The sequence below is a fragment of the Meles meles genome, chromosome 8 (assembly GCF_922984935.1).
Source record: "Meles meles chromosome 8, mMelMel3.1 paternal haplotype, whole genome shotgun sequence".
NCBI classification, from domain to species: Eukaryota; Metazoa; Chordata; class Mammalia; order Carnivora; family Mustelidae; genus Meles; species Meles meles.
In genome coordinates, this window is record NC_060073.1 from 11,342,895 (window position 1) to 11,403,842 (window position 60,948).

The 60,948-nt window shown below is 42.4% G+C and overlaps 3 protein-coding genes across 4 annotated transcripts; all 3 read left to right on the forward strand.

The window, feature by feature from the left end:
• Positions 1-9,668: 9,668 nt before the first annotated feature.
• LOC123947952 (transcobalamin-1-like) lies at positions 9,669-23,298 on the forward strand. 2 transcript variants are annotated; one of them, XM_046014297.1, is made up of 9 exons: positions 9,669-9,799; positions 12,670-12,849; positions 14,262-14,402; positions 15,312-15,467; positions 16,741-16,928; positions 20,007-20,196; positions 21,177-21,366; positions 22,601-22,719; positions 23,111-23,298. In XM_046014297.1, the coding sequence occupies exons 1-9, from the start codon at positions 9,721-9,723 to the stop codon at positions 23,170-23,172; spliced, it is 1,305 nt and encodes a 434-aa protein (XP_045870253.1). In that variant the 5' UTR covers positions 9,669-9,720; the 3' UTR covers positions 23,173-23,298. The 2 variants fall into 2 exon arrangements, with proteins under 2 accessions (XP_045870253.1, XP_045870254.1); XM_046014298.1 differs by having other exon boundaries at positions 15,315-15,467.
• Positions 23,299-28,662: 5,364 nt separating this feature from the next.
• CBLIF (cobalamin binding intrinsic factor) lies at positions 28,663-45,727 on the forward strand. Its single transcript, XM_046017617.1, has 9 exons — positions 28,663-28,800; positions 30,261-30,437; positions 31,290-31,403; positions 32,034-32,174; positions 34,133-34,314; positions 38,005-38,182; positions 40,634-40,835; positions 43,497-43,615; positions 45,666-45,727. Exons 1-9 carry the CDS (start codon positions 28,722-28,724, stop codon positions 45,725-45,727), a joined length of 1,254 nt encoding a protein of 417 aa, XP_045873573.1. The 5' UTR covers positions 28,663-28,721.
• A 9,395-nt stretch (positions 45,728-55,122) lies between these two features.
• MRPL16 (mitochondrial ribosomal protein L16) lies at positions 55,123-59,778 on the forward strand. Its single transcript, XM_046014329.1, has 4 exons — positions 55,123-55,271; positions 55,601-55,666; positions 58,027-58,175; positions 59,146-59,778. The coding sequence occupies exons 1-4, from the start codon at positions 55,217-55,219 to the stop codon at positions 59,629-59,631; spliced, it is 756 nt and encodes a 251-aa protein (XP_045870285.1). The 5' UTR covers positions 55,123-55,216; the 3' UTR covers positions 59,632-59,778.
• Positions 59,779-60,948: the final 1,170 nt, after the last annotated feature.

A 60,948-nucleotide genomic window follows, 5' to 3' on the forward strand; every position in this document is an offset into this window, starting at 1 on the left:
GATCTATAAAGAACTTCTCAAACTTAACACACACAAAACAGATAATCATATCAAAAAATGGGCAGAAGATATGAACAGACACTTCTCCAAGGAAGACATACAAATGGCTATCAGACACATGAAAAAATGTTCATCATCACTAGCCATCAGGGAGATTCAAATCAAAACAACATTGAGATACCACCTGACACCAGTTAGAATGGCCAAAATGAGCAAGACAGGAAACAACGTGTGTTGGAGAGGATGTGGAGAAAGGGGAACCCTCTTACACTGTTGGTGGGAATGCATCTTAGTGCAGCCACTTTGGAGAACAGTGTGGAGATTCCTCAAGAAATTAAGAGTAGAGCTTCCCTATGACCCTGCAATTGCACTGCTGGGTATTTACCCCAAAGATACAGATGTAGTGAAAAGAAGGGCCATCTGTACCCCAATGTTTATTGCAGCAATGGCTACGGTCGCCAAACTGTGGAAAGAACCAAGATGCCCTTCAACGGATGAATGGATAAGGAAGATGTGGTCCATATACACAATGGAGTATTATGCCTCCATCAGAAAGGACGAATACCCAACTTTTGTAGCAACATGGATGGGACTGGAAGAAATTATGCTGAGCGAAATAAGTCAAGCAGAGAGAGTCAAGTATCATATGGTCTCACTTATTTGTGGAGCATAACAAATAACATGGAGGACATGGGGAGATGGAGAGGAGAGGGAGTTGAGGGAAACTGGAAGGGGAGATGAACCATGAGAGACTATGGACTCTGAAAAACAACCAGAGGGTTTTGAAGGGGCGGGGGGGGTGGGAGGTTGAGGAACCAGGTGGTGAGTAATAGGGAGGGCACGTACTGCATGGAGCACTGGGTGTGATGCCAAAACAGTGAACACTATTATGCTGTAAATAAACAAATAAACAAAAAAAAAAGTTGAAAAGAGCTACCACACAACCCAGGAATCACAGTGCTGGGTATTTACCCCTAAGACAGAAATGTGGTGATCCAAAGGGGTACATGCAACTGAATGTTTATAGCAGCAATGTCCACAATAGCCAAACTATGGGAAGAACCTAGATGTCCATCAACAGATGAATGGATAAAGAAGATGTGGGGTGTACACACACACACACACAATGGAATACTATGCAGCCATCAAAAGAAATGAAATCTTGCCATTTGCAATGCTGTGGATAGAACTAGAGGATATTATGCTGAGCAAAATAAGTCAATCATAGAAAGACAACTATGATATAATCTCCCTGATATGAGGAATTTGAGAGGCAGGGTGGGGGACTTGGGGGGGAAGGAAGGAAAAAATGAAACAAGATAGGATTGGGAGGGAGACAAACCATAAGACACTCTTAATCTCACAAAACAAACTGAGGGTTGCTGGAGGTGGGGGTGTTAGGGAGAGGGTTAGGTTATGGACATTGGGGAGGGTATGTGATATGATGAGTGCTATGAATGTGTAAGCTTGACGATTCACAGACCTGTGCCCCTGGGGCAAATAATACATTATATGTTAATAAAAATATTAAAAAAAATTTCAGGTAGAAAAGACAACCCACAGAATGGAGAAGATATTTGCAAATCACCTCTCTTATAAGGGACTTGTCTCCAGAATATAAAAAGAACTCTTATAACTCAATAATAAAAGAGAAATGACCTAGTTTAAAAACAGACAAATTAATTTTTTGGAGTGATGAGAATGTGCCGTAACTGATTGTGGTGATGGCTGCACATACCTATGAACACATGAAAGTCCACTGAGACAAAAACCACTGAAGCCACTTTCTGTGGCTGAATTGTATTGGATGTGCATTATTTCTCACAAAAGCTGTTTCTTCAAAAGTGAAGGTGAAAACCAGAAACTGTCCATTACATTCAGGAACAGCTTGTTGGCAATGTCAGCTGAGGTGTTCCACACAACGGTGGAGGCAGAAGACAACTGTAGACATTTAAAGTGTCTGTCTGCCAGCCCTTTGAAGGTTCCCTGCCCTTCCTCTGCTCAGCTCTAAATCAGAGGACTGATCCCTGCAAACTTCTTCTTTGGACCCTCCACTAACTGTCTCCTTTTTAGGAGTAATTGACAAGAGGCTGGATGGTAGGGATTTACAGCTGGTTCCATGGCCTGTCATCTACCTTCCAGGGACACCTAGGGACTTGACCCTTGGTTAACTCTCCTAACATTAATGCAGGGAAATTTTATGAATTTACTTACAGGAGATGCAAGATAAGTGACAATCTAAAAGAAGACTATTTACTGTTTCGTTGCTGATACCCCAGAAAACGGAAGCTAGTCACAGATACCTGAGGGCCTGTGTAACTGAACAGGTAGATATAAAAGGTGAGGAGACCCCAGCACTGATGGTTCCCTTAGGCTAAGGCTGTCCACGTACACTCAAGCCTCATGTCTCATGGCCATGCCCATCTCAAATGCAGACTGACTGGAACATCAGAAGCTGTGCCTGGGAGTCATAACATCTCCTCTGAGATGGGCAGAGGAGATTGGTTGATAATGAGCATGCAGAGTAGTTTCATGTCTTGAAGACTTCCTTATAGCTAAGCAAACTTGAGCCGGGGTGAAGCCTGTTGTGCCTCATGAGTTGGATTGTGAATTTGCACCTAACCTCAGTTCTGCTGGAAGAGCAGAGGAGACATTGTCAAGGCAGTGCCAGGAGACTAGAGGGCGAGAGAAGAGGAGGGTCTATGGTGTTTCTCCCCTGAATCTCTTATCCTGAGACATCTACAGCGGGTCTACCTCCTGCCAGGCAGCCCTACTTTCCATGGATCCCTTGCATCCATCAGCCCTTTAGAGCCGGGATGGTATCTCTCTGCAGATTTTTTTTCCAGTTTTAAATTTATTTATTTTTTCAGCGTAACAGTATTCATTGTTTTTGCACAACACCCAGTGCTCTATGCAATACGTGCCCTCCCTATTACCCACCACCTGTTCTCCTAACCTCCCACCCCTGACCCTTCAAAACCCTCAGGTTGTTTTTCAGAGTCCATAGTCTCTTATGGTTCGCCTCCCCTTCTCTCTGCAGTTTTTAGATTGAGTTGCCTCATATTCTCCTATTTCCTCTTTCAGCTCCCACAAACTCAAAAATATAACCCCCATATTAAAGTGCTCTATTGAACTACTTGGTGTGTTTTCTGCTTTCCTAACAGGACCCTGAACAGAATAGTTCAAAGCAGGAGCGGTCTTATAAAATACAGCCTTAAGTTACAATCTGGGGATTGAATGCTTATTTATTTTGGTAGGAATGCAGTATCACTTCACTGTTAGTAGAAAATGACATTTTAAAACCCGTGGGAGGGGTGCCTGTGTGGCTCAGTTAGTTAAGCATCTGCTCTCCACTCAGGTCATGACCCTGGTGTCCTGGGATCCAGCCTGTGCTCAGTGGGGAGTCTGCTTCTCACTCTCCCTCGGCCCCCCAACTCATGCTCTCCCTATCTCAAATAAATAAATTAACTATTTTAAAAAAATAACCCGTGTCATATGGTGGCATCACACTGGTTTATCGGTCACCTAGTGTTTCTTAGGGTAATGGGCCTATTGTTGAAGGCTAGATTTTTGGAGATCAGTTAGCTTCTGCAGTTGCCTGTGATTTCAGCAATCATGATTAAGAGGAATATGTGGTTAGATGCTGATTTCAGCAATCATGATTAAGAGGAATATGTGGTTAGATGCTGCTTGTGACATCATGGGTCAGCTTACAGGAATAAAATTATAAATTCAAAATCTTACCCTCTCTGTTCAACTTACAATCAGAAAACCAGACAGCTTCTATATGAGCTAGACAAGATGCATTTATTTCTTATACCCACAGGCCATGGGACTTAGGATAATTAGAGCACAATCTAATTTACAGCTTGCAGAATGAAAGTTTAGTATATAGCCTACCAAATCTCCATGGTAAAGATGTGGCCATTGACAAGGAAGGAGTGGGATTCTGAGACTCAAGATGAGAATTTTGAATATACTTCAAAGAATCTGAGAATCTTGAATCACCCAATAGCTTTGAAACTTCCTTTCTCACAGAATTAGATTTTCCTATCATGACTGAAAGGACTAGTCTTCCTTTGCTGGGAGGCCCTGACATGCCTGTTCTGCCTAAAGCCTGTGCCTGTGATTACTCCTTGCCTGGAGGGCCATCACTATTGCCAGATCCCAGTGTGACCCAAGAAGACAGGGGCAAAGTTAGACCCAAGAGAAGACAGCTTAAACACAAAACTAATTACAAGATCTTCATAATTAACATTTGCAGAAATGTAAAAAATATGTGTAGAATTGGATCACTAATGTGTTAGACCAAAGAAAACAGAATATAATGTTGGATGATGCCAAACTTATCAATATAGATGCTGTTAGCAGAGACCATGAAGTATGAGCACTTGAGCAACAGCAAGTGGCTCCACCGTTTTTCTTGGTTGTTAGTATGGAAGCTGGTCTCAATAATGACCTACATGAGTAAGAATGTGACGCCCGAGGGATGCTTGGGACGCCTGGGTGGCTCAGTGGGTTAAGCGGCTGCCTTCAGCTCAGGTCATGATCCCAGGGCCTGAGACTGAGTCCCGCATGGGAATCCTTGCTCAGCAGGGAGCCTGCTTCTCTCTCTGCCTCTGCCTGCCTCTCTGCCTGCTTGTGTGCTCTCTCTCTCTCTCTCCCCTTATCTCTGACAAATAAATAAATAAAATATTTTAAAAAAAGAATGTGATGCCCGAAAGGCACCATCAAAGGCTTAAGGAGATGGCCATACTGAAGAGGATTTTTATCATGGGCAACCCATTCACATGACTCTTTCTTCCTTGGAGAGAGCCCAGAGAATACTCTCCTCACAATGACATTAGGAAATGAATTAGTGAGAGAAAATGGTTAGAAATAATAGAGATCTGGTCCTTCCAATTATCTCAGTTGGTATAATGTCACCCTAAATCAGCCAGATATGATGACAGTACTTGAATCATGATTGGAGTTGGACAAGGTTGGAACAATTACTGTAACAGGCAACAGGACCAGAATAACAATAGGAATATTTTAACCCACAGAGATCTATGACATCAGCTAATGAATCAGGAGGTACCTAGGAATGAAATAGGTGATCAGCTTCTTAGAGTATTGCTTAAACCATATAACTGGAAAAATTCTAAATATCGCATATCATTTATCTATTGCTGCAAAACTCACCACTCTGAAACCTAGTAGCTTAATACAACCATTTTCTCACAAATCTATGGGTCACCAATTTGGTCTAGGTTTAACTAGATACTATTAATTTTGACCAGGGTTATTCACATTATTTTATTCATCGGGTGGTTCAACCAATGCTAACATCAGGCAGCTGGCAAGCTGACAACTAGAATGTTTGAGTTCTCCCCTGTGTGGCATTTATAGCAGGCTAGTTCTGGTTCCTACATAGAGCAGGCCCAGGATTCAAACCACAGAATTCAATGAAAAGGCAATTTTCAAACTTCCTCTTACATCATATTTTCTGACTTCCTATTGACCAAAGTAAATGACATGAACAAGGCCAAATTCAAGTCTAAAATTAAATGTATCTCCTGTATGGAGGTAGAAAAAATTGTTTATGCTCAGTTAGCCAACATATAGTACATCATAATTTTTTGATGTAGTATTCAACAACTCATGTGTTGCATATAACACCAGTGTTCATCATAACACATACCCTCCTTAATACCCATCACCCAGGTACCCTATCCCCTCATCCCCCTCCTTTCTGTAACCCTCAGTTTACTTCCTGGAGTCCAGAGTTGATAGGACCATAGGGGAAAGGAGGGAAAACTGAATGGGAAGAAATCAGAGAGGGAGACAAACCATGGCTATAGAAGTTTTAAAAACATTAGCATGTAGGTATCATTTAAAACCCTGAGATTTAATAAGACTACTAAAGGAGAGAGAAGAGTTTTAGAAATTGAACTTTAGAATATCACAACTTTTAGAAAATTTAGGTGCATTATGAGGAACCAGCAAGAGAACATCAAGAAGGATCTGTCAGGACAGTAGAAAGAAAAAGAAAAAGAAAAACTCCATAGAAGGATGAACTTCTAGCCAAGTAAAGTAAGTAAGGAAAAAAGAGTAATCAATGTTGGGTGAGATAAATGAGAATTTTATTTATTTGTTTGTTTATTTTGAAGATTTCATTTATTTATTTGTCAGAGAGAGAGAGTGTGCACACAAGCAGGCAGAGTGGCAGGGAGAGGCAGAGAGAGAAGTAGGCTCCCCGCTGAGCAAGGAGCCAGATGTGGGACTCCATCCCAGGACCCTGGGATCATGACCTGAGCAGAAGGCAGCAGCTTAACCCACTGAGCCACCGAGGTGCTCCGAGAATTTTAAATCAACATTGAAAGCAGCAGTGATCCTGATAACTTGTGATCCTGATAAGATCAGCCTTAGTGGAGGGGTCCAATTTCAGTTAAGAAGCTTACAACTTCTACTTTCATTTTATATATTTTAAGGCTTTGCCCCATCAAATCTAATCCATCAGGAGACAAAACATAACAATGATCCCCAGAATTTGTTCACCCTATAGCTCAGAGTTTGTACCCTTTGACCAACATCTCTCCGATTCCTCCAGCCTGTAGCCTCTGGCAACCACAATTCTACCATCTGCTTCTATGATTTTGACTTTTTTTTAAAATGCCACGTGATATCATATAATATTTGTGTTTCTTTGTCTCACTTATTTCATTTAGCATAATACCCTTGAGATCCACCTATGTTGTTACAAATGATAAGATTTCCTTCTTTCCCATGGCTGAATAATATTGCACCATATATACATACCACATTTTCCTTATCCATTCATCAGCTGACAAACACTTAGGTTGATTCCACATCTTGGCTATTGTGAATAATGCTGCAGAGAACATGAGAGTGCAGTTATCCCTTTGGATATATATTCAGGATTACTGGGTCATATGGTAGTTCCATATTTAATTTTTGAAGAACCTCCATACTGTTTTCCATAATGACTATATCAATTTACATTCCCACCAACATTGTACAAGGGTTCCCTTTTCTCCACAACCCTGCCAACACTTATTATCACTTTACTACCAGCCATTCCAGCAGAGGGGTGGTGATATCTCACTGTGGTTTTGCTATGCACTTGCCTGATGACTAGTGGTGTTGACTGCCTTTTCATGTAACTGTTGGCCATTGGTGTGTCTTCGATGGAAAAATGTCTATTTGGGTCTTTTGCCCATTTTCCAATGGGATTATTTGGGGTTTTTTTGTAATTAAGTTGTAGGAGTTCATTATAGATTTTTAAAATTTTTTGTTAATTTTTATTTTTTTATAAACATATAATGTATTTTTATCCCCAGGGGTACAGGTCTGTGAATCGCCAGGTTTACACACTTCACAGCACTCACCATAACACATACCCTCCCCAATGTCCATAACCCCACCACCCTCTCCCTAACCCCCTCCCCCCAGCAACCCTCAGTTTGTTTTGTGACATTAAGAGTCACTTATGGTTTGTCTCCCTCCCAATCCCGTCTTGTTTCATTTATTCTTCTCCTATCCCCCTAACCCCCCATGTTTCATCTCCACATCCTCATATCAGGGAGATCATATGATAGTTGTCTTTCTCTGATTGACTTATTTCACTAATCATGATACCCTCTAGTTCCATCCACGTTGTCGCAAATGGCTAGATTTCATTTCTTTTGATGGCTGCATAGTATTCCATTGTGTATATATACCACATCTTCTTTATCCATTCATCTGTTGATGGACATCTAGGTTCTTTCCATAGTTTGGCTATTGTAGACATTGCTGCTATAAACATTCGGGTGCACATGCCCCTTCGGTCATTATAGATTTTTTAATGAACGCTTTATTAAATATATGGTATCTTATAAAAAAATTTTTTTTTACATTCTGTAAGTTGCCTCTTCATGCTGTTTATTGTTTCCTGGCTTTGCAAAAAGCTTTCCAGTTTGAAGCACGCCCACTTGCTATTTTTTGCTTTTCTTTTTTGTGCTTTCAGTGTCAGATCCAAACAAATCATTCCTAAGACCTATGTCAAGGAGCTTCTTTGCTTTGTTTTTTCCTCTACGTCTGTTAAGTCTATTTATTAGTTTTCTTTAGTAGCATCATGTTTGCTTGCTTTGTGATCTGTCTGGCCTTACATTTGTGTCTGTGTGCGTGAAAGAACAAACACCTCTCCATCTTTACAGCCTGTTTTTGACAGGTAAAGGCCTTCTCCCGTCAGGCCCAGGGCTGATGGGATTATCTCTGGGATCACAGTCACCAAGGCTGGATGAAACTGGGTCACCTTGCTGGTTCTGGGTCCTCAGTTGGGTCTGCAAACCACAAGTCTATTATCAGGTGCATGATAGTCCTGGCTCCTGCTGGGTCACTGGGCAGGTCCCTGTATGGGCAGGTCTGTCCCTGAACCACAGCGGAGAGGGGATGAAGTCAGGTCACAGGGTCCATTGAGGATCCATAGATGGACCATAGTCAGCCAGTCTGCCTCCTAGGCACTGAATGGTGTGTCTTCTGCTAGGCCCCTGGGTGGGCAAGACTGCTCCCAGACCATGGCCCATGCTGTACCCAGGTCAGAGTGCTTCAGGCTCCTCAGTCCTAACCAAGGTCAGCAGTCCTATCACCCAAGGCTCAGGTGGGCATGATTCCTTCCAGGTCCCTTGGTTGATGGTGTTATTCACAGAACCAGTGCCAAACAGCAACAGAGCCAAGTCCACAAGGGGATGAGGCTGTTTTCCGGTCAGTATCCAGGACCACGGTCAGTGAGCCTGGCTCTTCAGGGTGCAACAGGGAAAAAGACAGGCCAGGAAGACAAATCAGAGCAGGCAAATTCTGTGCTTTAGCTTTTGTGAATACAAGTCTTTCTTCTTTGGTATTTCCTTTCAATACAGCTCTCCCCAGTGGCTCCAATAAGGTTTCTGAAACTCTTACTTGGAACACAAAGCTCCCACATAGAAACTTGTGTCCATGGATGGCTGCTAAAATGATTGTTGCTGTGGGGGGATATGATTCGGGGACCTCCTATTCCACCATCTTGCTGACCCATAACAAACATTTTAAGGCCAAACTGATAGTACTCTCTAATAGTTTCTGGGAGACCTATGATAGACAACACATCTTGCATGGAGCTTGTAGCATCTTTCCTAGCACAGGAAAAATCCACATTTGATGTATATCTCTGGGGTGTTCCTCCTGGGCTATGAAACTCGCAGGGCATCTATATTAGAAGAAAATCATGCATCAGAAACCACTATGCCAAAGACCCTCAGGTGCCAGGCCTCCGCAACTTGCCTGGTCAATTTCAGTCTTACAACTTCTACTTCCATTTTTTATGTGTTAAGCCCTTGCCCATCAAATCTAATGTTTCAAGAGACATAAATAAAATACAACCAAAGTGGAATGGAAAAAGAGGGAAACTTAATTTATCCTCACTGGGTTGAAGGAAAGTAAAGAATATGAATCCTGAAGTTTGGGATAGGAAACAAAGAATATTAGTTCTTCTTCCTCCCTGGCCATATCTTTCAAGTCTTCTTCCTGGTTTATCACGATTCTTGGAAAAATACACTTCACCACACCACACCCCCTGACATTGCTCAATATTTGCTTAAGTGAAAGAGGCTGAGGCAAGCTAAAGGAGGAACTCTCATTACCCTCTGCCATCACCCAATAAATAGCCAGACAAGCCCTCACCATTCCAGAACACTTGGAAAGATGAGACAATCCCACCAGCTGCCCCTACTGGGGCTCCTATTGTTTTCTCTTATTCCAAGACAACAATGCGAGATCTGTGGTAAGTACGCATTGAGCTAAAATTACTCCTTGTGTGATAGTCTTCTAAAGTCTCCTGGGAGAGGTCTTGTGTAGAGTGACCTGAGAAAATATCCTATTCCAGTTCTTTTTTATTATTAAGATTTTATTTCTTTATTTTACAGAGAGATAGAGAGTACAAGTAGGCAGAGAAGCAGGCAGAGGGAGAGGGAGAAGTAGGCTCTCTGCTCAGCAGGGAGCCGGATGCGGGACTCAATCCCAGGACCCTGCGATAATGACCTGAGCAGAAGGCAGCCACTTAACTGAGTGAGCCACCCACACGCCCCCCTATTTCAGTTCTATATGTGGTTGGATGAGTGATGTAAAATTTGGCAGGACATGGTGAGGAAAGTTCGATAACGTATGTTGTTTTAAGAGAGGTTATAGATTCAATGCTAACTTGCCTAACTATTCTTCCTATATTTAGATTTTCTCCACCATAGCAACCCTACCAAGAAACTGTCTATTCTTCTTCTATTCAAGGACAGACTATTCAGGATACCAGAAATTTTTCAAGATCATAGAAAGTTTTATTTTGAATTTGAGATGCAAACTACTTTTTTGAAGTTCAACTCATGGGTTTTAGGTTAACCCCTTATAACTGCACAGAAAAAAATGTTAAAAATCCCTTTCAAATAACAAAAGCTTCTCCCTTGTCATTATTGAGTTTAGATGTTCCAAGGTACACATCAGCCTCTCCAATTCATCACCACAGGGCATGCATACAAGCCCATCATCTCTCCTCTGGGTATAGGATCCCATGATTGTAAGGTTCTATTAAAAACTACTAAGTAGGAAAAAGAAAAATTGGTTTGGGTATAGTCTGACCTCTTACTAGCTGAATGATCCAATGTTTCCGAATATTTTTAGCTTCATCCATAAATTGAGGATAGTTGGGGAAAGGTGTTGGAGTAAGTGAAGTTAGGAAGTTTGGTATAGCTCTCAGCTGCATGGTTTCTCTTTTGTAAGTCTTTACCCTGGAATTGTGCTTAAACCCAGTCCAAAGATGACTATGTGGTGCCATTGGTGGCTACAGGCTCCTGGAGTTCTGGAGCCTACAAGAAGAGGTCAACACCACAGCAGAAAAACTTGTGTTCTCACAAGCTAAAGCAGAAATGCTGCCAACTCTAATTTTTCTTCCTGGCCTGTCACTTCCTTGGTTGTATCCTAAGAATAGGGGGTCTCTGTGGAGGTTTGGAGTTCAATCCATTGTACAAAATAATTACCTGTCTTTGGTGGACAAGGAACCTGATGAGTGGCTGACCAGGAAATGAAAAGTCTGTTTCAGTGCCAGAAAATCTGCTGAACTGGATGTTTCCATAAAATCTCAGCCATGACTCAACAACCGTCTAGTTGTTCTTCTAACAAAGAAGGACTTTTGTACAACCACTGGTCCAGATCTCCCTGTGTCTTAAAGAGAAGAAAGATAGAGTGGTGCCTGGCTCAGTCAGTAGAGCATACAACTCTTGATTTCGGGGTGGTGATTCTGAGCCCCACATTGGGGATAGAGAACTCACATTGCCTCAGTTCCCTAAATATAGTAATAGAAACTACAGTTAAGCTAAAAGTGATAATATGTATGGTACTTTATAGTTTATTAACTGATTCCTTGTCCAATAACTATAAAATAAAGATTAATATCCACAATTTTAAAATGAGGGAATTGAAGGTCAAAAAAGTTACAAAAGTTACATAAGTCACCCATAGTCATAAGTTAGGGATCAGAAAAAATAATAATAAAACAAGTTAGGGACCAGAGAATCCAGACAAGGTTTGGATGAACAAGAAGCTCATGCTATTCTCAGTATCCCAAGAAATAATCTGGAGATGGGTAGGATTTTTCTTACATTTTTAAAAAAATGTATCTATTTCTTTTAGAAAGGAACAGAGAGAGAAGAGAGAGAGAGAGAGTGACCATGATTTGGGGGAGGGGCAAAAGAAGAGGGAGAGAGAGAATCTCAAGCAGACTCTGTACTGAGCACAGAGCCCGATGTGGGGCTTGATGCCACCACCCTAAGGTCATGACCTGAGCTGAAATCAAGAATTGGCTGCTTAACAAACTGAGCCACCCAGGCACCCCTAAACGAAGTTCATTTAGAAATATTTTAAGTGGTAACTCTTAGAACTCTTAAAACTAACGCTTCTTATTTTCCTCCAGTTATTGAGGTCTCTGGACTCTTAATTCCACAGTAGAATGTGACTCCTCCATCCTTTCCTTTGGGATTTGGTCATGTTATAGGCTAAGACTAGAGGGTTTTCTGAAAGGAACAGGTTGCTAAATAATGATCCTGATGCCAGATCGGTTGGGCAACCAGACAATCACCACCGTACCATAGAACTATTGCCCTCTTTCCCTCAGTATTAATAACCTGATTGAGTTAGAAGATGGAGAAGGGAAGGAACTCAGTCCAGCAAGTAGCGAGGACTACAGACTGGGAGTCGAAGACCTGTATTTTAGTCTCCATTAAGCCTTCAATTATGGCAGTTTCTTTAAGGACACCCTGGCCTCAGGATTTCTTTAGGGACACACAGGCTTCCTCCTCAAAATCAGAGAATCATACTAGATCTCCCAGGCAGGACTGAATCTGCCAATACACAACAGCAAGGCTGAAAAATCTGTTAAGAAATGGAAACACTTCCACTCTGGTAAAGGGGCAGAAACTCCAGACCCACCTTTGTATTGTTCCAGCAACACAGTCGGTGACCACTGGATTGTTCTCCCTGTGCCCTGTTACTAAACATATCTGTTACAAAACATTTTAATACCAACACTGTTCCTAGGATTCCTGTTCCTTAATATTTTCTTAGCATGCATTTCTTATTTCTTCTTATTTCCTCCTTCCCCTGCCACAGAGGTAAGCAAGGAAAACAAAACTGCTCTAAAACCTCTGATACATACAATGATCAATTCAAATTATACCAAAAGAATCCATGGCGCCAATGCACTGCTGTCCCTCAGACTTTGTGGGTCCCTGAACCAAAGCCAAGATAAAGATCTGACTGAACAATTCATACTCAGTGTGAACAGTACGGGTGAGTAGCTTTATTCTCTGGAAGTTTTAGGAGAAGACTTACCTATCCATAAAGATTATCTCCAGCAACAGATCTTTGGACATCATTTTGTATCCAAACTCTCCCTGCTACATCTATTCTAGCTGTATAAAACTTGAGGGGACAGAAAGATATCGCAAGTGGAGATGTAAAGTGGGGGTTTGGAGGGTGGAAAAGAATAAATGAAACAAGATGGGATCAGGAGGGAGGCAAACCATAAGAGACTCTTAATCTCACAAAACAAACTGAGGGCTGGGGGGGGAGGGGTGTTGGGAGAGGGTGGTTGGGTTATGGACATTGGGGAGGGTATGTGCTATGGTGAGTGCTATGAAGTGTGTAAACCTGGCGATTCACAGACCTGTACCCCTGGGGCTAATAATACATTATATGTTAATTAAAAATAATAATAATTATAATAATAATTCAAATTAAATGGGAAAAAAAAAGAAAGAAAGATACCTCAAATCCTCTTGCTATTTACAGCTAGGCCTTAGTTGTCTGTGTCCTGAAAAGCACTTTCCTTTAAAGAGTCACAAAGAAAATCAAAATAAATTAAAGATTCTTATCCACTAATACTGTCCTATAAGTTACCTGAGTTCACAACCAGGAGGGATATGGCCCACATGTAAGAAACTGGGCAATAGCAAGGAAACCGCAAAGAAATAGAGATGAGGACTGGGTCTTTGGGGTTTGTTTTTCTTTTTGCTCTTTGTTTGTTTTAGAGAGGTGGGGAGGGACCAAGGTAAAGGGAGAGAGAGAATCTTAAGCAGACTCCATGCTCAGCACTCAGTGCAGAGCCCAATACAGGATTCAATCCCACAACCCTGAGACCATGAACTGAGCCAATATCAAGAGTCAGATGCTTAACCAACTGAGCCACCCAGGCACCCCAGATGAGGACTAGGATTGAATGCAGGCTAGATGCTGAGCCCTTCATGTCAATATGGAGCCTTAGCTTTCTAATTGAGATGAGGGAGAAATGAAGCTACCCCTACCTACCTCACAATATTATTCTAAGAATTTCAAGAAACCTGAGAATTTTGATACTCTACAAGGCAGAACATCCAAGTCAATTATTACTATCTTGGCAAGATGGCACCCACAAAGAGAGTAAATCCCAAACTTTTATTATCTATTCTTTTCCTTTTAAAATTTTTATAAGGATTGCAGGATTCCCAAAACACCTCATGATTTCATGGGGAAGACTATAATCTAGCTGGCATTTACACAGCACTTCTAGAAAAGTCTCTGCTTTGGGAATAAAGAAGACAACAGTAAAATATTTGTATAGAGTGGAAAAAAAGAATTGACAGGTGATGTAAGACAAGAAAGACAGGATGTCAAAAAAAATCACAAACATGTACCTTGTTAAACTCGAATTCGTTTCTTTTCAGAGCCATCTTTAACCTCGGGACAACTTGCCTTGGCTATACTGGCTTTGGGAGCATGTAAAGCACCTGATGGAATGTCTATAAATTATTCTGAACTGATCAAAAGGCTAGGAAATAAATACAAAGCAGAAATCAGAAATATGGGTGAGAGTCAAATGTTCAGAGTCCCTGGACAACTTGTCTTCTCCTCCACTGGTTCAGATCTCAATGAAGTTCCCCTTCAGTCTTTCCTTCTCCTCTTCATTCTGTTCATCCCACATATCTTTGATCATTTTCCCTTCTTCCCTCTTTCAACATGCATCTTGAATTTTCTTTTCAAATAGATTCAAATGAGCATCGACTTTACATCCACCTTACATAAGATGATTCACACACACACACACACACACACACACACACACACACTAACAGAACACAGTTTTCTTGTTCTCTAGAAGCTTGGCTTTTAGACAAATAATGAAATACACCAGAAATGGCGGAGCAATACAAGACACTATGTCAGAAGTACCAAAACATATGATACTAGCAGAAGAGATAAAGATGGCCAAAAGTGCTTTATCACTGGGAAAAATAGGCTGATCGTGATCACGGCTACTGAGGTGCATTGTTTTTATTTCAACACCCACCCGGTATTCATCCTGTTATCCATTAAGCTGTTCTAATCCCATCTTCTTGTGAGATGGCCTCCTCTAATTCTTCTACTTCTACTTACAGTTCTAACACATTTCCGTTCAAAGTGCAAGAAGTTAGGGGTGGGAAATCTATATTCTAGTCCTACTTCTATAACCACCTGAGTATCAGGATGGTACTTTAATCTCTTTAGTACTGAGTCACTTCAGTTATAAAATGAAAGGAGTTGAGTTAAATTGGTGGCTCTTAACAGCCTTTATTTACATTTCTTAGATTTGATGATTCTATGAGTGATCTTTCTCCCTCTATTACTCGCCTTTCCTTAAATGTGAAGAAATTCTAAAAAAGCAGGTAGGAATAGGTTGAAAGTTTATTACTCCACTATTATTTCCATGAGTAAGGTATTTCTTTCCTCTCTGACAGAAGATCATGATGGTAATCCACTAACTAACTACTACCAGCTCAGCCTGGACATTTTGGCCTTGTGTCTGTTCAGTGGGAATTACTCAATCACTGAAGTTGCTAAATTCCTCAATCCTGAAAATAAAAATTACTATTTTCATGGACAGTTCTCAGTAGGTGAGTGATTACACCCAGTTCCCTTGGCGTAGGGGACACAGTCACTGGTAAGTCTTTTCCTTTGAGTTTTTCTACCTGTAAGTACTTGGACTTTATTTTTATCCTCTTTACCCTAGTGATCAGGGAAGAGAATTTTCTTTTTGAGAAGAACAAATATTGGGGGGCATTTAAGCATCTTTCTAGATCTCTAATACAGTAGAAAGATCCAGTTCCTACACTACTCCTTCTTTGAATTATATAACCAATGGATATTAACTCTTGACCTTAATTTTCCCATCTGTAAAATAAAGATAGTTTGTGAGAATCTTCATATAAGACATTTTAGGAAGTGTAAGTATAGAGGCAGGAAAACAGTGGAATTCATTTAACTTAACTTCACCTCTTTCTCTAATTTATTGGGAGCACTGAATGTGTGGGCTTACTTGGACAACACAACCTCTCCATGGACAAGGCCCAATATTTTGTTTAATAAAGTCTGTACCTTCAATAGACAAGGACTAGAAATTTTCTCCTGGGTCAGTTTACACATCAAAAAGAAGCCCCCTTTAGACAGCTAGTATTGTTGCTCAGCCCTTATGGATCCAGATACACAAGCTCATCTTTCTCCAAGAAGCCCAAAGAGAATCACCACTCAGTATCTCTGGATAGTAAGGTGAGACGTCTTTCTATGGGAGAGGGAAGGTACCACACTCAAAGAATCCAGCAGGGGAACTAAGTAACAAGCCAGAAAAAAAGATTTTATCCTCCCTTCTTCCAAACTCTTGCTTCATCCTCCTCCTTAAAAAGCTTTATTGGGAAACAACTCTCTTAAGTGCTATTTTTCTAATCAGCCTAATGGAAATATTGGAACATTGCAAAGACTACATTGCTTGGGGTATCATCATGAATTCTCCCAATTCCTTTACCAATATGGCTGAGAGATGAAAAAAAAATGAGAACAGCCAAGATGTAGAAGTGGAAAAATGTCCATGTGTATGCACCTGCAAATCTGTGTGTGTTTCTATGACCAACAGGTGAGTTATTGTGTACAAGGCACAGGGATACTGAACATAAGAAAGGGATCTTGAAATATTTGAGTGTTTAGTGCTGAAGAGACGATTGCTATCTCTTCAAATCCTTCTCTCCCATCATCAACTAGGATGATCACTCTTCCCAGTTTGTCCAGATATGAGCCTCTTTTAGTGATGAAAATCCTACCTACCAGGAGACCCCTCAGACCAAGGCAAACTAGAATGGTTGGTCACCCTATCAACAATGTTTTGTTTCCTGGCAGATACTGGTGCGATGGCTGTCCTGGCTCTGACCTGTGTGAAGAACAAAATAAGAGGGCAGGAACAAATAGATAGAAAGGATGAAGAGAATATTGATAAACATACAAAGTCACTGGTAATCAAGATTCTGTCTCAGAAAACAGAAAATGGTCTCCTCGGAAACATATATAGTACAGGAGAAGCTATGCAGGTAAGTCAGAGGGTAAAATAGTAGACAGAGAAGAGAGTTATGAAGGAAAGAAATATCTGCATCCCTTCTTCCTGGCCCCAGAAGATATTATCCATTCTGTTTCCTATATGAACTGATTTTATGTGATTCTTCTCCCCTGATGGAAATGTATTCTCCTCACCTTAGATCCTTGCATTTCCATGTCCAGTGCTTCCATGAAGCTTTTCCTGACTACAGCTTTTTTCTAATTTTAGAGTCTATTCCAACCCTATCAAATGCAATTTGCTGAGTGAAGTAAGTCAAGCAGAGAGAGTCAATTATCATATGGTTTCACTTATTTGTGGAGCATAACAAATAACATGGAGGACATGGGGAGATGAAGAGGAGAAGGGAATTGAGGGAAATTGGAAGGGGAGATGAACCATGAGAGACTATGGACTCTGAAAAACAACCTGAGGGTTTTGAAGGGGCGGGGGGTGGGAGGTTGGGGGAACCAGGTGGTGGGTAACAGGGAGGGCACGTATTGCATGGAGCACTGGGTGTGGTGCAAAAACAATGAATACTGTTATCCTGAAAAGAAATTTTAAATATATATTATTAAATCTTTAAAAGAACCAGAAAAAAAAAAAGCAATTTCACCATATGCCATATGCCAGCGTTTGGTGCGTGCCTCTTATCTCCCAAATTAGATTATGGTTGTCCAAGTGATAAGAGGCAGTGCCAGTAAAACGAGCTAATATTTACTGGCATGCTCATTAATGCACACAACAACCCGGTGAGGAAAATATTATTAGCTCCATTTCTGAGAATAAGAGCATGAGTCATGGAGTATCAGTAACTTGCCTAACATTACAAGGCCAAAAAGTGATTTACATGGAAAGGGAACCTAAACAGTTGGTTTCAAATTCATACTTGGCACCCACTCTGTCCTGTATATGTTCCTTGAAGCCTGGGGCTTTATTCCTGCATTCACTCACTGATTTACATGGCTCTAAGGGGTAGATACAAGAAGAGATGAAGGAATCACAAAACAAACTGGGGGTTGCTGCGGGGAGGTGGGATTGGGGGAGGGGGAGCGGGCTATGGACATTGGGGAGGGGAAGCGAACCATAAGAGACTATGGACTCTGAAAAACAACCTGAGGGTTTTGAAGGGTCAGGGGTGGGAGGTTGGGGGAACAGGTGGTGGGTAATGGAGAGGGCACGTTTTGCATGGAGCACTGGGTGTTGTGCAAAAAGAATGAATACTGTTACGCTGAAAAAAATAAAATGAGAAAAAAAAAATGTTAAAAAATAATAAAAAAAAAAAAAAAAAAAAAGAAGAGATGAAGGAAGATTGACAGAAAAAAAAAATTTCACTGAGTCTTTAGTATGAGTAGGGGTCTGCCAGGCCACCCCAGGATGAGAGGGCTTTCCAAGGGAGAGAGGACAGCAAGGGCAAAGACCGGAAGCATGAAAGAACATTTTAGGAAGATCAAGGTGTTCAATGTGGCCAGTGAGGGTCCTTGAGAAAAATTACAAGAAGCTGGGGGTGTAAAGTGGTCCAGTCATGCAGGCTGTTTCTACTGTTGGTGAGAGGCTATTGTCTGTCTTGCTGAGTTTGGCCTTCATAGAACACTGGTTGTCCATTCTGGCTGCGCATATGAATCATCTAGAGGAGCTCTTGGAAAACACTAATATTTAGGCTCCATCAGCCAGTCAATATAGAAACTGAGAGGTGGAGCATGGGCCTTGATCCGGTTCTACATTTTTTCATTTAAATTCAATTAGCCAACATATAACACATGACTTGTTTTTTGATGTAATGTTCAATGTTTCATTAGTTACATATAACACCCAGCTTGGTCTGGTTTTAAAACCCTACAGGGGATATTTATTCACAGCAGGCTTGGGAGCTGCTTGCCTACAAGACAGTTTTGAAGATGAAATGAAATATAATCTTTTTATATTTTTTATTTTTTAAATTTTTTTAAAGATTTTATTTATTTATTTGATAGACAGAGATCATAAGTAGGCAGAGAGGCAGGCAGAGAGAGAGGAGGAAGCAGGATCCCTGCTGAGCAGAGAGCCCAATACGGGCTCAATCCCAGGACCCTGAAATCATGTCCCGAGCCGAATGCAGAGGCCTTATCCCACTGAGCCACCCAGGCGCCCCTATAATCCTTTTCTTAAAATATCCCACAAATGCCTGTTGACTTCTTGGTTAACTTAAAGGGTCTTCAGGAAAAATGAAAAGAGAAACTGTCCTTCCCTGAGAAACTACAGAGCGACATCTGCAGGACCAACCCATGTTTGTCCCTGTCTTACTCACTCTGATACCTTCCTAAATTTTCCTACCCCGTCATGCTGTGCCCTCCAGTTTACATTTGCTGCTTCTATAGTTTCTATTCAAGAATCTATTTGACTCCACACTGTTAAGGAAATAATGACAGACACCTCACTCTGAAGCTCAGGGATCCACCAATGTGGCCCCAACCTCATCTTTTAGCCTGTTCTTCCACAATCACCCTGAGTCTCCCCTGTATACTAGTCCTCCCAGGCCATGAGGAATTCCCCGGGGATTTTGCAGACAGTGTCATCAGAGACATGCCTTGCCCTGGCCTCCCCTACTCTAGCATCCTTGATCATGCTATTCCCTCTGGGTATGGTGCTCCTCTCCTGTCTCCTACTGAAATACTGTCATATCATCAAGGACTATCTGAAGTACTGCCTTCCTCAAGTATGTGCTCTTCCTCTTCTGAAAAGCCATGGCACTAGATGCTTCTCTTAAGGCATTCACCTCAGGGACTCAATGATTGTCTGTTAACAGCATATATCAGGTATCTCCCATGTGAAAGGTATCGTTCTGTGTCAAGACTGCAAGACACGGAACTATGTCTGTTCTTATTGATGCCATTACCGGTTGTGTTATTAAGCAATTCTCCATCTCCCCCCAAACTAGTTTTTAAATTTCTTGGTGTCAGGAAGGTAAAGATGCTTCCCCTGTGGTCAGTGTCCAGTAAATATTTGCAGAATTTTACTGAAAGATGTAGTCTTTCCCCCTATTTGACCTTTCTCTCATTCATTCTCATTCCCTTTCATTCTTTCTCTCGCACACAAGGCTCTCTTTGTCTCACCCAACTATTACAATGAAAATCAATGGGTTTGTGAAAAAACACGGGACACAGTGCTCACAGAAATTTCTCAAGGAGCATTCCGTATACCAATTGCTGCAGCTCAAATCTTACCGGCCCTGATGGGAAAGACCTACTTGGATGTTAACAAAGACTCTCCTTGTGTCTATGGCTCAGGTAGAGTACTAAAGAGCAGAATACCCAAAGAATGTGAGACTAAGATGTTCTTAGGGACTGACCAGATAAACCACTAAAGCATAACAGTTCCCAGATAGAATGCGGTCCTCCGTGTGTCACTAGTGATTATAACCAACTGAGGATTTGTTCTTAACAGTGTAGCAGATGGTTGTTCTTGGTTCAAACACTGATAAGGTAGACTTGATTCAGTAATGTCTATCTTCAAAGAGATGTTTTCTGATGGTTAGAGAGATGTTCTGAGCATCATTCCCATTCTAAACAAAGTATGTTTTCTGAGTCTCCATTATGCACAATGAGTGAGTCCTCAGGGAACTCAGAGAAATATGGAAGGAATATGGAAGGGTTATAAGAAAATTAGAACATGAATAATTTATTCAAACAACTGATTTTTAAACCAGGGATGAAAGAAAATTTGACTTTTATCTATGTTCATTCCTGGCTCAGCCACTTACAGGTTTAGAAACCTCAGACAAAATGTTTAATCTCTAAACTTCAGTTTACTATATAAAACATGCAAATGATAAACATACCTAACATGGATATTTGTAAGAACTGAATAGGATAAGCTATGTAAAATGATTAGTACAGTGCCTGATACTTAATATGTCTTCAATAAATGTTAAGAAATAAAAGGCATCCCAAAAAAGGGAAGCATCATTATATGCTATACAAAAGAAAAGAAAAGAAAATTTCAGGAAGGTTGATGAAAAAGAGGAGACAGGGAACCTGCATTGTTTAAACAGCTGGGAATGAAGCTGGACCACACATTTACAAACTGGTGCCTATCTGGTTTAGGCACACAAGAGATCTGCCCATTGGCTGATGATTCTTGCTCCTTGTAGCAATCCTGGTCTACAAGGAAAGCAGGCCTGGGGGAGGGGTTGGATGCATATGTAAACTTGAACATCATTTTTATTTTTCTGAATAGTAATTCTTCTCTGCTTTTCTGTTTCTGCCAGATTCCTTGCACATTTCCACTCAGGAGCCTATTATATCAGTAACACCTGCTGTCCCACCTTCACAAATCCAAGTAAATTACTCTGTGGTAATCGATAACAGAAAAGATCGCATTATGGTCTCTGTGACAGATGGTTCTGTCTTTCTAAATGTGATGGAACAAGCTCAGAAAGAAAATTCAACTCTATTTGGGTATGTCTGAGCCTAACCTAAGGTGAAGGTATTTGGTGATTTTGAAAGACTCAGTAAGAACACATAAGCACCTGAATAAAAGTATATTTGAAACACGTCTTCATTAGTACTTTGCTGTCCATCTACATCTCATGGCAGGGGTTAAAAAAAGGTGAGACTTTCCATCTTCCAACACACAGTAAGTACCAAATTAATGTTCACTTAATGGGTGAATAAGTCCCAGGGATCTCTCTTCTGTCAGTAAAATTCCTTCAACAAAGAGAACCTCTTAGCTCAGTCATTTTGTGTTCAGAACACTGGGTCATTATCTTTGAATCACTGACCCCTTTGAAAATCAGATGAGTGCAATGGCTTCTGATCCCAGACAAGTAAACATAGACACAAAACTTGTCCTTTAAATCAGAGATTTCACAAATGCCCTGAGTCTCTCCATGTTCTCCTCTTTCAGATTCATGGAGCCCTAGATTTAGGTTCCCTGGCCTAAAAAGGTCAAATATTAAAATTAAGATATTAACTTTGCCTCTGAAAGGTATGATTCACTTGACTCCCTAAACCTAATCAGCAATTATTTACTTTGTCTAGTAAAATGACGTAAGATGCTATAGAGAAAATTTTATATATATAGTATGTACTGTAAATGTTATGCGAACATAGACATACACACACACACACACACGTAATGTAAGTATTTCAAAGGTTGCTTTCAAGGGCTCCCAGGAAGGCAGAGAAATGTGACCAGGGAATGTGAAACATTGGCCATGTCACTTTTTAATAAACACAACATGAAATATTACATTGCTCTTTACTGTTCTTCTTTCCTAAGAGAAAACCTACTTACTTAAGATGCCTCTAGGATGTGAGGTTGGTTAACATTTTCTTCCGCTGCTTTTGTCTCTTCAACCATTACTATCTTGCAGTAGAAGACTAGCAGTTGTTGAATACAGAGTGTCTACCACAAAAGGAGGCAGGGACAGAAATAGGCTTCATTCCTCTAATTCAGCAGAGATTGTGCGGTGCCTGCATCTGAACCACCTGGTGTGTTTATGACACATGCAGATTCCTAGTCACCACCTACTTACTGACAGAATCAAAGTATCTGAGGATAGGGCCGGGAAATCTGCTTTTCTTGATAATGGCTTCAAATGATTCTTAGGTCCATGGGAGTTTGATAAATGCCCATTAAAGTTTCCCTTGAAAGTTCTAAGTTCCTGAAGCACATTTATTGTCCCCACAGGTTCCAAACAAAGGAGACCGCATGGGGCCCCTACATCATCAGTGTTCAGGGCATAAAGGCCAGCACTAATAACAGGACCTACTGGGAGCTCCTGAGCAATGGTGAACCCCTGAGCCAAGGTAAGGGAGAGAGTGCTAAAAAGCCCCACTGAGTGACAACGCCCCAAACATCCTGATGTGAGTGTGTGAACTTTGGTGGGGAATGTGCCAAGGTGTTGGGAAAGTGAGATCCACTACTTGGTGATTTGGTAGTTAAATCATTTGAATCATTGGGCACCTGGATGACTCAGTCAGTTACGTGTCCATCTCTTGTTTTCAGCTCAGGCCATGATCTCAGGGTTGTGAGATCAAGCCTGAGTAGGGCTCCATGCTCAGTGGGGAGTCTACTTGAGATACTCTCCCTCTCCCTCTTCCTCTGCCCCTCCCCTTCTCTGCTCCTATTCTCTTTCTCCCTAAAATAAATAAATATTTAAAAGAATCATTTGATCCACTTTTCATTCTTCCTTTTCAGGAGCTGGTAGTTATGTTGTCCATGCAGGAGATGATCTGGAGGTTCGCTGGAGCACATACTAATAAATTCAAACAGTGGACTTACAGGCAGAGATTGGCTTCATCCCTTCCTTTTCTCTCATCTCAATTTTAATAGGAGCATCAATAACCTCCCCTTCTCTCTTTATGTGTTCAATAAAAGATCAACAACAATACAAAAGGAGCATTTTCTAATCATTTCATTTTAAAGGAGGCTTATTGATAGAAGGAAGGGGAAGGGAAAAGAGATTAGACCATATGTCTAAACTGAGTTCTACTCAAGGTTCCACTGCTAACTGTGTGGGTGACCTCAGGCAATGAGTGGGAATGGAGATAAGGTTCTAGATCTAGTGTTGAAGCAGCAGCCAATGAGATCAGGTAGAAAATGTCTAGGGAGGCAGTTCTCTGAGGCCCAGGTGTAAGGGACTAACTGAGTGGACATATTGGCTTCAGAAAGGCAGTGGGTAGAGAGAAAAAATACTGCTCTGAAGAAAGAGGGAAAGGTGAGACTTCTACATAAAAGACCAGTCCATAAAGTTTCAGGAATAGTCTCCAGCTATCTCCCTTGGGTTCCATTTTTTTCTTCTTCCACATGTATTCTCCTTTTATTTCACCATAAAAATCACTCCGATATTCATATCATCAAAATACACATGCAGAAAAAATCACCTTTGATGATTTCAGTAGAATTCACATTTTAAAATATATATATATTAAATCAGGGGCACCTACAGGTGCCTGGGTGGCTCAGTCAGTTCAGCAGCTGACTCTTGGTTTTGGCTCAGGTCATTGACCTTAATGCCCTGGGATCAGTGGTGTTGGGCTACCTGTTCAAAGAGGGGTCTATTTGAAGATTCTCTCTCTCCCTTTCCCTCTCCCTCTGCACCTCACACAGCGCTTGCTCGCTCGCTCTCTCTCTCTCTCTCTCTCTCTCTCTCAAATAAATCTAAAAATAAAAATAAGTCAGGGGTGCCTGGGTGGCTCAGTTAAGTGTCACATTCTTGAGTTCAGCTCAGTCATGAGCTCAGTGAGGTTTAGCACCACGGCTAGCGCCACGCTGAACACCAAACCTGCTTGAGATTCTTTCCCCTCTTCCCTCTGCCTCCCTCTCTGCTCCTTACTTCGCTGTCTCTCAAATAAATAAATAAAATCTTTAAATAAAGCTACCCCCAAAAGGAAGACGCCTTCAGGCAGAATTAGTTAAATTATTTTATAAGTGTCTCCCTCATTTCTCCTGTGTTCCCTTCATGATACTCTTAGCTTCCTCCCCTCCACCAGCAATCCTGCTTAATAGTCAGGCTTTGACAATTGCTTTCTGGTACTGGTCCTTAACCTTCACGGTCATCTCCACCTATCCTTCATTAACTGAATATGACAGATGACCTCATCACTAGACAGCAATGGATTCTATCCCCTTGGGTCTGGGTCTCAGCTTGAAAGCTAAGTTACAGACAGGAGACCTCCATGGTGCTGTTCACATGGGGCAGCAGCTGTCAGACCTGTTTGTAGACTCTGCAAGCTATGTGAAATTGAGGGATAATGGCTTATGGTGATAAATATGCAGAATGTTACATAATTGCTATTCCTGACTATGATACACAGTGTGACCATACAACTTATCATCCAACCACAACACTGTAAAGAGTGAAAGCAAACACTGTTAATCATTACACTCAAAAAGACAGATTAGAAACTGGTAATATCCTGGGGAAAAAAAACATATGGTTGGTTTTGTCCATCAGAAAAAATAATGATGCTCAAGCAAAAAATTACAGGAAGTCCTGAACCTTCAATGGACCAATGAAATTGAATCTCAAAATAATGAAGTTGGAATGGGTCCGTTTGAGATTGCAGACAATTGCACAAAGATTCTAGGTCACCTTCAATAATAACCACTCAACATCAGTAAAGCACACAATATATATATTAGACTATTCTCCCAAATGTGGTATAAGGATATTCTAGTTGGAACACTGACACAGAATCAAATAACATGTTACCAAAGCATGAAAAAGTCATTTCCTTCACAATTCTCATTTAATTCCTCTCATTGGATCTAACATAAAATCTCAGTTAATGCCACTGTGTTTCTAACACTTCCCTGTAGCACCATGAGCCTTCATTCTTAGCAGACAGAGCTCAGTTTCTCCCAACCACTGGTCCCATAGTAGAATATAGTAACATTGCTATCTGATAGGAATGCATTTAATCACAGAGACAGACATGGAGAGAAATGGAGTAACATTCCCTTTGTATTCGACTGACATTGCCCAGGGAATCCTAGCTCTGGCCACACCTGCCTTATGAGAAGCTCTAAGGCTTAACACTACAACAGAACCGAGAGAGTCTGAGGGGAGAAACTTCCCTCTGCTGCCGCAGCAGAGAATAATCAACACAAATAAACCTCTCAGACATCCATTGAGAGTCTGGGTGCTTGGATGCCAGACAGTGAGGCACAGGAGAAAACAGGTAAATAAATTGATAAATTTCCATCAAGGGATGCCTGGGTGGCTCAGTCAGTTGAGTATATGACTCTTGATTTTGGCCCAGTCATGATCTGAGTCCTGAGATCAAAGTCCAAGTCAGGCTCTGTGCTCAGCATGGAACCTGCTTGATATTCTCTTCCTCCCTCTCTCTCACTCTGCCCCTCCTCCATCTTCCCCCAACCCCCCGTCTCTTAAAAAAAAAAAAAATAGTTCCCTCAATAGTTAGTCAAGGACTGTTGAAATATATGAGTTAAGAAATGTATGGCCTGTGTGGTTTCTGTTCTGGAAGTTATTTGCTAAGTGAGACAACTGTATCATAATCAGTCTTGCAACAACCATGGCTGTGGCAATTTATAAGCAAAAGTGTGTTTAAAGAGCAGGCACATGAAGGGGTTGTGGCTTATCTCAGGATGGGCACAATCAGACACTGGAACCCAAAGTCAATGCCATGCTGGGATCCTAATCCTGGGTTAGATTCTTACTGCTGCTGCAACAAATTACCACTAATTACTGGCTTAAGGCAAACATATCATCATACAGTTGTGGAGGTCAGAAGTCAGAAAGGGGTTTCACTGAGATAAAATCAAGGTGTTGAAAGCACTGAGTTCCTTCTAGAGGTTCTAGGGGAGAAACCCATTTCCTCACCTACTCCAGCTTCTGGAGGAAGCTAGCATTCCTCTACCTTCAAAGCAGCACTCAGATCACTCCCACCTCTGTTCCCATCACCATATACCCTTCACTGACTCACTCTGCTGCCTCTCTCTTCCACTGATAAGGACCTCTGATTACACTGGATCCTCTGATACAAACCAAAATAATCTTCTTATGTTAAAATCAGCTCATTTTAGCAACCTTAGTTCCCTCTTTCCATGTGACCTAACATATTCATAGATTTCAGAGATTAGGATGTAGATACCTATATGGTGTTGAGGGGAGGGCATAATTGTGCCTACCACTCCTTCACATGACATGCAAACCCCTCAAACTGTCTTTCTGGTCTCACCCCACTCTACATTACATAGTAGATAATAATACAAAACTTGATGGCTTAGAACAAGATGTATTATCTCGAGTTTCTGTGGGTCAGAATCTCTCAGTGAGGCCACAATCAAGATGTCGAATGAAGCTTCAACTGAAAGCTCAACTGGGGAAGAATCAGCTTTCAAGATCATTCACATCATTGTTGACCGGATTTCTGCTTCCCTGGCTGTTGACTGGAAGCTACCCCCAGTTCTTTGCACAGAGGCTTCTCTATCAGGCAGATCAGAATGTGGCAGCTGGCTTTCTCAGAGCAAGAAGCAAGAAGAACCAAAGAGAGACTGCAAGCAAGAGAGAAGTTGGACCTTTGTCTCCTCATCTTATAACTTTTCCTGCATTATATTCAAGAGAAGTGAGGCCAGCCCACACTCTGGGGAAGGGGATTTCACAAGGGCATGGATATCAGGATGTGGGAACATGGGGCCATGTCAGAAGCTGTCAAATGCACTCCAATATGTATCCTGTGCTTTCATCTCACAAAACCACCAACACCCCCTAAGAAAGAAAAAAAAAAGTCTCATATTTGTTCATTAATTTGCTCATCCAAAAATTATTTATTCTGTTCCCACTGTGAACTAGGTGGTACAGTAGCTCAAGGGCTGGAGATAGAACAGTGAACAAGGGACACGGACCCTTCCCCCTTGGAGTGGACATTCCAGTGGAGAGGGTGACAGACAGTAAACAAACCACACAGTGTTACAGAGGGTGAGGAGTCATAACAGGGAAGAGGCACAGTGGGTGTTCATGGGGGTAACACTGTCTTCTACATAAGAGAGATGGTCTGGGACGACCTCTTTGAGAACCGGCCTTTGAGCAAAGACATGAAGGAAGTGTGGGAGCCACAGTGAGAATATTTGGAGGAGGAGTGTCCTGGGCAGTGCGAACAGCAAATGCAAAGGCGGGTGATGGGTTCAGGGAAGAAGAAGCTCAGTGCCGCTGGAGGAGAGGGAGCAACCGAGAAGGCCGTCAGAGGGGAGGTCCAAAAGGCAACCCAGCCAGAACTGACAGGGTCTTGTCATTGAAAATGACATTGAATTTTATTCTAAGATCGGAGTCACTAAAGAACGGCCCCACCAAATGAAGCTGCTTAAATTCCAGTAGTTACAAAAAAATTAGCCCCTCCCTTCATAATTTCAAATACTATTTCTAGTTATATGTTATAGGAAGGTATACTTTGCTTTAATATGGCTGCATTTAACATTTAATATAGTTCATTGATCCACATTTTCTAATTACTTACTTTAAAAGATAGAATTGAAAGCCCTAGGTGTTTGAAACTGCTTTGTTCCCAGATAAAGAAAGAGAAGTCAAATGAAACAATCTGTGGGAGGGGCTCCTGGGTGGTTCAGGTCCACTAAGCATTCGCTCTTGATGTCAGCTCAGGTCTTGAGCTCAGGTCTTGATCTCAGGGTCATGAGCGGGAGCCCAGCCTTGGGATCCACACTGGGCATGGAGCCTACTTAAAAAACAAACATACAGTTTCTGGGAAGCTTGGGTCCATTGCTCACCTGAAGTCAAACAACCTTAAAGGGCCTAGGCTGGGACTCAGGTCACAGCAACTTATTAACTGCATAAAGGCCAACTTCACAAAGCAAGGGCCTTGAACCATAAGGAAGGCCGTGCCTTAAGAACTGCCTAACCTTCGGTGAAGTGGCTGCTGACCAACAGCCAGGAAGTTGTCTGGACAGGTGTGTAAAGGCCCAGGAGGAAGGCCTGTGTACGCTCACTCGCACACCAGCCACACTCCTGATGTGATGACCCAGGATTGTGGGGAAGGACACTCTGTCATGGCCATCACGCACACTCAGCCCCGAGTGTTTCCTACGACTGTGCCACCTAGAAGTCACCTCCACACACCTGGAAGGATTGATAGGCGGGAACTTAGAACCATATGGAAATTAGTTCTATCAGAGAAGGCGGGGTCAGCTTAAGTGGTTAGGAGTGGCCAGAAGGGGGAGGACAACAGACTGTTTGACAAAAGAAGCACATATAAGAGAAAGTAGAGAAACACCTGCTTTCAAACACGGGGATCTGTACACGGGAGCCGTAGTCTAAACAAGAGAGAGTGGGATGACCTGGTTCACCCTCTCCCTCCTGAACCTTCTCTGGGCTGCAGCTGGGACCAGCACCGGGACCCGAAGCTCATGCTGTGAGTATAGTGATTCTTCCAGAGAGGTCAGGGGAGCAGTTCCCCCCCGGGCACAAGGGAAAACCTCACACACGGAGGTCTGCTGAGGACAAAGTGATTGAAAACGGCAATCACTGTAGGAGTTCCAAGGGGGCAAGTCAGGGTGAGTGTGTGCTGCATCTTTCCTGACTGAACCCTGTAAGTGCTTGGAGAGGCAAGTCTACGCATTTTACCTTAGAAGAGGTTGAAACAGTGGTGCAGGAACAATGGCTGGCAGCACAAAGAGAGATGCTCAGAGCTGTTCTGACCAAGTGCCACTGCTGGGGGATGTTGGAACTTGCTGAGGACAGCTGGTATCCCAAGTCTTCCATACTCTCCATGTAAGACTGAGGAAAAAAGGAGGTGCCTGGCTGGCTTAGTTGAGGAGCATGCAACTCTTGATCTCAGGGTTGTGAGTTTGAGCCCCATGCAGAGTGCAGAGATTTAAAAAAAAAGAAAGGTCACCTGGGTGGCTCAGTCAGTTGAGTGTCTAACTCCTGCTTTCAGCTCAGGTCACGATCTCAGGGTGTCCCTTTACCTCTGCTGCTCTCCCTGCTGGCCCATAGGTCACTCTCACTCCCTTTCTCAGTCTCTCTCTCTCTCTCTCTCTGAAATAAATAAATAAATAATAAAATCCTTTAAAAAAAAAGAACTTTATTTTTTTTTTTTAGGATTTATTTATTTGAGAGAAAGAGAGAGTGAGGTGGGGTGGGGCAGATGGAGAGGGAGAGAGAGACTCCCAAGCAGACTCCATGTTGAGCACAGAGCTGGACACGGGGCTCCATCCCAGGACCCTACAGTCAGGACCTGAGCCAAAAACCAATAGTTAGACACTTAATCAACTATACTGCCCAGACACTCCCCTGAAAAAAGTTAACTTTAAAATAAAAGAGTGAGAAAGAAATACAAGGAAATCAGTGATTTCTAGGAATCTGCTAAAAATAATATGAAATGGCCATGAGCCATATTGCTTGAACTTCCTAAGTGAGAAGTCACTTTGTTAAACATAAGGGTTGTTTGAGGAGATCCAACATCTAACTGGTCTACCTGGCCTCAAAAGAAAATGTCAGTGTTTTCTCCATCTCTCTTTATTTTTTTTAAAGAGTTTATTTATTTATTTGACACAGAGAGAGAGACATCGAGAGAGGGAATACAAGCAGGGAGAGTGGGAGAGGGAGAAAGAAGCAGGCTTCCCACTAAGCGGGGAGCCAGATGTGGGGCTTGATCCCAGGACCCCACGACCATGACCTGAGCCAAAGGCAGACGCTTAATGACTCAACCACCCATGTGCCCCTCCATCTCTGTTAGGGACACTAGAGGGTGTCCCTGAAAATGTTAATGCTAACTAATCCTGTCTTCTAACAGAGTGACACATGGGAAACATGTTTCTGACATGAGAGAGAGTGGATTAGGGGTTTAGTAAATGGCTTTTCTCTTCTCAGCTGTTCCCCCCGCACAGCAGCCCTTGGTTCATGGCATACAAGTGCTCATGGAGAACTCTGTGACCAGCTCAGCCCACCCCAATCCCAGCATCCTGATTGCCATGAACCTGGCCGGAGCCTACAACATGGAGGCCCAGAAGCTCCTAACTGACAAGCTCATGGCCAGTGACAGCGCGGGTGAGAAATCAGAGCCTCTCCACGTGCTCCCTGATTCTGCAGCCCCAGATTCCAACTCCACAACCCCACACACACAGTGCCACCTGGGATTGTCCCTGAATCAGCCAAACACCTTTCCCTATGTACCTGCAAAGAAAGGTTCGTGAAGTCAGAGCATCTGTAGAGTTACACAGGAAAGCAGAATAAGCTCTAGACCAGGCATGAAAAAGAGGAGGCTTGCAACTCTGGCTCCACCATTTATCAGCTCTGAAACCTTGAACAGGTCGCAGATCCAGACCAACCTCACGTCTTCATTTGCAAAACGCAGATGATTCTAATAACAAGGACTCTAACAGTAATAACAACAATGATAATAATAACCAAATCTCTGTTCTGTCTACTTCACAGGAGTTGCCTTGAGGATCAAGTTAGATAGTAAAGTTAAAATTATTTTCAGGTACGAATTTGTATGGGTGCCTGTGCTGCTTTGCTAAATAGATACCAGGGATTCCTGATGAAGTTGTCAAGTCACACAGTGGTCACCAGATTAAACCCTCCTTGAACATTTTTCCACACTTCTTTCCTTAAGAAAAACAAGATCAAAAAACTATCTAGAGGTACCTGGCTGGCTCCATGGTGGGAACGTGTGGCTCTTGATCTCCAGGTTGTGAGTTTGAGTCCCAGGCTGGGTATAACGATTACTTAAAAAACAAAAACAAAAACAACAAAAAAAAAAACCTTTTTAAATATTATCTAATTTTATTATTAAAAAATCAAAATGATCTGGAGATCAGATCAGAGATCTCAGCCCTGACCCCTGGCACACTCTCCCCTGAGAATACCTTTGTGACTGCTTTGTTCTCTCCTCCACAGACCTGACCATTGGTCAGCTTGCCCTTACCATCATGGCCCTCAACTCCTCCTGCCGAGATCCTGGGAATAAAGTGTCAGTTCTACAGAGACTAATGGAAAGCTGGCCACCCTCAAGTAAGACCTCAGCAGAAGGGAGGGGAGGGTGAGGCAAATGGTCCTTCCTGAGAGTATTAAACCTAGAACAAAAAAGATGGGTGAGGGGTGCCCAGGTGGCTCAGTGGGTTAAAGCATCTGCCTTCAGCTCAGGTCATGATCCCAGGGTCCTGGGATTGAACCCCACATCGGGCTCCCTGCTCAGGGGGAGCCTGCTTCCCTCTCTCTCTCTCTGCCTGCCTCTCCCTACTTGTGATCTCTGCCAAATAAATAAATACAATCTTAAAAAAAAAAAAGATGGGTGAGTGGAAAATGAGGGAGGGGATACAAGTTATCTCCACTCAGGATTCTTCGGATAACCACACAGTGAGATATTCACTTCGATTCCAAACGTACTAGAGAAGATCACTATCCTGGGAAACAGACTTATGCCATCACCTGAAGACAGTCATCCTTTTTATTCTCTTGTCATGCTGGGTGACATTCTTATTCTGAGAAATGTTAAAGTTAGCTTTTGCCAATATGGAGTCTTTCTTTTTTGGACAGGTTTTCTAGAAATTTCTACTTAAAAGGTTTAACTTTTACCTTTTTCACAGATGTCCTCATTGTGGTGAATATTAATCTTACAGAGACCCTCTGTCCCCTTCCCAGGTCCCAGTGCTCCAGCTTCAACCTTCTATGGGCCCAGTCTGGCGGTCCTGGCATTGTGCCAGGAGAACCCAAAAACAGCCTTACCCATAGCAACCCGCTTTGCCAAGATCCTGAGGTTCGGTTCCTCCCCCTTCAATACGGGTGAGTTGGTTGCCACTTCCAAACACTGCCCTGAGCTGAAAATATCAAGGGCACTTAGTGGGGGAGGGGGGCAGGAGGGAAAAGTGGGAGGGGGAGCTTTCCATGGAGGAGGAGCCAAGGGTCATGAAAATGTCTGCAGATGGAAAGCACTGAACAAACATTTGCTGGACACGTGAATTAAGGAATAAGTGAAAGGGAGACAGTAAAACAAAGAAACCAGGACAATACTTGAAATGTCTGACAATGACAAAATCTCTATCAGGAACAATAAATAAGTCACACAAATCAGCAGTTATTCCCAGACAAATTCTTAAATGATTAAATCAATGTCTAGACTCAAGTCTTACCCTGAAACCTTTTTTTTTTTTAAGATTCATTTATTTATTTTAGAGAGAGAGAGATCAGGGGGAGGGGCAGAAGGCAAGGGAGAGAGAGAACCTCGAGCTGACTTCACCCTGACCACAGAGCTTGACACAGGGCTCCATCTCATGACCCTGAGATCATGACCTGAGCTGAAACCAAGTCAGATGCTTAAATCACTGAGCCACCCAGGCGCCCCTGAACCCTCTCTTTTATCTCTACTGATGATTCCATTCTCTGTTCCTCTCGATGTTTCTCCTTATAACATCCTGATATTCTCTTTCTAGTGAACAGATAACCCTAAACCCATGATGCTCCTCCCCTTCAAGGATACACTGGAACCATGTTACTTCTTCATTCTATAACCTTATGGTTGCTTGTCAAGAGAAGCTTTTTCCCCTACAGCACCACGTCCTTTTCTGTCCACCCTTCTGCAGGTCATGATACCTGCCCTGAATAACACCCTCTCTGTGGACATTATCACGTGCCCTTCATTCATGGTCACCTTTCCTCTTTTGGACTCTCAAGCAATAGCGTATCTCAGGTTTTCACCCCGTTAGCCACCCTGCCCCTGCAACCTCTCTAGTTTCAGGCAAACTCTCCCATTTCCGTCTCTTTCAGATCATAATCCAATACTCTAGTGCCCTCCCTGTGGCTCAAGAGCAGACAGGTCTCCATTTTCCATCTGGGACTTCATGCATTGCTAGGGAGTCTGTCAGTTCAGGAGATTTGACTTCTTGGACAGCAATGGTCTCAACAACACTGCCATCCTTAATGAGGTTATACAATTCAGGTGGCGATTACAGGAGGGAGAAGATCAGAGAAAGAAGTCATCTGGCAAGTCTTTCACTTGTTCTGTCTTGTCCTTCCATAGCTTGCTTATTCAATCCACATACACTTTCCCATGCAAATAATGAAAATGCCCCTGTGCCAGGTGCCCTGGGGGTGCAAAGTTCCCACCATCCAGTTGCTCACAGAGCACAGTAACAATAAAACAGAGCAGAGTGCTGAGACTGCAAAACAAGTCCGAACAATACATGATAAGAAACTCAGGAAAGAGGGGCACCTGGGTGGCTCAGTTAAGTGTCCAACCCTTGATCTCAGCTTGGGTCTTGATCTCAGGGTCATGAGTTTAAACCCCACATTGGGCTCCATGCTGGGCATGGAGCCTACTTTTTTAAAAGTTCAGAAAAGAGACTGTACCTGTGGCACTGGGCAGACCAAAGAAGGTTTCACTGAGAGGTGGTGATGGCCAGGCCTTCCAGAACTGGTGACATTTTTAAAAGATAAACACTGGGACAAGAAAAATGAGACTGAATGAAGCACCAGTCTAATTAAAAGCATGAGCTTTAGATCTGGGTTCAGGTCCTGGCGCTGCTACTTACCAGCTGTGTGGCCTTGGGCCATTACTTGGCCTCTAAGAGCCTCCATTTCCTTATCCCTTCAGTGGAGTTCATTTTAGGTACTATCTCACAGGTTGTCCTGAAGAATAAAGGAGATAATGTAGTTGGAACGCAATAAGCACACAGTAAATGTTAGTTGTTCCTATTGTTGGGTGATGGTTGTCTCACCCACCTCCCTCCGACCATGATTCACAGACACAGGAGCTATGGCGACCTTGGCTCTGACTTGTATGTACAACAAGATCCCAGAAGGCTCAGATGAAGGTTACAAAATTCTGTTCATTGAGGTACTAGACGAAGTCGTGAAGAATGTCAGCATGAGGATCGAAGACAATGGCATCATTGGAGACATCTACAGTACTGGCCTTGCCATGCAGGTAAACACATCATCTATGCTTCTTTGTTGAGCCCATGCCAGTATGATAAGACTGGATTGTAGGATCAAGACAGCAGGCTTCTTATAATTATATCTCTGGGGAAGACAAGCTAGTATGACTTGAGGTAGATTCCTTGCGGTGTTTGTCTCAGTTTCTCTACTGGTAAAACGCAGGTGTTAATTCCTCCCTACCTCATAGGTAAAGGGTGAAAATAAAATTATGAGAATTCTTTCCTCTTTCTTGAAAAAATAAATAAATAAATCCCAGAAACATATCAGGTTACTGATAATGATCAATGTGTTCATAATAATCATAGATTGATGAAAATTTGATGTATAAAAAGTAAGATATTAAAATGGGCCCTCAAAAAAATGAAATTTTGTAATTCCATCTTGCCAGTCGAGTGTTCTTTATTTCAGCCCTTTATCTTGATCCAGAAAATGTGGGCTTATGTTCAACCTGAACACAGGTTGAAACAACCTGAACACAGGTTGAAACAACCTGAACACAGCAGTGAAAACACCTAAAGCTGACTTGTCAAGCTCTTATCATCTCGATCTCATTGCAACTTCGCACAGTGTTCTAAATGGGAATCAGGTGTGTCTGGTACTCTGTCCATACTCAATCCTATGTTTTCCTAGTATAGAACCCAGGCTTGGACTCCATAAGATGCTGTTTGATATATCTCCAAATGCAACCCTCACCGCATTGATTAGGGTTGACTAGGGCAGCATCTTCCCATGGAGGACATACTAATGATAGTGGGGAGAGGTAACCAGCTAGAATCAGAAATTAAAGGGTCATCTGTGGCCAAATCGTCTAGTCCAAACTCAGAAGTTCGTGCTCCGAAGTCTTAAAATGTCTTATGTGATTCATAGAAAAACTGTACCTTCTCAACTCAGAAAGCCCAGGAAACAGAGAACCTGGAGTTACAATGCCAGGCCGAAACCTAATGTACCTCTGGACTAGTGGTAAAAAGAAATCCTTTGGGGGAGAGGAGCAGAGACTGCCCCTGATGTTCCACACATTAGAAATTAGCAAAGGACATAAACAGACTAGAAAGTAGTTTATGTTAAACACAAAAGTAAATACAATATCCCCACCCCAATGTGCAATGTATTGGAGCAACTAATGAGGACAACGTCAGCTTCCATGGCATGTCAACGTGAATGAAGTTTGGCCATGGAAAAAAAGACTGTTACTGGGGCGCCTGGGTGGCTCAGTGGGTTAAAGCCTCTGCCTTCGGCTCAGGTCATGATCTCAAGGTCCTGGGATAGAGCCCCGCATCGGGCTCTCTGCTCAGCGGGGAGCCTGCTCCCCTTCCTCTCTCTCTCTGCCTGCCTCTCTGTCTATCTCTGTCAAATAAATAAAATCTAAAAAAAAAAAAAAAAAGACTGTACCATGGCTGAATCATCCAAGAACAATCCCGGGACTCAGGGCTAGAAAGCCTTGTGGAATATCAGAGGCAGTCTGGACGGGATATAAGATGGGTTTTATCTATGCCTGACTTAAAATAAACTTGCTTCCCCTTAGTGCCAGACAGAGAAATGTTTGCTTTTGCTAATTAGGTTTATGAATTCCGTTTGGGATTTTCCAACCCACAAGGTACACTCTGATAAGCTGTACCTAAGAATTACAGTTTTATTTATGAAAAGGCAAGACCTCATCCTTATCCGATATCATAGGTCATATGTATTTCGAATCAGTTAGGATACATAACCTCTCCTAACTCGAGGTATAGCACATAACGAGAGTTTACCCAAGCAGCCTGAAGTCTGAAATCACCAGATATCTAATACACAACTTTTTTTTCTAATTTACAATGTTCTTCTGTGGAAAAGCAAAGGGCACTCAAGATGTCACAACTTGAGTTTGAATCCCAGATCTCCCACCACTGTGGGCAAATATTGAATTGTTTCCCCATAAAAACAAGGTTGCAAAGGTATTTTTTTAAAACATCACAAGCACAATGTGATGCCAGTAACTGTTCATGGTTTCTGCCAGTGGAAGAGGGGTGATATTAAGCTTCCTCTCCAGCCTTCATTCATCCTCTTCCAGGATGTCAGTGCCCTTCAAGTGGCCTGGGCCACCCTCATGGCTTCCCTAGGCACTCAGGAGGCACTTCCTCTGTTGCAGGATTTCTTCTCTGCTTTCTATCAAGAATCCAAAGCCTTCAAAGTTCCTCTTAACTTGGGGATTTAACTTGGAAGAAGGATCTGATAAACATCTTTATGCAAAGCTATTAATGACTTCTCATAGGTAATGTGTTATTCCTCTCTAGAGTGTTGGCATTGGTGATGTTTTATCCCAAGGGGATCCATCTTGCTTTTGGGATCTGAGAGGTGAATATGGCAAACGAACAAGATCTGGCTGCTGAGGAGTACCTACCTGATGCCCCTTAAGCCAAACTGCCCCATAAAGCGACCTCTGGCAGAGCCAAGAGTTCTAACAGTGATGGTCATGTCAAAAACTGTCGTTCATCAACTGCCTTTGGCTCACAGAGCCATTTCTGATATGACTATCTTCTTTCACTTCCTATTCCAAGCTTCAGGTGAATCAGTCACCAGCAATCTCAAACCACTGACTTACTCTGAGGGTCATGGTCAGCTTCCCTAAAGGGAGGAAGGTGGTGATAATAGCTTACACATTACACATAACAAAATGCTTTTGCTTATTGTCCCACATCTGAACCTCAAATGAACCTGCAAAGGTAGGAAGAAATTGTGATTTCTATTTTACTCATGTGATACAAATCTCAGCAAAGTAGAATGAATTGCTTGGAGCATTAATCAAGAACCACTTTGCAGATAACGGAAACCCAAATAATTTTTGCCTAAGGAAAAAAATGGGGATTTACTATATCATGTTATAAACTAGATCCAGGGCTAGATTAAATGGTTTCAGGATTAAGCAGAATAAAGGGCTCAGATTGTGCTTTTAGGCACCACTCTTTTTTCATCACTCAGCCCTGGTTTTCCTCACTGTCTCCTATGGCATGGTTTCTTCAAAGTGGCTGAGGAAGATGGTCACAGCCCAGTGATTACTTACATGGTCCTAGCTGATTACCCCAGCAGGAGGAAAAGACATGCTTCTCTCTCTGAATGTCTGTATGTCAAGGAAGGATGCTGGCTAGTGGGGTGCCCACTAATCACTGTTAGCAAGAGGATGGCACTCTAGGATTACCCCAGCCCAGGCCATGAGTCCACTCCTGTGGCCAGGCTTGTGGAACCTCTGGCTGACTGTCCTGACATGATCACAAAGTATGGGAGGAGTCCACCAAAGGCTGTGCAGGACAACACAAAACAAAGAGGACTGCTATGTTTGGATGACCAGATGTCCCAGACTAACACTGCTCCTGGAGCTTGCTTTCCCCGGGACTCACCTTCATTCTACATTCAAGAACTGTTTTATACACACATGCTATAAATACAGCAGCCCCAGTAGTGTTCCCCAAACCTAACTGGTGCACATATATTTGTTGTGTGACCGCTATGTGACAGACCCTGAGCTAAGAGGTGGGGACGCAGCAGGGAACAAGACAGACAAAGTTCCAAACCTTGGGCAGCTCAGTTTTGGACTTTGAGTGATCCCCCAAGATTAGTGATCAAATATAACTCTTGTAAAACTTATAGAGGTCAACTCTCAGCTATGCCTAATCAATCTCTCATTCCCTCTCTCTCCTGCCCCCAGGCTCTCTCTGTGACACCTAAGCAACCTAACAAGGAGTGGAACTGCCAGAAGACCATGGACACAATACTTCAGGAAATTGAGCAGGGGAAATTCCACAATCCCATGTCCATTGCCCAAATCCTCCCTTCCCTGAAAGGCAAGACATATCTGGATGTGCCCCATGTGTCCTGCAGCCCTGGTAAGAACTCTTAACATCTGCCTTTCCTTATGTCATAAAGTAGTGGCTCCTTATGTGGATCAATTTTAAATGGCACACAGGCTTATTACATAGGCAGAGACGCATCTGATATCCAATCCCCAAGTGTTGTGTGCTAACACACAGCCATGGCAGCCTGTTCTCAGAATTCAGCCCCCTTGTCTACTTCACTCAGTACACATTAAGTGAGCACCTACTATATGCATACATTTTGTGAGATGCTGGTGAAGAGGGGAGGTCCACGGTCCTGACAATCAGATGATATATAACTTCCTTCATTCGTTTGACAAATGCACCAAACGTTATGCGTTATCTTATGATACCTGCTCTTAACAAGGTCAGGATACAGATGTGTAGACAAAAACTACAACATTTGGAAGAATGAAATAAGTATTAAGTAAAAATAGAAGCCACATGCAGTGCATAGCAAAGAAAATGTGACCAATCATTGAGCTGGTCTGAGACACTTATGAGAAAAAGAGTTGGCTTTTAAGCCCAGACTTGGGGATCTAAATACAAGGCCTTGGTGCTCCTGGCACAGCAAAGGAATGGGGTGGAAACCCGGCATATTACCTTTTTATTTTAAATATCTATATTTTAGCCAATTAAAAATACAATACAGTGCTACTTAAAAATTCAAACTTTGTAGAAATATGCACAAAGAAAGTGGGAATCCTGCATAAAATTTTACCCCTCCAGCAATAATGAGTCTTGGCAAAGATACCTCCAACTCCTCCTTCTAGACAAACACCAGTATAAAGTACTGATGTCTTATATTGCACGGATTTGCTGAGATAAGCAGAGATTACTAAATTCCCTGCCTATCTCAGTACAGAGTCTATAGAGACTGTAATCAAGGAACCCAATCCTAATTACACCAAACACAGCTACATTCACCGAACTCCTCAGGATACAGATTTCCCAATCTGAACAAGATGGCCATGGAGTCTTTCCAAGGATTCTACACTATACTTGCCCAGGTTTTTTGTTAAATGGTCTGAAACTTACTACCTTCGCTTCCAGATTCACAGTGTTACCAAAAATCCCACAAATCCACAGAACTCAACCATGTAAAACACATGACTTAGGGCTAACCGTCCTCCCTTCTGGTTAAAAATTGGTTTTTTTAAGATATTTTATTTATTCATTTGACAGTGAGAGAGATATCACAAGGAGGCAGAGAGGCAGGCGGGGGGGGGGGGGGGAAGCAGGCTCCCCACTGAGCAGAGAGCCCAATGAGTGGCTCCATCCCAGGATCCTGGGATCATGACCTGAGCCGAAGGCAGAGGCTTTAACCCACTGAGCCACCCAGGCGCCCCTGGTTATAAATTCTTTTAACAAAACTAATGTTCACTATAAAATGAGCCATCTCCACATCACTCGGCATCAGGGAAATACAAATCAAAACCACAATGAGATATCACCTCACACCAGTCAGAATGGCTAAAATTAACAAGTCAGGAAATGACAGATGCTGGCAAGGATGCAGAGAAAGGGGAACCCTCCTACACTGTTGGTGGGAATGCAAGCTGGTGCAACCAGTCTGGAAAACAGCATGGAGGTTCCTCAAAAAGTTGAAAATAGAGCTACCCTACAACCCAGCAATTGCACTACTGGGTATTTACCCCAAAGATACAAATGCAGTAATCTGAAGGGGCACATGCACCCGAATGTCCATAGCAGCAATGTCCATAATAGCCAAACTATGGAAAGAACCTAGATGTCCATCAACAGATGAATGGATAAAGAAGATGTGGTATATATACACAATGAAATACTATGCAGCCATCAAAAGAAATGAAATCTTGCCATTTGTGACGACGTGGATGGAACTAGAGGGTGTTATGCTTATTGAAATAAGTCAATTGGAGAAAGACAACTATCATATGATCTCCCTGATATGAGGAAGTGGAGATGCAATGTGGGGGGTTTGGGGTGTAGGAAAAGAATAAATGAAACAAGATGGGATCAGGATGGAGACAAACCATAAGAGGCTCTTAATGTCACAAAACAAACTGAAGGGGCTCGGGGGGAGGGGGTTAGGGAGAGGGTGGTGGGGTTATGGACATTGGGGAGGGTGTGTGCTATGGTGAGTGCTGTGAATGAAGCATGTAAACCTGGCAATTCACAGACCTGGACCCCTGGGGCTAATAATACATTATATGTTTATAAAAAAATTAAAAAGATATTTTTTAAAAAAAGAAAAGAAACAGTTAAAATGAGCCATCAGCTCTTCAGCTATGAGCAATTCTCTAGATTGGAAATGAGAGCTTCATAGATCACACAAGTTCCTCAGAACCACCCAAAAAGGACACAAAATCTTGCCATTTCTTGAAATGTTTCTTGAGGATAAGTTGCCGATAACAGAGATTTTTGCACCTATAACACAAACCCTGTAATCATTAACAAATGCGATCTCTTCGCTCTTCACAGGTGTTGAAGTGCAACCAACCCTCCCCACTCAACCCAGCCCTGTTCCCACCACAGCATCCAACGTCACCGTCACATACACCATAAATAACCAGCTGAGGGGGGTGGGTCTGCTCTTCAATGAGACCATGGACGTTAGTGTGAAAGGTGGATCGGTACTACTTGTTGTCCTAGAGGAAGCACAACGCAGAAATCCCATGTTCAAGTGAGTGCTGTAAGCAATGTTCACCACTCTCCCCAGACCCCATCTGAATTCCCATTCTCTCCCTCCTTCCTTCATTTTCTTACTTTCTTTTTTCCTTCTGATAATTTAACATCATTTCATCACCCCTTGAGAAGCGTGCAATCTAGTAACTATCAAAGCTGGCTCAGGAAAATTCAATCACCCAAGTCAACATACGATGGAGTTTTACAAACAGAAATTCAAAGTGGGAAAGTCTATTGTGGGTTAGAACAGTCCAGGAAGGCTTGTGGCTTTGGAGTCCATTCGAAAAATCAGTACTGTTAGGAAGATGGGGAAAGATGGTATTCTAGAAAGAGGGAATGGCTAGGACAAAGCATTTGAGACAGGAATAAGCAAGGACTTCAGGGTCAGTGAGTCGGCCAGCTTGACTGGAGAAGAGGAGACTGAATCAAGTGAGTAACCTGTAAGGATAGGCTGGGTGAAGAACCAGGTTAAAGAGATCAGACTTCCTATTAGAGAAAGCATTGCAAGTTTTTAAGTAAGAAAAGTCACGTTGTAAAACGTTAATTGGTTTGAGAATGGGAGACAAGGAGGAGATCTGGGGCTAGCCTGAGGTAACAAATCTGTGAGGTGATGAAGACCCCTTCTAGGATAAACAGACTCACACCAAGGAAGACGCCACTTGGCTCTGTGAGTACTGGGGAAGGGGAGGCGGCAAGAGAGAGAAGCTTCCAAACTTTTGATAGGAGTGTCAGGAGGAAAGAATGTCTTTCAGAGAAAAAGACTTAGTTCCTTTAGACATGTCTAATTGCGGGTGTTCAAAACAGCAACATTAGGGAGCTTTTGGAGGTTTAGACGAAGGCCTAGAAAAAGAGGTCAGGACAGGCGAAAGAGGTCGGATGGTCAAGATGACCGAAGTTGAGGAACTGTGCAGAGGTAGCAGAGACAAGCTCCCAACAAGCCACGAGTCCAGCACGCCTGGCTGGCTCAGTCAGAAGAGCAGGCGACTCGATCTCAGGATCATGACTTCAAGCCCCATGTTGGGCATAGAGTCCACTTTAAAAACAGCAAACAAACATGATCTTATATGCCCATTTTACAGATAGCACCACATAGTCCCAAAGACGCTAAGTAACATCCCTAAGATCCCATGACATGTAACTAGTTAAGTTGACTGTGAAGCTCATATTCCTTCCACTGTCAGGAGAGGACAAAATATAGAAATAAATCCTGAGAAATAAAATTAAACTTGGGATGTCTTCATAGTTTGCAAGAAGAGGAAGCAGCAGAGAAATATGGAGAAAACTAAGCTCACAGAAGAAGCAGAGGGGAAATGCCAGGTCATGGAAAGGAAAAGAGGAGAGACCTTCAAAAGACAATGATGTGACCCAAATTCTGCCGAGAGATGCCAGAGAGAAAGACTGACCAAGCCCAAGGAAGTGACACCTGAGTGGGATGTGGAACCTGTTCCACAGGATTAGGTTCCATACATTGTGCCTGCTGTCCACAGCCCAGCTCCGTAATTCCCTGAAACCCACAGACAGGTCAGGACAAAAGTTGCGTTTCAAGAATACTTAGTTTTCAAATACCCTCGGAATATACCTTACTACTTCTCTGAGCTTAACTATAATTTTGCCTGATTTTTCTTTTTCTGACTGTACATGTCATGAATACATACAGTAGACCGTTGCGGGGTGATGTATGAAGAGCAAAACCTCTAAAACTAGTAGTACGCTATCTGTTAATTAATTGAATTCAAATAAATTTTTTAAAAATGGAACAAGACAAAGCATGTACAGTGTGTCCATAATGTAATCACTGTTGAGATTTCTTTATGATTTGGTGGGTGTTTTCTTCTGTGCATGTTATAGATAGCTGTGACCCCTCACGTGGGTGGGAGAGTTATTTCGTGTAAAATTTGTATCCCACATTTTCACCTAACAATTATTGCATGAGCATATTTAATGTCACTTAAAAGTGTGGAAAAATACAATTTTGTCAATGCCAAAAAAAAAATTCAGTCTTGAATATTCATCTCATCACTCATGTAAGTATTCACCCATTGTTGGGCAATTACATTTTTTAAAATTTACTTATTGATATTATTTTTATTTATTATTTTATTATTTATTATTTATTATTTTTTTAAACTCCATTCTTAAATGTCATTTAATACCAACTGAAGTAACTTCATATCTGTTAGTCATTAGCAATTTCTCTTTTAAGCATTTTTTAAATAAACATATTTTTAATTTGCATTAATTTCATTTCTACCTAAAGGGAGACATTTTTTTAACTATGTTGGGTTAGCCACTGTATAGTACATCATTAGTTTTTGATTAGTTTTCAGTGATTCATTAGTTATGTATAACAGTGCTCATCACAACACGTGCCCTCCTTAACACCCATCACCCGGTTATCTCACCCCGCACTCCCCTCCCTTCTGTAACTCTGTTTGTTTCCTAGAAAAGTAACTGATTCCTATGCATTAATTTTGTATCCTGCCACACTGGTGAATTGCTGTATGAATTCTAGTAATTCGGGGTTACTTTATGTGGATGACATGGTACTTCAAGGCTTTTATCTGATCTCTCAAGTGTTTAGAATGTCTCTGTCCCTTCGCCTTAACCCCTTATTGCCTGACCTAAATGAGGTTAATCACGTATGATTTTATTCTTACAGATTTGAAACCACAATGACATCCTGGGGCCTTGTTGTCTCTTCTATCAATAATATCACTGAAAGTGTTCATGAACGGACATACTGGCAATTCCTTAATGGCAAGACACCTCTGAATGAAGGTGAGAAAAGGAAAGGAATCTGGGACTTTCTTCCATAGCCTGCAGCCTGCTTTCTTTCATTTACTTATTTAATTCATTCATTCATTTAATCAAAAACTGTGAGACTATATGTATACATGAGATACCTGTGTATACAGTGATAAAATATATATGTACATGTACACATGTATTATGAAGATATATACAGTGATTCAACTGAATGACAGATAAATGAGGGGTAGGTAGATGGATGATAGACAGAACAGGGGGCTGGCTTTCTAAAATAGCTTTTTCGAAAATCAAGAATCCTGACTCCATCCTGAGCCAATGGGGCATATCCAGTCACCAAGAAAAGTGGATTGACCTAGTGAAAGTGATAGGAGCTGAAAAAGGAAAACGCAGATAATGTGAGGCAAAAAAAAAAAAGAAAGAAAAAGGTAGAAAAAGTAGTATGTGATCCAAGAAGATGGCCACTTTAGGATTTAAAAATTAAATATCATCACATAACATAAAACCACAGTGACTTCATAGCCTGTGGGAAACGAATATGAGGAAGGGGAAACCTAGCTCTTCGTGCAGGGATGTTACCATATGTCACATGTCAACTCTGGAGGTAGCAGTGATTCTCTTTTTTACAGAGAGAGAAACTAAGTCTTGGAGGTGTTGAAGGGACTTGACAAGTCCTGCATCTAGGGTGGGACGGAGCGATTATCCAGCCCATGTTTCCAGACTGTAGCATGACTGTCCTTCCCCCACAGCTTCATTCAGCATTCATTTTTCTTCTTGCTCTGATGTTTTTTTAAAAATCTCCAAAAGAGAAGGTGGTTTATGCATGTTTTTGTGGGGAAAGAGACAATAATAAAATTCAGACTTCAGCAAAACCTTAACATTCTTTAAAATTTTCCACAAATACTAAAATACCCTCCAAGTTAAAGAGCCACGTATGTTATTTTGTCTAAGGAAGATGTTCAATAGTTAAAAGATGTTAATCGCCACCGTGCAGGGAGATGTGAGGCCATGCAGGGTCACAGCAGAGCTGAGGCTGCGGCTTTGTAAGACGCTTCCTTCTCCACGATTACGATGGGAGAGATGTTTTTCTTAAGAGTCTGTCAGGTACGTAACAAAATCTGGCCAGTCAGAATTTGTTGAATTGCAGCAAAACGCATAATAAAGACCTCAAGGTTACATATGGGTTGGTTAGAAGCCCCTTCTCCTACTTACTAGCTGCTTTAGGCAAGGAGTGAATCTTCTCAGAACCAGCTTCCAGAGCTATGAAATGAACACAGTAATAACCATTTCTTGGGTTAGTGTGAAAATTAGAAATAACATGTTAAAAATGAGTAAGTACAATGTCTTCTGCATAGCATGCACTCACAAATGCTCGGCATAAGTATTATTAGTTCTCCTCACCTTCATCTCAAGAATTCCCCAGGAACCTAAATCAGGGTTAGTCTTATGTCTGCCAAATCACCTTTTTTCTCTGGGGAAAGAAGGGGAAACAGAAAGGCCTCTACGATCCAAAAAGATCTGGGCCTGGAATTATTCTTTCTGATGCCCGGTGACTTGAAAGCTAATCATCAATACTGCCACCATCTACCTTCTCTGCCCTGAAACACAAGAATCCTCAACCCACTGCCCTTCCCTACTTTTGGCAAAATCTTCAAAAGTGACCACGAGTTCCTATCTCAAATGTTCTAAACTTGGCTTAACTAAGTCATTTTCTTGCACACTTGCTATGTGTCAGGTACTATATGAGGCACCTGGCAGTCATTATTCCTAATCCTGAAATGTTTCTTTGGGGTAAATATTATTAGTGCAGTTTTAGACATGAGGCAAAAGAGGATCTCACAATTTAAGGGGCTTGTCCAAAGACATGCTCCATGTGGGCAACTCTGAGCCTGGAAACAAAGACTCCCTAAATCTCAATTCCATGCTCTTCCAGTAATCAAGCTGCCCATTGCACTCTGGGATGACTTTACTCCTCTGTCAAGGGGACTGGTCATTTGGGAGGTGGGAGTGGTTACCTCCCATGCACCATGGTTTCCTCGTGTTCTTCTCTGCTTGTTTCCAGGAGTTGCCGACTACAAACCCTCCGACCGTGAGCACATCACGGCCAATTTCACACAGTACTAAGGACAAGGTGGGTTCAGGTTCTCTCAAACATCTCCAAAAGACAGTGGAATTTTTGTTCACTTTATTCCAAGTCTGTGCAAAAATACCCTGGATATCTACAATGCTGCTATATTCCTGCTAAAAACACAGAAACCACTATGTAGAATAAATAATCAAACATCCACATAACCACTATGTAGAATAAATGATTCAAACATTCAAACATCTCAAACATCTCTTTTTTCATCTGTGACCTGTGAAAAAAGGTCCAGCTTCTCAAGGCAATGACTGCCAGTCATCATTTAAACCTAGGATGATGGGAGCGCCTGGGTGGCTCAGTGGGTTAAAGCCTTTGCCTTCGGCTCAGGTCATGATCCCAGGGTCGTGGGATCGAGCCCTGCCATCAGGCTCTCTGCTCCGCATGGAGCCTGCTTCCTCCTCTCTCTCTGCCTGCCTCTCTGCCTAGTTGTGATTTCTCTCTGTCAAATAAATAAATTAAAAAAAAAAAAAAAAAACCTAGGATGAGGGGAGGAGAGAGAGCCCAGGTGATGTTTTTGGAGTTCATTCTGATCTTCATGATTAATTAACAAATGGATTCCTTTATTTCTACAAATGAAGTGATATATTTTAAAAACTCCTATTTTTAAAAAAACCTATTTTTGTTTCTTATACCAAGTACTATTTTTCAAATCACTTAGTGAGATGACCAAAATTATTTCATGAGTCTCCCAGATGGTTTAGAACTAGGTAAATCATGTTCATACTCTCCCCTTGCATTTCTAGTATTCATTCTGGGTAAAATTAAGTTTAAAATGTATATTTTTATATAATTTATAGGTAAATACACACATTTAATATGTAAGTATAACCTATAGTATGTAATATAAAATTTGATATCTATTTTATATTTGATATCGTATTTTATATATTAAATATAAATATATATTTAAAATCCCACACCACACATGTAACATATGTATTTTACACAGTAAATAGAAATACAGATCTATAACCACACCCTATACCTACATTTGAAAGAAAAATTAAGCTTTCAAAGACAGTCATAACTCTAATCTCCGCTGGTAGGAGCCAACACTGGTACCAACTTTCTAGTGAAGGATATGAAAATTGCATCAAAAGACCTAAAACAGACTCAACTACAACCTCCAAAATCCCAATTCTGAAAAGTATACAAAGGAGAGAATCACAATAGCGCATAGATATACAAGAATCAAAATGTGTTGCTGAGGCAATTAGAGAGCAAACCCTAGACATGCATCCTCAGTACATTTCCTGAACTGACCCCAAGGCAGAGATTCACCTGCCCCATCGCAGGTCTCCCCCACAGCTGCTCAGAGCAAGAGCCTGACCTCTGGCAACAGGCGCTCCCGGGAGAAGGAGTTGTGAGCCACAAGCCCAAGCCCTCATCCCAAACATACCATTAGGTACATCATTGGACCCCAGGAAAAGCCCAGCGCTGGTGCTGTGGTGGAAGGCACCCTCCGGGAGTGTGAGTAAGTGATCTCTCATAACATGCCCTGATATTCATAATACAGAAAACACGGAAACAGCCTACATGCCCAACAATAGGGCAATGGAGAGATAAACCCTGATGGATCCATACTTAAAAGTCACCGAAATTCTTAAGTCCACATATGAGTGAGAACATACAGTATCTATCTTTGTCCGGCTGACCTCATTTAGCATTATGCCCTCTAGAGCATCCATGTTGTTGCACATGGAGAGATTTCATTCTTTTTTATGGCTGAGTAATAGTCCATTGCATAGCTACACCACATCTTCTTTATCCTTCATCTATGAATAAACAGCTGGGTCGCTTCCATAATTTGGTTATTGTAAATAAAGCTGCTATAAACATAGGGGTGCGTATATTTGTTTGAATTAGTGTTTTCATTTTCTTTGGGCAAATACCCAGTAAAGGAATTACTGGCTTATATGTGGAATTTAAGAAACAAAATAAATGAACAAAGGAAAAAGAGACCAAAAAACAGACTCTTAACTAGAGGGAACAAACTGGTGTTGCCAGAGGAGACCTGGGGGGTGGGGATGGATGAAATAGATGGAGAAGGTTGAAAATACACTTACGGAGGGGCGCCTGGGTGATTCAGTCTGTTAAGTGTCTGCCTTCAACTCAAGTCATGATCCCAGGGTCCTGGGATCGAGTTCCACATCAGGTTTCATTGTTCAGAAGGGAGCCTGCTTCTCCCCCTGTCTGCCACTCCTCCTGCTTGTGCTCAGTCTCTCTCTCTCTCTCTCTGACAAATAAGTAAGTAAAAAAAAATTTTTTTAATGTACACTGGAATGCCTGGGTGGCTCAGTTGGTTGAGCATCTGCCTTCAGCTCAGATCATGATCCCAGAGTGCTGGGATCGAGTCCCACATCAGGCTCTTTGCTCAGCAGGGAGCCTGCTTCTTGCTCTGCCTGTTCTGCCTGCATTCTCTGTGCTCCTGCTGTCTCTGACAATAAATAAATAAATAATCTTAAAAAAATTAAAAAATTTTTTAAAAGATTTTATTTATTTGACAGAGAGATCACAAGTAGGCAGAGAGGCAGGCAGAGAGAGAGAGGGGGAAACAGGCTCTCTCCTGAGCAGAGAGCCCGATGCGGGACTCAATCCCAGGACCCTGAGATCATGACCTGAGCCGAAGGCAGCAGCTTAACCCACTGAGCCATCCAGGCGCCCAAATTTTTAAAAATTTAAAAAAAAAAATTTTAAAAAATTTTTAAAAAGGTACATTTATGGGGATCAGCATAAAAATTAATTTTATGCTAAAATTAATTTTTTTAAGATTTTTATTTTTTTTAGGGGAGGGAGGGGCAGAAGCCCAAGCAGACTTCACACTGAGTGTGCAGCCAGACCAGGGCTTGATCCCATGACCCTGAGATCATGACCTGAACTGAAATCAAGAGCCAGATGCTCAACCCAACTGAGCCACCCTGGCAGCTCTTTTAAATTTATTTTCTTAACTGTCAGTAAAATCTGTGTTGGAGATAAATACTTGCTGACATAGAAAGACATTCATGATCACTCTGATGCCATCCATGCCAGAGTATTAGAGTGGCTAACTGTGATGGAATTACTGATAACTGATTTCGCTTGTTTGCTTCTCTGGTGTCTACATTCTCTCCATTCGATATAATAATTGAACAACTAGAAAATGGGAAAGATTACTTTTAACAAAGATGACTTTTTTACTTATCAATAAATTGGGCAATGAAAGGAAAGGGTGTGTGTGAGAGAGAACCACTGTCCCCCCAACTTTTGCAATGAACTGGGTGTGTTTATTTGTATTGGCAAGGATGGGGGACGGGTGAGCAGGCTGACAATGGCTCTATGACAAGTTACAATCCACTTTGAGGAAGTGCTATAATAAAATGTAGTCTGTGTGTGTTCATTGCTGCATAACTGTCCAAGCACGGGTTTGGTTATGGTTAGAGACTATCATGAGTGTTTTTGCGACCTCTACTGGCCATGGATGGTAAAGCCTAAACTTCCTTCAGGGAAGTGGTCAATTTTCTGCATTACTGTTTTTTGTGAAGATGCAGGGGAGAGGTGAGAAGATTGCTACCAAATCCAATTGTGCTTTCCTTTAACTAGATAAACGAAAGACGTATGCCAAGTCTGCAATTGAAGATCACACCCTGATGAGGAAGTGGAACTACAGGGAGCCTCCTCTAGCTCCCTCCAACTAAGATCCTGTAAGTCTTTGAAATGACAAAAAAATCTTGATCAGAAGCACAAATGCCTTTGAGATTTTGAAGAAGAAGAGGAACAACAACAACAACAACAGCAACAAGAATCCTGGCCAAGAAAATAAAAATAGAAAGGGAGAGAGAATAGAACAAAATAGTTCCAAATTCTATCTTGAAGCCCAAACATGCAAAACAGCCATGATGTTTTTTGGACAGTCAAGTGAATTTGACCAAACATATAAAAATAGGTAATAAAGTCATGATAATTAAAACAGTGTAGCACTGGTTTCAGATCAGGGAGAGCATGGGAATGGAATAAAATGTTAAAAAACACATTACGTGAGAAGTTAGCATATTATAAAATCACATATTTTTTAAAGATTTTTATTTATTTAGGGGCGCCTGGGTGGCTCAGTGGGTTAAGCCTCTGCCTTCAGCTCAGGTCATGATCCCAGGGTCCTGGGATCGAGCCCCGCATTGGGCTCTCTGCTCAGTAGGAAGCCTGTTTCTTTCTCTGCCTGCCTCTCTGCCTACTTGTGATCTCTCTCTCTGTCAAATAAATAAATAAATAAATAATCTTAAAAAAAAAAGATTTTTATTTATTTAGAGAGAGTGTGTGAGCATGCATTAGTATGGGAGGGGCAGAAGGAGAGAGAGAGAATCATAAGCAGGCTCCATATTCAGCACGGAGCTCAATGCAGGGATTCACTTCATGGACCTGAAATCATGACCTGAGCTGAAATCAAACATCCAATGCTTAACTGACTGAGCCACCCAGGGACCCCATAAAATCACATATTAAATGAGAATTTTCAACTTGCCAAAGGACATCCCTACTTCTGGCCTTATAAGCATACTAGCAAAGTCAAATTTTCTTAAGAAAATAACTGAAAGATTTTACTGCACGAAAATTTAAAACTTAATGGCTATTATAAAATAAATAATATAATAAAATTAGAGGATATAATAACACTGTAAAAAAACTGAATCACATACAAACATGAGTTAATATGATTAATATACAATAAGCTTTTAGAATTGATAAAAAAGAAACAGTACAACTGAATCATAGAGAAAGTACACAAACAAATCACATATGAAAAAACGGACAAACATATGAAAAAAGAAGTAGGAGAAAAAGTTCAACATCACTAGTCATCGAAAAACTGCAAACTAATATATATCCAGTGTGCAAATTCTATGAAGTAGGACTCAGAGAATGCTATTGGAAATCAACCTTGGGAATGCCTGGAGGGCTCAGTCGGTGGAGTATGTGGCTCTTGATCTCATGGTCGTGAGTTCGAGTCCCGACTGGGGGTAGAGATTACATAAAAATAAAATCTTTCAGAAAAAAAAAAAAACAACTTTAGTTTACCCTGCTCCTGCTTACCCAAACTCCAAACCAACTTTGTAAGGCTGGGGGGGTTTCTGTATTTTCTCAGTTCTCTGACTTAAAAAGAAAAAAAGAAAGAAAAAAGAAAAATTCTGATTTCAGTAACTAAAATGCCCAATACTGTGTAATAGTCACGACTCTGAATTCTGTTTAAAGGTGAAGCTGCCTCCCTCTGCTAGCTCAGACCTGCTCCAGATAGGGTGACTGTAGCAGAAACAAAATGGGAATGAGATTGGGGCGGGAGGGGCGGGGGGGGGGGGCGGTCTCTATTTCCTCACTTTGCACTTTTACTGGTCACGTAGGATCTATCCTGCCCCTCATCTCTCACCTCTGTTGCTGACCCCTCTGGGAAGACTGGCATAGCACCTGATATGGGTTGAAGTATGTCCACCTCCCCTGCCCCGACCAACCAATATGTGTTGGAGCCCCAATCACCCCCTTCACCCCCCTACTCCCCACTTCTGCCCCCATCCACTGTACCTCAGAATGTGACACTGTTAGAAGGGGTCTTTACAGAGGTAATCAAGTTAAAATGAGGTCAATAGGGTGAGCCCTAATCCAATATGACTACTGTTTAATAAAATGGGGAAATCTGGACACAAAGACACATATAAAGGAAGAGAGAATGGGAGAAGATGGAGAAGATGGCCATCCACAAGCTTGGGAAAGAAGTCTAGGACAGCCCTCTCCTCACAGCCCTCAAAAGGAACCAATCCTGTTGACACCTTGATTTTAGACTTCAGGCTTCCAGAAATGTGAGGCGATAAACTTCTGTTGTTTAATCCCTCCAGTTTGGTATACTTGGTTAGAGCAACCCTAGCAAAATGATACAGCACTCAACAGTAGTTGACTCAGCTCCTGGTATAGTTTAAAGTATACTCATTCTCTCATGGGTGCTTTATGGATTCTTCAGAGAAACACACACACACACACCCTACCCTAACTGCTATATCTATGCATGCAAATTCATCTCTCCTGAATGACTGGCTGGTTGCATACAAGTCTTCCCTTAGGCCCTAGACATCCATCATTTCATCTCTTCCAGCATCTTTCTCCTTGCTTCTCAGTGGGGGCCTGTTAGATGGGATATAAGAAATCTCTAAACCAGCACACTGCCTGGGGGTCCATGTCTGGTGAAGAAGGTATGCACACCTTTGACCTACCATCAGTGGAAATGTAACTACTTCCCAATTACAGCCCTCTACTTCGCATCAAACCTCCAAACACAGACTTTTGTCAAACACCAATCCTTCTCAAACAGTGGGCCCATATCAAGCTGAATGGTCTTGAATGGTCTCTCTCATGAAGCTTGATGGAGCAACCCAATCCCTTGCCATTAGAGAGGAACAGTGGAACTCACAATACACCAACAACTCAGTCCAAAGAAATCTTTAATGTAATTTCCAGTCTCCACTTCTTTTCTTGATTTTCCCAGTGCTTTTTACAGGCTGGAAAAAAGTAGAGAGCTAAGAATAACAAAGCCATTTCCTACCACCTCCTTTATAAATCCTGCCCAGGGGGCCCCTGGGTGGCACACATGGTTAGGCTCCGACTCTTGGTTGTGGCTCAGGGTCCTGAGATCAAGTCCACACCCAGCTCATGGAGTCTGCTTGAGATTTCCCCCTCTCTGACCTCCCCCTGTGCACTCATGCTCTTCCTCTCTCTCAAATAAATAAATAAAATCTAAAATCAATCAATCCACCAGGCCTGTCCAGAAGGCCCAGCACCTCACTCTGGAATGTGGAGTTTACTACATACACTGGGGCTTCAGGCAAAGTGGAATCAGACACAATCCTGTTTGAACAGCCTGTTATAAACATAATATTGGGTATCATTTCTCTCCTCTCATATTGGCAGAGTTCTAAACAAAGCTGTGCAAGACAACTCAGCAAGGATGTGGATAATAAGCACTCTGATACATTGTTGGTGAAGATTAGTCCCTTTGGAAATTTCCTTTATGTCTACCCACCCCCCCCCAAGATATATGCTAGCAATCATCATTAGCCCACTGACCTGCATCTGAAGGGTCTCCTGAGGTTTTACTAGACAGTAGCAAATGACCCCTCAAGCTTCTGGAAACCTTAGAGACACGATCCCTAACCCCCCTCCCAACTTCCAGGTACATATTCAGTCACTGCTCATAATCCTAATGCAGCTCTTTCTGCCCATGGGTACTGTCCCTGTGCTTTAATAAAAACCATCTTTCCTGCCCTGAAAACATCTAAAGAAATCTTTCTTGACCGTTCGCTCCCAGACTCCAAAACATCACATCAGTATCACTGCTCTTTTAACAATGCTCTACACCATATGGAAGCTAAACTCTACACCATACGAAAGCTCTATGCTGATTCATTACACTATGATATTATTATTAGAATCTGATAAGCAAAAACTCAATCTTTTAAAGTGAGATAGTGGGCACACATATGCATACACAGACACAGACAACATGCAGGTGGGTGCCGTTTATGTCAATAACCAGACCTAAAACTAGGTCTTTCTCTTATCTCATGATTTTAAAATAAGAAAGATTAAAAACAGATGCCAGGTAATTCTGATACAGATGGCAAAATATACAAATCCCAGCAGATATAGAACTGGATGATCCAAAAACAATGCCTTGTAGCTATACCCTGCTTTTTAAATTTTCAAAGTGCTCCCAGAGGACTGACTCTCAACTTGCTTATGCATTAGAATCACTCATGGGGCTTAGTTCGCAATAGGAATCCTGAACCCCACCTTTAGAGTTTCTGACTTAGTATGGAGGGACCAGATACTTATATTTATACGAAGGTCTCAGTAACATCTGATGCAGGTGATCTGAAGACCAACTGTTGGGAGATTTTACCAAACCTGTTCCAGTAAAAGTAAGAACCGCAAGGTTTTTATCATACTAACTGTGCGGCAAATCATTTCATCCCAGAACATCAGTTTCCTGCAAATACATACAATGGAACTATCAGAAGAGAAATGTAAATGAAGAGCTGTGAGAATGGGAAGGAGGGAAAATCATTTTCAGGGACCAGGGAAGACTTCACATCCCTCCTACCATTTTCATGCTTTATTCATATTTCTCTTCGGAAATCTTAACATTAGCTATTGTTTGCTCATCATATTGTCCCTACCGCAACATCAATTCCTAAAGAAAAGGATCACTGATTTTTTTTCTTCTTTGTATCCTCCACAGTACTGGCACAACTCCTGCAAAGAAAAAGGGACATTATTTGTCATAGTTACTATTTAAACGTAAAACGTTGAGTTTGCTTCTTAGTTCTTTTAAAATAAACGAGGAGGTGGAAGGGGGGGCACCAAGAGACATAGAAACCAATCCAAGAGAGATTGTACTGACACTTTACTTTCTATCCAAGACAAAATTACACAATATTCAGCCTGAGATTTTTAAATGCCTGAGCACATTCAGTTCTCCCACTCTGGGTGGAAGACAGTAGGGAAGAGCTCTCTAGAATCTGACGCCGGCTTGGGAGTGGGGGACAGTTAACCCCTTTCAGAACTGCTCTACACGGACGGAAATGGCTAAAATAAAGTCCATTAACTCTTTTTGACACAGCTTTTACCAAGAGCGCCTAACCTTGTGGACAGAGAAAGTTCTCCCAGTCGCTGTGCAAGCATTACAGGTTTTAGTTGTTTCCATTTGTGAAATTAATCCTTGGGGGCAGACCATACACAGATTCCGCGTGATTTAAATACAACAGACATCAGTCTCCAGTTGTTAATCCCATTTGTGTCCTAGAAGCTTGGGGAAAGAGCCTCTCTCATTCTAAGTATTTAAAGGGTTCAGACCCATAAAAATGATTTTACCACCGTCCTCCCACAAGAGTCACGCATTACTTCAACTTGATCATCAAATTTTGATCCAGTCCAGTCCCTCGGGTCCCTGGAGTGACAGACTCAAATTCTGATCTTACCGTTTTCTGCTGTGTGACCCTAAGTGAAATCCTTCGACCCCCGGCATGTTATCTGCAAATGGGTGTCTTACGTCCTTATCTCCTCAACTCCTTGAAGGACCACGCGCAATGACGGGGTCCTGAACGCCTACCACACCGCCACCGCCCACTAACAAGCTCAAGCAATGGTCCATCAGTGGGCTTTTCCTAACGTCTCTGAGCTGCCCCCTAGAGAAGCGGCGGAAATCTCCACCCCGCTGCCCGCATCCAGGCAGAGACCCGCAGAGTGTAGGGAGACTTGCAGAAGCCTAAAGCGGCGCTGGGCGTGACTAGCACTCGCTGGCGCGGGAACCCGAGCGATGCGGTCCGGTTTCCTCTCCTTCCGCCGGGACTCTCGGGGGGAACGGACCTTTGTGAACGCGACTTCCGGGCCGACCGAGTCCTGGGAGCCTCTGCCTTCGCGGTGGGGGTCCCGTGGCGGCCGGACCCCGTGTGGCCATGTGGCGGCTGCTGGCTCGTGCTGGGGCGCCGCTCCTGCGAGCGCAGGTGTCAGGTCAGGAGGCCCTCGGTCCCTTAGAAGACCTCCCCACCCCCCGTGCGGCGCCTCGCCGGCTCCGCCGACCGCTGCCCCAGAGCCGAGTAGGGGCCGCGCTGTCTCGCCGCGGGGACTCGTGCCGGGGGGCCACGGCCACCCGCGGGGTTAAACGTTTGGAGACCCCTGCTGGCTTCCCGGGGGGTGGGAATGGGTGCTGGACCTGTGAGCCCATTTAGCGGAACCCCACGGCCCACCATCGGGGCCCTGCGTCCGGACTGACTTTGGTCTGGGTCGTAGCAGGCCCAGGTCTTGGCGCTTTCGGATCTTGATTTGATTTGCTTTTGTAGATTCTTGGGCCGTCCCGCCCGCCAGCGCTGGCCTCAAGACGCTGCTCCCGGTGCCGACTTTTGAGGGTGAGCTTGTGTCCCTTTCGTGTTTGTCTTCTCTCATGGGACCTGAAGAGGGTAGGCGGGTTCTGCGTTCCCTCCTCCATTCACCCGCTCAGGAAATACCTCTAGAGGGCACGCTGTGTGCCAAGAAGTGTTGTAAACGGTCGGGATGTAACAGTTGCTGTTAGGGAGCAACTGTGTAATGGGGTAGCTCCCCTGTGGTACTGTGAGGCAGTTCCCCCCAGCGCACCACCACCCCCCCCCCGGCCCCAGCCAGGGCATATTGCCATCAAATTGGAACTTCTGACTTTCTCCCTAAAGGATGTTACACTATGCAGTCATATAACTATGGGGAAAAGCATTAACTTGCTAAAGACAAACGTTAAGATAAACCACAATTTTGTAAATATAATTTACCGTGTCTTTACTATATTGGAAATCTTAAAAAAGAAAAACAGTTGGAAAAAAAATATGAAAGTGTCCTTGAGCTCTGAGGATTTTATCTTCTACACATAATTGTGAAACTACTGTATGCCCCAGAAGCTCATGTGGATTTGGAGGTGACAGCATCACTAAATTTCTCTGTAGCTGCTTATGGAAAGTGGAGGAGAGGGACACCTGGGTGGTGAAGCAGCTGCCTTCTGCTCAGGTCATGATCTCACCATCCTGGGATCCAGTCGCACTTCTGGTTCCCTGCTCAGCAGGGAGCCTACTTCTCCCTCTCCTTCTGCCTGCCACTCCCCCTGCTTGTACATGCTCTCTCTCAAGTAAATTAAAATATTTTTTTAAAAAGGAGAGAAAGAAACTGGAGGAGAGCAGGTGGCAGTTTATATATCCGTGTTAGCCAATTAATAATTTGGTATTTCCTTGAAGGCCCTTGTTTTATATTTGACTCCATGATAAAGCTATGCCTGTCTTACCATAGACATGTTGCTGTTTTGTTTTTTTTTTTTTAAGATTTTATTTGTTTATTTGACAGGCAGAGATCACAAGTAGGCAGAGAGGCAGGCAGAGAGAGAGAGTAGGAAGCAGGCTCCCCGTGGAGCATAAACCCCGATGTGGGGCTCAATCCCAGGACCCTGGGATCATGACCTGAGCCGAAGGCAGAGTCTTTAACCCACTGAGCCATCTAGGCGCCCCCCCCCATAGACATGTTTTAAGTGCCTTTCAAGTTAATAATTTTTCCCCCAACTTGTCAGAATGTCCGATATGAAAAAGATGTACCATGTCTGGCTTGCATTTCAATCCATCCACCCTCAAAACAGCAAGCTGCTGCACATTGTAGGAAATTCACAGGTGCCAGCATGAAAAGCCCCTGTAGAAATAGAGCATAGATCAAAGGATTCCTAGGTTGTAGGTTTCCTAACAACAATCTGGCAGAGCAGAACTTAAATATTTTCATGTACAGTGTAGTATTCTTTTCACCCCCATTAACATCCCGAGAGGCTGTGCAGTATTTAAGAAAAAAAAAAAAATCCATCTGGCTTTGCTGGATGGCAAAGCAATCCAAAGCATCCATCTGGATGGCCTAGACCAGATTATAAAATGTCTCTAGGTCTCAGGTTCCTCTTTTATAAAGTGGAGATTTAGAATAGTACTTGCCTAAAGTTCAGTTTCTTGAGCAGGGTGACTGTTAATGTGGGTGTGTTTATGCATTCACTTTTCTGATAATTCACTGACACGTACATTTTTTATTTGGCTCTTTGATTATGTGTGCTAAACTTCAAAGTTTTAAAAAGGGAAGCCCTAAAAAATTACCAAGCCTCTAAAGCTGTTTTAAAGATTATATGAGGGACTCCTGGGTGGCTCAGTTGTTAAGCATATGCCTTTGGCTCGGGTCATGATCTCAGGGTCCTGGGATCGGGCCTGCATCAGGCTCCCTGTTCAGGAGGGAGCCTGCTTCTCCCTCTCCCACTCCCCCTGCTTGTGTTCCCTTGCTTGCTATGTCTCTTGCTGTCAAAAAATAACCTTTAAAAAAAAAAAAAAAGATTAAATGAGATACTGCACATAAAGCATTCAGCTCAACATCTAGCACTTAATAAACATAAAAAACAAAGTTAGCCAGTGTTATCTGTGACAGTCTCAATCTCTGTACCCAGATGGTCTCTTTTCTAGTGTTAGGTAGAGTACATTTCCTTTGAAAGTTTGAAACTTCTTTCGATCTTCAAAGGTTCAGAACGTCTCCATTAATACTTGTCATAATCAAAAGATTCCAGTGTCAATAAAAAAGCATCCACAGGAAAAACCTAATATACTTTTGAAATTATTTTTTTCAGTGGTAACTCTAAGACTTCCACTTGATTGATGTGAATCTTTGTAGGAAGAAAATAGATCCTTGGAGATGTGTGGTTTTATTTCTTCTTGGCTGTCTGTGCTCCTTTTAGATGTTTCCATTCCTGAAAAGCCCAAGCTTCGATTTGTTGAAAGGGTACCACTCGTGCCAAAAGTGAGAAGGGAACCTAAGAACTTGAGGGACATCCGGGGACCTTCTACTGAAGCTACCGAGTTCACAGAAGGCAGTTTTGCAATCTTGGTAAGTGAGTTCAGTGTCAAGCAGCTGCATGATGGAAGCCAGGGATTAGCAAAATCTCATGCCCTTAGAGTTAATTCTCATCCTCTATGGGTTTTATTGGAATGGCCATTTGCTCTTTCCACTGATGTACACTACCCAGTGAACAGTTGAGTTGTATGTCTTTTTCATGCCAAGTGAAAATAATACAAAAACAGGAGAAGGCAGGCTACCAAATTGGCCCCTATAATCAGACTATGAAATCCTCACAGGCTTCTGGTGAAAATAAAACTATCCATGACTTAAGATGCAGGACACTGTTTCCTTCCTAGTGTGGCTTCCATGGAGACTTGATGTCAGAAGCTACACAAATGGGTGTGGACTAGGACTGATTTCCTATCAGGAAGCCAGAGCAGTATTTTACAGTCCTTCCCGCCACCTGCTGATCAGCCCTGGACGGCCTCTCACAGCCTCATGCCCATACCCTGTCCTTCACTCTCTTCCAGCCATTCTACCTTCTGCTCACACTCACCACGCCATTCCTCTTCCTTTAACTTGTTTTCCTTTGGTTGGTTCCTGCCATTCTGGTCTCAGCTTTAAATATCACCTCCTCGGGATGCCTGAGTGGCTCATTGGTTAAGTGTCTGCATTTGGCTTAGGTCATGATCCCAGGATCCTGGGATCGTGTCCTGCATCAGGCTCTCTGCTTAGCAGGGAGCCTGCTGCTCCCCTTGCTTGTGCTCTCTCCCCCCCTTCTCTCTCTGACAAATAAAATCTTTTAATAAATACCAGCTCCTCAAAGAGGCCTTCCCTGGTTATCCATTGAAATGGGTCTACCTTGTTTTCATTTACTTCTGTACCCTAGGCTTTTCTCCACGGTACTTACCAGAACTTTTTATTTTTATGTAAATCATTGAAGCCACAGTTACTGTGAAAGAGCATATACAAGATAACTAAGTCCCCACGTATTTCTAATTCTTTCATCCACTTTTAGGCACTGGGTGGTGGTTACCTCCACTGGGGCCATTTTGAAATGATGCGCCTGACAATCAACCGCTCTATGGACCCCAAGAACATGTTTGCTTTATGGAGAGTACCAGCCCCTTTCAAGCCCATCACCCGCAAGGGTATGGGACAGCGCATGGGGGGAGGCAAAGGTGCCATTGATCACTATGTGACTCCCGTGAAGGCTGGCCGTCTCATAGTAGAGGTGGGTGGGCGTTGTGAATTCAAGGAGGTACAAGGTTTCCTGAACCAGGTTGCCCACAAGTTGCCCTTCCCAGCAAAGGCCGTGAGCCGTGAGACTCTAGAGAAGATGCGGAAAGACCAAGAGGAACGGGAACAGAACAACCAAAACCCCTGGACCTTTGAGCGCATAGCCACTGCCAACATGCTTGGGATACGGAAAGTCCTGAGCCCGTATGACTTAACCCAGAAGGGGCGGTACTGGGGCAAGTTCTATATGCCTGAACGTGTGTAGTGAGAATGGGAGACATAAATGTACAAAGGCTACCAAAAGAAAATCTACATTTTTATTCCCCTCAGCCTACCTTTAACAGTGTGTGGGTGGCACTGATAATCTAACCCAGGAGCAGTGTGAGTAAAGGATTTGTGAAAAATTGTAGAATATCCATTGATTTTCTAAGTGCATTATATATCTATCAAATAAAGTCTGAGTATCACCTCAGGATATAACTTCTCATTGGTACTCCTAATCCTTAAATGATTACCAAGCAGCTTCACTGATTGTTAGTGGGTCCAGTTCTCCTCGGCTGTAAGATGCCTATCTTCGGGGCTGAAACAGATGTCTCCATGTCCCATCTCTGGTGTAAGTTGGATTTAACATATGCCTGGGTTTCTTTGCTGTCCAGGTCTGCTTCACATCGCTTCACTTTTACCAAAGAGCTACATTGGTCCCTGTTTTCCTCAAACTGAAAGAAATCTGAAGACGATTTTTGCTTTTACAAAATGGTAGTTTTTCACTGTACATTGTTTCAGTTTAGGAACACTGCTTTTGGACACTGGGAGAATTCTGTACTACCTTTTATAGCACAGGAGCTAGTTGCTGTCTTTACTAGTTAGATGTTTTTGGAAAGCAAAAACACACCGGTACATACATTAATTGAACAGATATTTATTTATGCCCAACTACCCATCTCTCAATTTTGGAAGACAAAGGGGAATGTTGGACAATAAGATAAGGATCATACCCTTGCCTTTTAACACAAGTAAGTGGTAAAAGTTGAAGTTGGCCTTTCCTAGGTCTGAAACTCTCCGAGGAGGGCGAGTATTTGGCTCTACCTTTGTGTCCCCACAGGTTCTAAGACAGTGCGGTGGTTCTGGGACAGTGCGGTGTGCCGCACGGCACTCAACTAGTTACTGTTGGATGAATAAAGGCCCCATGTGTCTCAAATCCCCATGGCTCCACCTTCCTGTCTGGTCTGTAATAAGATTCATCTCTTCCAGAGCTACCCAGCAGTTTTCTATCCCCTATTCAAACTGAAAGAAATACAAATGGATAGAAATTGTAAACCATTTGCTTTTGAAAATGGGTAGAAGAGCACACTGACTTGAAACGTCAGCTTTTTTTTAATCCCACTTTTTTAAAAAGATGTGTGGCAAAGAAAGTAATCTTTCATAAGTACAAATACATCTGAAGAGTTACATGGTCCTCAAGAGTTGCACATGGTGGTGGTTAATGTATCTGTAGTGAAGCTCTTGTAATATAATTACTAAATTGCATTAGAACACATCTGAACTTCGAATTGGGGCCGTTGTTCAGGATAGTTTTAGGCAC

What these genes read in the sequence shown, in the direction of transcription:
- LOC123947952 (XM_046014297.1), top strand. Translation starts at nt 9,721, where the DNA reads ATGAGACAATCCCACCAGCTGCCCCTACTGGGGCTCCTATTGTTTTCT. An exon ending in ACTCAGTGTGAACAGTACGG is followed by an intron (nt 12,850 to 14,261) that starts GTGAGTAGCTTT and finishes GTTTCTTTTCAG; the next exon opens with AGCCATCTTTAACCTCGGGA. An exon ending in TCATGGACAGTTCTCAGTAG is followed by an intron (nt 15,468 to 16,740) that starts GTGAGTGATTAC and finishes GTTTCCTGGCAG; the next exon opens with ATACTGGTGCGATGGCTGTC.
- CBLIF (XM_046017617.1), top strand. Translation starts at nt 28,722, where the DNA reads ATGACCTGGTTCACCCTCTCCCTCCTGAACCTTCTCTGGGCTGCAGCT. An exon ending in CATGGCCAGTGACAGCGCGG is followed by an intron (nt 30,438 to 31,289) that starts GTGAGAAATCAG and finishes TCTCCTCCACAG; the next exon opens with ACCTGACCATTGGTCAGCTT. An exon ending in TTCCTCCCCCTTCAATACGG is followed by an intron (nt 32,175 to 34,132) that starts GTGAGTTGGTTG and finishes CATGATTCACAG; the next exon opens with ACACAGGAGCTATGGCGACC.
- MRPL16 (XM_046014329.1), top strand. Translation starts at nt 55,217, where the DNA reads ATGTGGCGGCTGCTGGCTCGTGCTGGGGCGCCGCTCCTGCGAGCGCAG. An exon ending in CCTGCGAGCGCAGGTGTCAG is followed by an intron (nt 55,272 to 55,600) that starts GTCAGGAGGCCC and finishes TTGCTTTTGTAG; the next exon opens with ATTCTTGGGCCGTCCCGCCC. An exon ending in CCCGGTGCCGACTTTTGAGG is followed by an intron (nt 55,667 to 58,026) that starts GTGAGCTTGTGT and finishes TGCTCCTTTTAG; the next exon opens with ATGTTTCCATTCCTGAAAAG.